General features: G+C 38.5%; 1 protein-coding gene and 2 long non-coding RNA genes across 3 annotated transcripts; all 3 read right to left on the bottom strand.

Moving 5' to 3' along the window:
* Positions 1 to 2165: 2165 nt before the first annotated feature.
* Positions 2166 to 3246, bottom strand: LOC139743723 (uncharacterized). The gene is made up of 3 exons (XR_011711780.1): positions 3190 to 3246; positions 2603 to 2752; positions 2166 to 2259 (listed from the first exon to the last, which is right to left on the bottom strand). It is a non-coding gene; the product is annotated as an uncharacterized lncRNA (long non-coding RNA).
* A 7-nt stretch (positions 3247 to 3253) lies between these two features.
* Positions 3254 to 18754, bottom strand: LOC139743686 (uncharacterized; the record flags this gene model as incomplete). Its single annotated transcript, XM_071654144.1, has 12 exons — positions 18745 to 18754; positions 18260 to 18358; positions 16527 to 16664; positions 10812 to 10946; positions 9992 to 10090; positions 9245 to 9400; positions 8335 to 8475; positions 6804 to 6920; positions 5960 to 6115; positions 5203 to 5340; positions 4531 to 4632; positions 3254 to 3357 (listed from the first exon to the last, which is right to left on the bottom strand). Coding segments are annotated over exons 1-12 (1395 nt in total), but the record flags the coding sequence as incomplete, so codon positions are not given.
* Positions 18755 to 20011: 1257 nt separating this feature from the next.
* Positions 20012 to 22242, bottom strand: LOC139743722 (uncharacterized). Its single transcript, XR_011711779.1, has 3 exons — positions 22138 to 22242; positions 20966 to 21130; positions 20012 to 20120 (listed from the first exon to the last, which is right to left on the bottom strand). It is a non-coding gene; the product is annotated as an uncharacterized lncRNA (long non-coding RNA).
* Between the last annotated feature and the right edge of the window lie 38706 nt (positions 22243 to 60948).

The following is a 60948-nucleotide window of genomic DNA, read 5'->3' as shown; positions in this document are numbered from 1 at the left end:
AAAGTAGGTACATTTCAGCAGCATGAAAATCTGTAATAATACAGACAGAATTCATGATTTCAGTGTCAATAAATTTGATTTGTACCAATTGCTCTATCTAAAATTGAATACTAAATCAACTTTTGTATCTTTCTCACATTCTGAAAACACATGTTAAATCATTAGGTATTGCAAGAGCCTGAGATATCTCCTTTTGTGTTGCTTGACATAAAAACACAACAGATGGAAGTAGAGATGTATGCTGTATTCTGAGGGTTAAAAAGGTGTATTTTGGTGGAAAAGCAGTATTCTTTACCCTTCCTGCAATACACAAGTGCAGTAATAAAACATAGGGAAAATAGTTAATGTATTGTCCTTGAAATTTGCAGTATTAAGGTAAAAAAAAACCAAGCAAACAAGAAAAAAACATACAAACAAACAAACAAGCAGTACAAATTCCTGCTAATAAGTAATAGTTGGCATTGATGAGCTGATTTTGCTATAACTTCCATCTCCCACAGACACCTGTCCAAGTATAGTCGGGACTAGTCTTAAATGGGTGAAAGGAAGAAGAAACTAAACTAACCCTCCATTGCGATGTCATAGATTGTCCTCAGTGGACCAGCCTGACAGGTGTAGGTGCCCGCATCCTGTGGGCTCAGGGCATTGATGTTCAGTCTGGTGGTACCAGGGATGGGTGTGTCCACATACACTCTCTGAGTACCTTCATATGGGAGCAAGAAAAGGAAGATTTTCATGACTCTACTACTCAGAGTACTGTATATGGCATATTTATATTTGGCAAGTCTAATTTTGGGGGGAGCTGGACTTCCCAACCACTTTCCGAGGCTTAAAGGGATGGTATAGTATTGGTGGAGATGAGAATTGGGCTTTTAACTTCTTGCGAGATACCAAAAAACACTTATGAAATAGTACAGAGCATACCATTTTAAGAGGAATTCAAAGTTTATTTGATGAAAATCAGATTTGGAATGACTGAAACATCCAAAAACAAAGTAAAACAAAGTGTGGGTCCCACACTTTATTAAAATCGCTCTGTTTTGGATATCTCAGCCATTTCAAACCAAATTTCATCAAATGTGAATTCCTCATGGAATTACATGCTCTTTCATATTTCATTAGAAGTTTATCATTATCTCACCAAAAAACGTTAGAAACCTGAAATTAGGTCTCAACCAAAACTGTACTATCCCTTTAATCTTTCCAATGGGCATACAGTAATGATCCATGAAATTTGATCCCCCAAAAAATGGAAATCAAGGCAGAAAAACACATTACAGAATTATGAAAAAAAGAATATCAATGACTGCTGTGTATGACAGAAAGTTTGGACATATCAAACTAAAACACAGATCAACTGGAAGGATTTGGAGATATTACCATGGATGTAAACACACCTGACAGACGAGGCAGGATTGGCTGCTGTTGAGAATCCAGCCAGACTGGGTTGCCATAGGGATTGTTGCCAGGCGACTGGCAGAGGAGGATGAGGGTGTCTCCGAGTCGAGGCTGCTCCGAGGTGACAGGCATCACAGTCAGCACATGGGTGGTTTCTGGTTGAGACGAGGCAAAAACAATGAATTTCTTCTTTTCAATGCTATTCAGTCTTTATCAAGTACATGTACCACTAGTAAAAAAAACACAAACCTCTGATCAGCAAATACTGATGAGATAAAACCAAGAAGTTGGAGGCATCTCAGAAGATATAAATAAGAATCATATAAATACAACACTAAAAGTATACAAACATATTATTATGCATCATATACACCATGGATACTTGAGTGTAGTCACTGGTAAAAAATAAAGTTAATTGAGCTTCATTGAACATATTTTGATCATTAGGGTAAAGGCAAAATTTTTGAATTTGACACCATAGTTCGAACTGGTAAATAAAAATCATTTTAACATTCTCTTCCATTCTGCAGCACAAGCTCGAATTTAGCTCTCACATTATGACTTTTGACTGGAATTTTGGAGACAAACTAAATTGAATGATCAGTGAAATAATACAATCACACAACATCTGCCCTTGAGAGGGGAATTCGTATGATCAACACTAGCACTGAATATTTTGTACTAAATGCACTATGCAGAACCACTGGATACATTCACATGATAGTGGTCCCTCTATTTAGTGTATGCTGGACTTACCTGGACTCTCACATGCATTTCCACTGAAGCCTGGTAGACATACACATCTGCCTAAGATGCAAGATCCTCCATTTGAGCACGGGGGGAAGCAGCGGTCTGTTGGCACTGAGGGACAGAAAAATCCCATTCCATTACAAAAATGTCAAGACTTCCCGACAACCTTAATATATCTCAAAGTAAGCACTTCCATACAGACTGGCACTACTGTTTGAATACTATGTGACACGTCTCGAAGTGCGGTCATTAACAAAAAAAGTTAATTCAAAATATTATCATATTACCCTTTGCAATCATTTTTTCTATAATGCAAGAGAATATGGTTCAGAATTTGGTAAGCATGTATTTCACACAAAGGAAATGACAAGATACTTTCAAATAACTTGACTCTGATCCAACATGTGTCATGATACTTCCTCTACAGTGAAAGACAGCAGTAAATCATGTTTACCTGTTCCTCCACTGGTCTGGATGTCCACTCTAGCGGTCAGTGGTCCTGTGGTACAGGTGTATCGTCCAGCATCACTGGTCATCAGGTTGTTGATGTACAGTGTGGATGACCGGCTGCTTGTCGGAATGGTGAACAACCGGCCATTCACTCCTGAGATTGAGATAAATATGAAAAACTTGACTGCCACCTGTAACACTATTTGGGGCATGTAAACACCAATATCTCTTTCTCTTCATCTACAATTCATTTCCTCTCATAACTTGCTTTTACTGACAGCAGTTATTTCATGCACATAGAATTCTACCTTAATGGGAACAGGAGCATCACTCAAATGAAATCAAAACCAGCATGCTTTAAAAAAGGCTAAAATACTTTGACTTGGGTATGTTTATGAATTTTCACATGTCTTTACCGCATTGACTTAACTGTTGCAGCATGAATTCATGCCGGCATACATGATAATTCCAGCTTAAAATTTATATTTTCATGCCAAATCATATTGCGTTAAACACATGAGAATTCACAAATCACAATCACTGATTCACATTCAGTGTACAAAAGATGTCATAGACATTACTAAAAGTTACCCTGGGAGAAAGAAGGTATGATCTGGTTGTTAGCATCTCTCCAGACCGGGTTGAGGTAGACACTGTTGTCTGACACTCGGCAGTCAAAGTCAATGTTGCCCCCAATCCTGGGGACCTGGTTAGAGGATGGAGTGATGGTGATGCGGTAGGTACCACCAGGACCAATGGCTGTTGGACAATAAAAAATATTAATAATGAGAGCTCAACTTTTTGGCATATGTCAGTCTTAACCTCACAGCTTCTACAACTGCTGTGTGATTGTTCACCTGTGCAGTTTGCCTGGATCCTCCTCCAACCTGTTCTGTCTAACCCACCCCTGTCACTTAACCCACTGGCTGCATGAAAATAATATTTATAAAAATGAAAACAAAAGTTTGCCCTGCAGGCACTGTCCCAGGCCAGCACACAAGTGTTGCAACATCAAGTGAATACTAGCTGTCATTTGTCCTCTTGCTCAAATCCTTGGAATACCAGGTACATGTACTTTTTTTACAAGCAATTTCATCTCATTTCGTGCAATGTTTATATAAAAAGGTTTGTCTGAGAAGTCACGCTCTTCTGAACTATTTCTTTCCCAATTACCATTAAAATGGTGAAAAGAACACAGAGCTTGAAATGAACAACTTATGGAAATGTGTCATCAACTGCTGCTTGTGCATACACAGCTGTACATGTACAGTATCTGAACACAAAACTTGGTTCCAGTATCATTCTGTGATCTGTTACATATCTATACCAGAAAAGTAACATATTACATAACATCTGACAGCATAAACCATGATATGCACAGGATGAAAAAACAAGGCATCTACAATCACAATTGAGTATATGAATATAAGAACGACCCAAGTCCATGGAAGATCATTTCGAGTAAACTAAAAAAACTTCATATCTTTTTTATTTGTCCAATAATATTCTATTTAACTGTGATGGGAAGGCAACATTGTATATACAAATTAGAACATATATTATTATGACAATTAACATTTACATTAATTGTGTAGAGGCCATTTTGTGTGGTGGACTTGGGTCGTTCTTTGATTCATATGGACTTGGGTCGTTCTTTGATTCATATACATGATATTCTGCTATAGAGATGGGAGAAGGATGAGAGAGGGCGCTATTATATGAATGTAAGAATGACCCAAGTCCTTCATTCTTACATTAATATAAGATTTAACTCATTCATTTCAGGCACTTCCGGGGGTAATTAGGATTTATCATTTACACACAAGATGAGTCCATGCATGAGCTACAATTTCCCATGTCAAACTGAATTTGGCCAAAAATTGGACTTGGGTCGTTCTTATATTCATATACTCGATTAGATCCAGGACTTACTTGGAATCTGGCACTGATCGCCTGCATAGTTGGGAGGACACACACAGTTGCCATTGACACATGAACCTCCATTCTGGCAAGGTCTCAGGCAGGGCCTGGCATCTAGAGTAGGGAACAAGAATCACAAATAACTACTTAGTCAAAGAACCTTCAATTCCTCCAGTGGGTCTGGTGTTCAGTAGTAAACATTGTCCCAAGAAGAAATAGATTTATCCAGATTATACATCTGTACATGTGATTCAGTGGTTCAAAAACTTGCTTCATACAATCTAGGAAATATCAAAATGATGTACCCATGAACAATATATCTTTCCAACAAGAAACTAATTCCTAAAAGAACCGAAATAAAGCATATAGGAGATTGAAAGACAAATATTCATTTCCCTGCCAGAAAGAATGGCACTTTATAGTGTAAGACATGTTATTTTGCTGCCTATTGAGTGAAAAGTACTTAAATCTATAAAAACATGTGCACTATACAGTATATACATGCTGACCATTTGAAATCCAGTCTTTGTTTTGTGCTTACACACTACACGGTACAAATCACATAAATCACTTAATACTTCGTTAATGGTGCTAACCCTAGTGAAGAAACATGGCTACAATTTGAACAACAAACATGATGCTCCTAAAACCTATAAAGAATACAGAACAGCACAGGAAATATACCTGGTATACTGATGGTGAAAGAGGTGGTCAGAGGTCCAGCTGAGCAGGTGTATGTGCCTGAATCTGAGACTTGGAGATTGTCGATCACCAGAGCCGTGTTGTAAGGTGATGTGGCCTGGGTGTACATCCGTTGGTTGCCTAGCGACAAGGAAGACATGATTGGTCCAATATTCAAGTCATCCATTCACAAATCATTTATACTCCTATGATATCTGCCACTGCACTAACTCCTAACTTGCATGTACAGTCAAACTTGTCAATACAGGCCACCCAAGGGAGATAAAAACAAAGGCCACTGCAGACAGTTAACCACTAAAGGCAGGTTTGGCTGCATATTGGTAAAGAGAACTACTTTGAGTGACAATCAGTCAGAAGATGGAAGATGGCTGTCATATTAAAACATAACTATTTTATTTAAGTTCTCTAATTTTTTTTTCTACAGAGGTGAAAAGCAATAATAATATTCGGAATGAATATAACTCCTAACGAAGCAGAGTACGAGTAACACAAAGGGTCTGTGTTATTCAGCTCTCTTGTTTTAACCCATTGGGGACAGGCTCATTTTGTAACAAAAGGCATTTTCCATAAACCCTAGCCCGAGTATAATTGGGACTCGTCCTCAACGGGTTAAAGATCTCCCATAATGACTAATGACATCTGTGACAATTGTTGTTAATGAAATTGATGCATTATGTCTTGCCTACACTTGATGTGAGAAAAGGGAAAGTGGTTACTACCACCAACCGGTCAAACTCACCCACACCCCTGGGGCTGATGGGAAGACCGTTGGGAGATCGCCAGACTGGACTGGTGTACTGACCACCGGTCCGAAGCTCACAGTTGAAGCTGACCATCTGACCCAGGGTGGGTGTGGTGTCCGATGGTGGAACAATGCGGATGGCAAACGGTGTGACTACATCAAGAAAAAAAATGAAGGGAAGACAAAATGCTTCATACTAGAGATCAGCAATGGCATCATAAATGACCTCAACTGGTAATGTATGCATGTGTGTGTATACCTGTACTAATACAAATATGTATATTCCCATACACGCATATGTTGAATTAATTAAACACTGATATTGTTTATGCCATCAAAATGCATATGCTAATTTTTGTACAATATTTTAGTCAAAGATACAGTTGACAAGATTTGGAAGAACATGGTTTTACTACCATATATGGACAGCATCATTTCATATTCACTTAAGTACTACATATGCTTTCCATTACAATCCACAAATGCCATCATCATATTATTTGTCTTTCAATACATATGATTCTAACAGACTTCACCTGATTTTCAAGGTTACAGAGCACAGAAAACATTTCTCGCTGATTGTATAATATCACTCATATAAATGTACAATGCGCATACCTTGTTGTAACTAGTCAATGATAGAAAACATCCGCAGCAACATAATACAACCGTAAACCAAACACTACAATACACACACAGACACACATACAAGACACACCCTTAGACAAACAAACATTGCAATCACATGTATTGCATGTCTTCCTATGGTATGTATATGTTGTTGTTGTTGGGTTTGTTTGTTTGTTTTTTTAAGAATGAAAGTCAAGACTATAACTCTTACCCATTCTCTCACAGATCTGGCCGGTGAATTCCTGTGGACAGACACAGGTGCCATCCATACAGGTTCCTCCATTAAGACAGGGGATGGGGCATGTAGCACTTCCACCTCCACCCCCACCTAGCAACACAATGATTTATGCACACTTATCATAGACTAACATCATGGAAACCTTTTTTTTTTAAAGGGAAGGTAAACCCAAAGAACAATGTGGATTGAGTGAAAGCAGCAACATTAGTAGAACACATCAGTGAAAGTTTGAGGAAAATCGGACAATTGATGCAAAAGTTATGAATTTTTAAAGTTTTGGTGTTGGAACCGCTGGATGAGGAGACTACTAGAGGATATGACATATGAGTGGACAACAATACAAAGAAAATATAAAGGAAATTCAACAAAAATTCACTTTTCTAGAATTATGAAAGAGCAGTGGACCAACCGCTTTCAGAAAGCAGGGGGAATAATTGCTACCCTTAACATATGTCAATATCAAGTTGATGGAATTTGTAATTTTCATGAAAAATTGATTTTCGTAGTATTTTCTTTATATTTTCTTGGTATTGTTGTCCACTCATACGTCATAACCTCTAGTAGTCTCCTCATCCAGCGGTTCCAACACCAAAACTTTAAAAATTCATAACTTTTGCATCGATTGTCTGATTTTCTTCAAACTTTCACTGATGTGTTCTACTAATGTTGCTGCTTTCACTCAATCCACATTGTTCTTGGGGTTTATCTTCCCTTTAATCTTTCAATGTATTGGGTATGAATAACATCTGCATACTTCCCTACTCATAAAATGCCACATTGAAAACAAGTTTTCACTAGAGCTTTGCTCAAGTTCAGAAGTTATCATCTTCAGCAAAAATATAATTCAAACAATTATACTTTCCTGAATCTTTTAATACTTTCTCGTGCTGTACACATGTGACACAACAAACATTTGTTAGATAAGGGAAATAACAATCAAGGTTTGCTGGCCTTTAAATGACACATGCTAATGAACAATAGTTCACTAGGTTGTGCAAATGACTATCAGTAGATGTGGCATGCTTTATTTATCTGTAATCACTACCACCACAACAACACAAAAGAATGAATAGTTATCTTGACATTTATAGAATAGATGAGTAAACAAGAAGAGTAAAAGAACTACATGTAGCGGGAAATGCTGCTCTCATTTGAAGACAGTGTGTCTACCTTAAATTATTTTTACCCCATGAAAGTATTTGTAAACTATTATTTTCATGACAATTCTTTGAGTGGTTCACAGTATGCAAGCATGCCTCTCAATTTGTTTTTCCTCTCTAAACATAACTTTGTATTTTGCTGGTATGCATGTATATTTCTATTTGTCAACTACAGTCATTTATCCTTTGCACAATTGAATGTATATTATATACAATATAATTCCTGAATTTATTCTGTGTTATGTTTTGTTGAAAAAAAAAGAATAAAAATGAATAAATTGAGATTAGAGTGAAAAAATGAGCATAGAACCAACTCTAAGAACACTGATTCTACATCATGATACCTTGTAGAGTGATGGTGAAGGTGGCCGTGTGGGGCCCAGTGTAGCACGTGTAGGTCCCAGCATCCTCTCTCCTCAGGCCCCTGATGACGAGTCGAGTCATGTAGGATCCCACCTCCTGGGTACTCATGTGAGGCAGGGCTCCTGTGAGGAAGACCAATGAGAGAAGGTAAATAGAAATTTCCAGGAAAAAAAGCAAACATTGTCAAGAAAGAAGGGAACAAATTAAGTAACACATGAACAGTTCAGAAATATTATAAGGGTAAAGTAAACCTGAATACAATGACCAATGCAATGTGCTGTTTTGCACTGAAATACTCTTACTTTTGGACCCATCGTAATTCACAATGATGTCTTCTGAAACATAAGATATACTTTCAAAGAGATCTAGGTAATATTTTTATTCAGCTTTACAGCAACAGAAAACTTGCATTGCAATAGAGAATAACAACCTTAACAATGCATTCACGACATATCAATTTGCGTGTGTATGTTGTTGTTTTTACATCATTTGTATAAGTTCCATATTCTGCAATCAAATCCATATCAAGAACATGAAATGAAATTAACCTGTTTCTTATGCCTTTACTATGGTTTCATAATTCTCAACATATTCAATGAAACTTAGACATATGTGCACATGATGATTTTCAATTTTGTAAAGAGAATTGTTGAAAATGAAACCATCATTTCTGCTTCTTTAATTTTCAGTCTCAACCATACTCCCGACTTGTTTAACCCATTGAGGATGAGTTCCGAGTATACTTGGGCAAGAGTCTATGGGAAATGCGTGTTGTAGCAAAATCAAACCATCCACAATGGGTTAATACTGTAGAAAATACTGGGAATTATAAGAAAATGACTACTATCATAAGGGAGTCATAACTATTCACATCCAAGACCTAAATCTTACCTTGGGTGATACCAAGTATGGGCATCCCATCAGGTCCCCTCCACTGGGGCCTGCCAGTGGGGCTACCCTGGGGCACTTCACACAGGAACGTCAGGTCTTGGCCCACCAGGAATTGGTTGGAATCTGGGGGAAGGATCCTAACTTGGAATGGTGGCCCTACGGAGAGTAGAAGAGAGATGAATTTAAAAGACTCCACAATAGTCAGGGAGAAATGTTTGATGATCAATGTATAGATTGAGTACATATTGCAGATGTAATAGCCTTTTGGTCATGTTCACCACCTGTATTTCTATGTTTCTATTTTCTATTTCTGTATTTCAGGCAACAGACTATATCACTTCAGCCAGTGTGCATCCTATTTCAAATCATAGGCCCTACATTGTATCATATTACATTGTATCATATCTTATCATATCATATCAAAATGTAATATATGATACCAAACACTAAAAAAGCTTGACTATCAGACCAGAATCATCCATAATGAATATTCACCATTTAAGCAAGCGGAGCAACTTTTCTATTAAAAGTTAATCGTCACATTTACACACACACTGAAAACATTGAATTTATTCATGTTACAACAGACACATTTTTTTATTTACAAGTAAATATGGGTCAATTAAACAGATGTTATCTGCATCTGCTAACAATGTGTGGATTTTACACAAGGTACTCCTTTGGAAAGTGCAAGGTAAACTTGTATCACCAGCTAGGCAAGATATTACTTATAATTGTCACACTCACCTCTATTCTGACACTGTATGCCAGTGTAGCCAGCATGACACTGACACTGACCATTGTTACAGGTTCCTCCATTAAGGCAGGGTAGGGGACATTCTGGTCCTGCAATGAGCAGGGAAGAAGACAAAACAAAATAGATGAATGCACATCCTGAATGAATTATGAGGCAACAGTTGCCCCACTTCTTAAAGAAACTTGGGCTTATTGTACAAAGACTAGAGAGATTTCAGAATATAGTAGGAAGTGAGCTAACTAATGAATACATATCATCTGGTAAATCTAAAACCGATGAATTTATGACATATAATTTCCTTGTATGCATTTTTTAATACCATAACAAACAAAACCAAAGGAAAATAAAGTATTTTCAACTTTGTTTGAAACTGAAAGAATCTTCAACCCCACTTCACTTAATTATCCACATTACTACAATAAAATATAGGATGACTCACAAATATTCTCTCAAAATGAGACAAAAACACACATAATTTTTAGCCGCAGTTGCATGTAAAAGTAAAATCTCTGGCTAGTAGTTTTCTATTGTTATTGAAGTGGCTGCATTTCAACTTTGTTGTAGAGTTGAAAGATAATTTTTTTCCTGATGTTTCCACCATTTGCATGGGTTTGAAGTGGAAATATCCTCTAAACACTTATATAATATTGAGGCAAGATGTGGCTCTTCAAAGTCATATCGAAAATATCAGCAGTTCATGATATATACATTAACAATACACACACTCAAACACACACTCAAACACACACTCACATAAAATGGTATACAAAAGATCTACATATCATTAGCTATTAACAGACAGTAGCTTACTTTCAACAGTTAGAGTAAAAGTTGTTCGTAGCATTCCCACAGTACAGACGTACACTCCTTCATCAACCTGTTGCACATGGAGCACGTGGAGACGTGATGCATGGTCAGACACAGGCTCCACCACAAACCGTCCATCTGAAATGACAAGAATTATCACGTAAGTCTAATACGGATACTCTAAAACCTGAACATTTCAAGTGCACAAGACTTGAGAATTTGTGAGAAGCCAAGATTCCCAATGGCAAAAAACAAGGGAAGGACATAAGGCTACTTGGCGTGTGACATCAATTCTCGCTATCGCCAATGACGTAAAACGTACCCGGATGTGGCTTTTTCGTCAAGATTTAGTGCACTTGGTAGCAAGGGCACTTCCGGCGCGGGGCATAATTTGCACAACGCTAGCGTGCGCGTACGTGTACCTTACCTATAGCGCAGCGCCGACCACGGATACTATATACAGTAGTACAGTAGGCCGCTGTGTACCGCCCGAGCCAGCGAGTGGCAAGCACCAGGCCTGTCATACTCGTACACTGTAGTCCCCGCCGGCGGCCGGCCTTGCATTAGCATGCACTATAGACAGAAAGATCCGTCTGTCCGGAGGACTCTTTTATATTTTGCCATTAACACTGTCCTCCGTAGACGGAGGGGATCGGTGAAGCCAGACGCAGTCTCCGCGGAACATTCCCCGACGGACAGATACAGACCGATATTTCGGTCAACATGCACCACTGTACGCAGCGCATAAGCTAATTACATAACACATACCGGTACGGCGTACTGCTTGACTTGATCATGCGATCGATGTGCACATCACAGATCAGTCATCTCTGCATACGCTGAAAATATGCTGGAAAATATTCACCCACCTGGATATACAGTATATCGTCATGGAATGCCCATCTTTTTTTTCATTTGTTCTCTGTCGAAATGTCGCGAACACAATCGGGAACGAACAGTGATCTCGAACTTATCCTGTTTCCGAAGCAATTTCTTCCAAGTAAGTATGTACAATGTACGTAGGCACTAGGCCTACTACCTAGTGCTACTATAATACTACCACTACTAGTAAGTCGCGCGTGCACGTACTGCGCTGTGGAGTCACCCTCAAACTTCACCCACGCGGCCACGTCACGTCTCGCATGCCAGTAAGGGTCCTATTTCTGCAGATTTTTTTCATCTATTGTCTTGCGAACAACACATGGCAGCTTCGCAGCAACAACCAATAGTCGTATTAACAGCAATTTCTTAAGAATGGAGAAATTTCAAATCATATTAAAGCTGTAATTCAAGTCGAGAAAACCGGATGTACACGTAGAATACAGTCGGTTGTGTGTGTAAATAGCATTAGTCACGTATCAAGCGCGTACGAACGGAAGTGACTTTGCTACCGGACTATCCCATAATGCACCGTAAATGACGCTTAAATCAACATCCGGGTACTTTTTACGTCATTGGCGATAGCGAGAATTGTCTATTAACCCTTACTGTACTGGGCTATTTGGCTCCATGAAAATACGGGGGGGGGGGGCCTGGGAGGCTCGGAAACGCAATGTCCTATGAACTTGAAAGTTTGTATGCTGATAGATCTTCACGTGCTGAATCTGATGGTGTAATTTATTTTAATCAATTATGCATTTTTTTTTGCATAATTAGCTGATTAATTATTCACTAGCAGCACCCGTGGAAATCCACGGGTCTGAGGGGTTTTACTCTTTTTTTCCCTCTCATATATACGATTTTACACATTTTTATTGATGAGATAAAAAGAACAGTTACTTGTGCTCTCTTCTACTCATGACCACCATGCCCTCACACACATTTTCACCCTCGCAGAACAAACAAACAAACAAACATTCAGGGAAAAATCACCAAAAAACGCTTGATGAGATTCTCCGAAAGTTCTGCCCACAGATTCTTCCCGTCTGAACGGGGAGATGCTATTGACACTGTATGACTTTGATATTAATTATACCCCCTGTTCTTGCATCCATGCAGGCACCCGAGCGAATCCGCGGCTGGTCTCAAGGCATCGCATTTTTTTTTTTCATTCCTATTTCTTTTCCCACGTTATGAGAAAAAAATATAATATTTTCGTCTTCAATCGCTCCCTCCTTTTTGTTTTTAATCACCAAAACTTGGTTTGATGTATCAGAGAACCATCCGTTTATATACTTCAGACTAAACATCATCATTATTATTATCATATTGTTATCATTATTATGCTCCTACTGTTATATTATTATTGTGATCATATAGTCATTAGGCTTTATAAGTATAAGAAACCCGTGGAAATCTACGGGTCTCAGGGCTTCGTATTCTTTCTTTAATATTTCTTCAACCACGTTATGACAGAAGAAATACACAAAGATTATTTTTGTCTTCATTTGCTCCCTCATTTTTGTTTTCATAATCAAAACTTGGGTTGATGGATTTAGAACCGCCTGTTTATCTCATTGATACTGTTTATTGTTTTTACTATCATTATAATCATTGATTATGATTATGATTATGATTATTACCATTATTATTATTTTCAGGGAGGGGAGATCATAGTCATTCGGTTTCATTGCTATTTTATATAATTCATTGACATGGGGATGACTCAAGGGAATTCAGAAAAAAAGTTTATCGGTCAAGGATAGTGAATCTTTTTGTCCGTCATGTCAAGGTTACTCTCAAGGTTACTTATTTCAAATAGCTTCGTTATCATTGATATTTATTTTTAAACATTAAAACAATCCAGTACCTGTTTGCGTCTCTTCCGCCCACTCTTAGTTATGGATTATAGCACCCCTCCCCATTAATTTGTATTGGCCTATTCTCTTATCATTATTACAGTGTAATATTGTTATTGTTATTATCATTTTTATTATTACTAACATTTGTATAATTATTATTATTTTTTTAATCATGTTCCAAATTTCACATTTCATATTCAGGTTACATATTCCATTTGATTTTGAAGTAAAATATGTTTAACACAACAGTCAATTTTAGACATAATTTCACAAATGTATAAGGACATGTAATACAATGATGTGTAAATATGAGGAACCTACTAAAAAGCAATGCTTGTAGGATGTAGGTTCCAAAGAAATAATGTAAGCGTTTAGTGCAACATGCTAATTACGAAAGATGACGAAACACATGCGAAATTCAGTATGTCGAGATTATAATAAAATCTACGGAATGAACAAAATAGTTTATAATTTTCAAGGTAAAAACTCAAGGATTTAATGCTACATAAAATTGCAATATTGGTCAAACAAATGTAGTCAAATGTAGTCACCCGAGCGAGGCACCATTAGGGGAGAGGAGAGACTGGTAGAGTCATAATAATAGGGATGATCAACATAGGGAGGCAGAAATGTTAATTTGTTAAGAATTGTAAAAATCTCTTTCCCCCATTTTTCTGCTCTTAATAAAAAGCTTTTCTGAAGACAGTCCTGCGCAAACTGTCAAAAACTGCTTCACTGCACTAACATACTCAATCTTGTGCTGAGCAGGACTACCCCAGTTGTGTTTTTGTTGCTATTGTGCTGAGAGAAATACAATATTTTCGTCTTCACTATACTGCTCTCTTCTTTTAGTTTTTATCACCAAACCTTGGTTTGATAGATCATAGAACCACCCGTTTATCTGCTTCAGACACAGGTACATTTTATCATCATTATTATCATTATTGTTATTATCATTATCATTATTATTAATATTATTATCGTTATTATATTACCACTATAATCTCCACTATTATTTGTGGAGGGGGAGATCATATTATAGTCATTAGGTTTAATAAGTAGGCACCTGTTGGAATCCATGCATCTCAGGGCCTCGTATTTTTTCTTTAACTCTTTTCCCTCGTTATGGGAGAAAGAAGAATATTTTTGTCTTCATTTGCTCCCTCTTTTTTATTTTTATCAACAAAACTTGGTGTGATGGACCATAGAATTACCCATTTTATTTCCACCTGGAAATTCAAAAAAAAAAAAGCGGTCGGCAAAGCGAGGGTTTCCTCTACGTCCGCTCATCTTATGAATATTCATGTTTACAGCAGCCCTACAGTAAATGAATGGACAGCGGCGCGTGTAATCTGATATGGAAGGATACGATCGGCAAGGACAAAATTTAAGTGGATATTTAGCCGTCCTAAACAGTCTGAGTACAATGATACCCGCTTGAGAGTAAACTAAATGACGTACCTGAGCTGCATATGTATAGTATCCTGCAGTTGTGCAAAATACAATAAAATAACAGCATTCGTTGTTTTCATTAGGGCACGCCAATGCCAATGGCGAACGTCACTGTACGTGAATGCCCTTGTATGATCGCGCGCGCCGTGTGTATTATACGATATGAGAGTCCATCACGCGAAAGCAGATAGTGTTTCATGTAACCATCGTCAATACATACACACAGGCGCAGGCCACACACTGGCGTACCGTGCCCACCCGAGAGTACATTGTGTGCGTGCCTGCGTGTCCGCCGGAAGATGTCAAAGATTTCGCTGCACCCATCATCTTTAGTATCCCACTGTCTCTGCCAGATAAATGATGCACTATCGAGAAAGTAGGAGTCCAGCGCAGGATTGGTGAATATTAAAACGCTTGGCTCTTTCGTCACGCACAAAAATGCATTATGCATGTAGCTAATTAATTTTTCTTTTTCGTCCTCGACGTCGACACGGAGGCGGAGAGGGGACGAAACCCGCGCCATTCGATGCAGGATACTCTCCTGCGGCCGACGGCACCGGTCGCAGCTGCCCGGAGCCGACGGCTCGGGAGGAGATAGACAATCCAGCAACGCCGGAATAAAACAGGAAATACATAAGGCCGCGACAACAACAACAACTTCGAGTATTATAGTATAGGATAATGCATATTTTATGCAGTTGAGGGATATTTTCATAATTTCAGCCTAAACAAGTACAAAATTACATGAAAACTGTGTAATAATGAAGAATGTTTCCCAAATGTGAAATAAATCAGAGAGAGAAAAAAACGAGAAAAAAAACAACTTTTTTCTTATGTTTTGTATTGTTTTTATTTCTTATGTTTTCTATTGTTTTATATTCCTTATGTATATCATTGTTTCTAAACTTTGCCCAATTTCTTTCAGAACAATATAGAAGCATGAACCAAGTGGAAAACCAATTCCTGAGCAAAATGTATAAAGTAATGCAATCCATGGTCTATTGACAGTTTGTAACTGTACACAAATACATGCAGCGATTAGCTGTTTTAATGACATGCGCATACTAATTGGCCCATAACACCCCCTTAGGTAGGTCCGATATGGACAAATGTGGTATCAAAATGTGCGCAAGACTTCAGGGGAAAAAGTCATGATGCAAGAATCCGAAATTCCCAGTGGTCGCGATGCAATTGCCAAAAGTATGGAGAGGGGGGCCTCCCAGGCCCCCCCAGTGCAGTTAGGGTTAAACCATTACGACTTGTGTACTACCTTCATGCACACCTTGACCTGCACATCTGAGTGAGCACATACAAAGCAGTAAATATGAACCTGTAATGTCCCTGCCAATCTGGGGCCCGTTGCATAAAAGTTACAATTATGGTAACTTTGCCATCCAATGGTAACTTCCATGGAATTCTTGATTCTGATTGGCTGTTGAGTATGGTTGCCATGGTAGTTACCATTGGATGGCATAGTTACCATAATTGTAACTTTTATGCAATGGGCCCCTGGAGTACATATTACCTGAGTCAACATTGATGAGAGTGCCACTGGGATTGAGCCAGAGTGGGTTAAGGTATCCCAGCTGGTCAGAAATCTCACACACGTAGGTGACGTTCTGTCCAAGGGTCACGGTTGGAGATGGAGCAATAATCCTGATATCTGAAATAAAGTAAAATATATGTGCCAATTACAGATAAGCAGTAATAAATGACTGGAATTTCATCAAGATGCATTATTGACATTTACATGTATCCACAACATGAATTTAACTAAGATTTTAAAATTCACAAACTGACTTTCAACAGAACTCATCCGCTTTCTGAACACAATGGTTGACAACATATAGATCACTTAGATTAGAAATGAACATACATGTATACAGCGTGTACCACACCCAGTTCAATATTACATATCTGTTTTGGATAAATCTCATGCTGCAAATGAAAAAATAAACAGAGATCAGATTACTATTTTTGCAGTGGTAGAATAGAAAGGATGTGATTTTATGAGGAAAGAATATAACATAATTATGTTGTACCATACCATGTCCTCATAAATACATCCAATATCTTTTGATAATCATATATGTGCTTTTATATACCTCATAAGTGAGATTCGTATCACTGATTGGTCAAAAGTATATCATGTGACAAGGTGTAGTCCCGTCTATCTTGCCTTAGGGTTTTCATGTAAGTGATAGAAAGGCAAAACCCTCGTGATAGAAGGGCAAAACCCTCGTGATAGAAAGGCAAAACCCTCGTGATAGAATTCGTAAACCCTCCGCGACTTTTGTACACAAGCAAGTACACTAGACTTCGCGCGCGGTGTCCGCAACCCCTCCTAAGGACGTTCACTACGCGCATCGTATGCGTAAACACGTACACATACCAAGGACGTTCACTACGCGCATCGTATGCGTAAACACGTACACATACTGTATGCAAAATCATCGCACTAGTTAGCGCACAGCAGGCATGTTTCAACGTGGCATGATGGTGATCGAGGGCTCCTGCCGTGATTTGAAGTGAGCTGGATCAAAGATCGTACACTTTGTCTTTAAGATTTCTTAGGATCCCGAAGCAGAGACAAATCTCAGCATGTTGGAAATATCGAATTAAAACACGAGCGACGTTAAACTGGATGTATATATTGTAATCTTCTGCCAAGATTTTATGCAGGAGCTCGCCGAAGGCCGTGTGACTTTAACTGTGAGTGAGTACCGTGCGTACTGGGTAGTCTACGAAATGCACGAAAACCATTCAAGCAAGCGCAGGCTATGGCCTGATTTTAGGGCTAACGTTTAGGCATAACAATTAGAATTTACTTCGTATTTGCCTAGCCCTAGATCTTGGTTAAGTCTTAAACGATGAGGTATATAAAACAAATATTAACTGCTCTGTATTCGGATGGTGGTGGAAATTATCACTCCCTCGGTGCTTTTCATACCGACCCTTCCATCACCCCTCGGCTAACGCCTCGGGGTGATAGAAGGGTCGGTATGAAAAGCACCTCGGGAATGATAATTTCCACCATCATCCTCATGAGCAGTCAATATTTGTATACTGAAGTCTGCTGTCACCGTTACGGATTGTATATATCTCAGGATTTGGGGAGTTCTCACTCTCACACACTCTGTCTGTCTGTCTGTCTGTCTGTCTGTCTGTCTGTTTGTCTGTCTGCCTGTCTGTCTCCATGAGGGGGTAGCAGCTGCAAGCTACTGATAATCACTGGTGAGTGTCACACACATTTCTTACCTGCTCTTTCGCACGAGGCTCCGGAGAAGCCCGGTGGGCACTCACAGATTCCGTTCACACAGGATCCTCCATTAAGGCAGGGTCTGCGGCAAGAGGGAGCTGGATAGGATGTAGAGAACAGAGGGAGATAATATAACTGTTTATCACAAATGTCTTTTGGGCATTTTCTGTTTAGTTTATTTCCACATTTCTCAACAACAAGCAATACTTTGTGCTAACACAAAATACATATCGTCGCTGGGGCGGCAAGACCTCGTATCTACAAAATGTCAAATGTTCAGGAGAGCCAAAAAACATGGTGGCCAAAGCACTGTGGCGAGTGGGATAGCCTTTCTTTTGACATGCCGTGGTGGCTTCATTTTTTGAGTAAGACAGTTAGGATTTGGACAGGACATCACTTAACCTATTATTTGACCATTAACCCTATTCTAACTGGGGGGGTCAAATTGACCCCCCCTCGACATTTCGCGCCACGATTTCGCAACGTGCAAACATTTTGCCGCATCGTTTCACGACTTTTTTCATTGAAGTCTCCCGCATATTTTGAGACCAAATTTGCGACGTCCGGGTACATCGTTCTGAAGTTACGCAATGTTTTGCATATGCATGTCAACCCGAAAACAGCTCAAATTCATGATTTTGTGTGCAAATCCAATGCAAATTGTGTTTTTTGGTTTAATTGATATAAATTAGATTATTTCAACTTTTGAACATTGAAATTAATCAACTCTTATGTAGATAAGCTTGAAAAGGTGCCTGCAACAAATTTTGGCAAAAAAACAATAGAAAACAAAAGGTCGAAAAAACAACAAAATACATAAGAAATTAACAAAACAGTAAAAAACAAAAGAAACTGATTTTGATTGCGCTATTTTTTTACAAGAAAATTGTTTGATGTGTCTTGAGGAACTCTGACACAAAAATTTAGCAATCCTTCATTCTTTTTGATGGAGTTATAGGTGAAAATATGATTTCACGCGTAAATTTGCATAATTAATTTATTAAAAAATATAAAATCAACATTTTTCTATTGTATGACCATGTAATCTTGTAGTTGACATCCGGCTCTATGTTCAGGCAAAATTTTGTGGCGATCGCGCGATCGGCGGCTGAGATCTGAAGGGGTGGTCAAATTGACCCCCCCCCCCCAGTAAAAACTTGGTCTCAAATAGCCCAGTTAGAATAGGGTTAATCCAAAAAACTCATTTTCACCAAAATTGCAGATACAAGGTCTTGTCACCCCAGCGACGATATATTTTTATTTTCATATGCACTAAAAGGCAAATTTATCAAAACTCACAATAGAAATATGCAATAAATGATGCAAACAACCAACTTCAAAATATACTGTTGACATAAGAGAAGAGAAAGAGAGAAAAGTGAATGAAAGCTATGAAGAGCTAGAACCTTTAAGAATTATATGTTTTCACAGAAACATAACTTCTCAGCATCAGTAACTACAGCGTAGATCAGAAATAATTACAAACTGACAAAGGCAAATATATCTGAAGAATGCCTGCAGTCTACAGATCAGATAACATTTGTCACTTACCAGTGGCGGATCCAGAGGGGGGCGCAACCGGTTCAACTGGCGCACGCCCCCTTTATCATTCACTATATCATTCATTAAAAAGAAAAGAAACAAAATGACACGTGGAAGTGACACCAGAAATATTAGTTGCGCCCGCTTTACAGAATTCCTGGATCCATCCCTGCTTACCCGAGATGGTGATGGTCACATGAGCCTGGTAGGTGCCCACCTGGCACACATATCGGCCAGTATCCGCGGCCTGGATGTTTCTGATCACCAGGTTGGACCCTCCGCCACCCCTCTGCTCCACGTAGACACGATCCTGGCCACCTGTGCATGGGATGAAGAAAACATCAGAGATGATCCTTCCTGGCTCCACTTTACATGACTAAAAAAGTAGCTTATTAGCATTTGACTGCCTCACTAGCATGCATTCTTAATTGATAGACTGGTCACTTGATCAATTGCTTGGATTAACTATTTTTTATGTGTATGCATTTCTTTATTCATTCATTTACTGATTCATTCACACATTCATTCATTCACTCATGCATCTATTTATTTATCTATCTATCTATCTATCTATCTATCTATCTATCTATCTATCTATCTATCTATCTATCTATCTATTTGTTTATTCATATATTTATTCACAGAACAGGAACATTCAATTCACTTCTGCACATATCCAGCACACCTGCTTTTAAAGGAAGCCCTGTGCATATAGTGAATACATGGACATACATTGTATAAACTAAAAATCAGCAGAACAAGAAACAAAGTATTATTATATCTACCACCACTTTTTAGAGCTACATTCACAAAAAAGTGCAAGATATCCTGAGTGACAACATATACTTGTGTAATACTACATAAAGTAGTGTAATATAGTTAAAGAAAATAAAGGCATTTCAGTTGCATTTGCCATGATCTTCCATCTACTTCCATCTACTGAAAAGAAAAATAATCAAATCTTATTAAATACATGAGAGGTATATACTGTCGAAACAGAAAACAAGGCTTCACAAAATAGTAACCGATCACTGAACAAAATTATTCATTGAAAAGCAGTGAAAGTATATAATGCAAAAAAAAAAACACACACACACCAAAACAATTACAAAGATTCAAACAAAAAATGTACAAGTTTACAAGGATACCACACTACAACAAACCTGGGATCTGGCTGAGAATCTGTTGACCATTGGGGTTGTACCATACAGGCTGCTCGCTGGGGCTGTTACCTGCCACTTGGCAGAGGAAGTTGAGGTTGTCTCCGATCGTAGGAGGACGCTCTCTGGATGGAATGATCTGAAGCGTCGGGTTGGTAGGGGTCAAGACTGACCACAGATCATGTGACAAAAAGGAGCAAAAGAGAAGAGTGACCATCAATGTATACATTTAACATACCTATTTTGTATACTCAAGTTGGAGATATTGGCTTCGAAAGGTAACATTAATTAATTCTTATGGCAAGAGGGTTCACACTGCTTGCTGACGGGGGTGTACAAAAATGGGGAAGCATAATTTTTCTAGTTTCAGAGCCGGTGTTTCACAAAGAGCCTATCTTGAGAGTTAAGATCAACTTAGAATTATGGCAGTGGCGGATCCAGAGGGGGGCGCAACCGGCGCACGCCCCCCTTTATTTTTCGTAAAAAACAAAAGAAATAAAAAGAAAAACAATGAAATGAAACCCGGAAGTGGCACCAGAAATATTAGTCACGCCCCCCCTTACAAAATTCCTGGATCCGCCCCTGTTATGGTGCATTATGTGTGTCTTTGTGTGTGTCTATAACCCATTGAGGATGGGCTGATTTTCCTACAACACACATTTCCTGTAGACACTTGCCCGAGTATACTCTGGATTTGTCTTCAACGGGTTAATGATATTTTAACTTCCTAACAGAAAATGAACATTTTGGAAACGTTTTCATGCAGCCAGCAATAGACAACATATAACAACTGACAAATGAATTTGTCTATAACTTCTGATAACAATTTGAAGTGGATTCTGAAAATATTACAAGAAAACCTGAACAGGGCACATGCGGCCATACCATAATTTTCAGTCAATCTTAAATTTCAAGATCAACTTAAATTCTTTGTGAAACATTTCCATGGGGTTACGTATATCATTATTACATGTATGCACTCACCAGGCTATTCAACTCAATGCACCTTTTGAGGAGAAAACTAGTATCTTTTACAAATGTGAGTTGTGTTTTTCACACAGAGGACCCTCTTTAGGTAGTCTCTGAAGGACAGACTTTTCCATAAAAAAAAGATATCACAGCAGCACTTGTAGAGTTAAGGACTATTCAGATAGTGACTGGAGTGTAAGACTCACCTGACCTCTCACAAGCCACACCCGAGAATCCAGGATGACAGACACAGATACCTCCCACACAGGTGCCTCCATTCTGGCAAGGGGGGTTGCACCGATTCACAGCTGAGGGACAAATGGAAAAGAAATATAGTCCCCTTAAATCTCGACAGTAGAACTCTAAGTATCTATGTACAAAATCTTCACATGACTACTGCAAAGATTGCCAAATTGCACTGGAATTGCACAACAAGAAAATGACTGCATTTGGTTTATGTCAAATCAAAACAAGCTGCAACAATGAATACTTTGATTTAGAATAAAGAAAGGTTGAAATGACTCAAATTTTTGAAACTCTCCTCAGTAAATGATCTTGTTTTTGCCCAGATTTACTGTGTGCAGCCATAATATTGCATAATGCTGGCTATGCTTGCACTCGATGTGGGTCTCAAAACATAGCACAGCAAAATTGAAATGACAAATTACACCATCTCTCAGAACTGATGTTAGCCAATTGGCATTGGAAGTACACAAATCATCAACACTAAATACTCTAAAGTAGAGCTTTGTTCAGCATCAACATTCAAAACAAGACATGGCAAAAGCTATATTGTAATAATGCCAAGTTTTGAGGTCAACCTGCTAACATTAACTTCCAGTTTAGGATCATTTCCAATGCTTAGTGTTGAGATAGTACCAGGACTGGTAAATTCCTTAATCCTTTCTGTGCTTTGAGTGTTGATTGGCTCGATCAGAAAACCTCACAGCATAGAACACACTATCCGAAGTCCCTGGCAGAGAACGGGTTAATCATGGAAAGTAAATGGGATTTTCAGAAGACATACATGCAACGTTGATGGAGAGCACAGAACGCAGGGTCCCAAGCACACAGGTGTAGCTTCCAGCGTCGGCGGCGGAGAGACCGTTGATCACCAGCGTGGTCGTCGATGGCGAGATTCTCTCCACGTACATGTGGTTAGAGGCTCCTGCAGAAATCAAGGGAGAGAACATATTCATAGAGTTATCTATACAGTGTATGCTTTAAATGCAAAATAACTAGGCACTAGGTTGAAGGACTTCCACACCTTACTTTTTTGTGCCTCAAGTTGTTGTTATTTATTTCCATACATTTGTATACAGTACTCTCCGCATAATCGGGTAGGCTCGGGCAGAGCGTTTCTTACCCGATTAAGCGGAGTACCCGATTAACAGAAGAATATGTCTCATTCACAATTGACACACACAATGTGTATTTACATGCATATACTGCACCAAATACCTACACTGTATGCTTAACACCCGTGCTTGCATGGCACATTATAAATAACCTACACTTGCTCAGTCACAAGCAATATAATTTACACTCTTTTTCTATGGCCAAATACATCTTCAGAACGCTTTGTCGTTTGACTATAAACTCCTCGCTAACACGCAGACGTTTTCCGAAATGAACACGTCTCTTTGCGTGCACAAGTCACGTAGAACGTCGGGTTACTTTTCGAGAAGTGACTGGGGAAAAGCAAAATGAGTGGAGCTGGCCAGATGTGCAAACTTCTCGTATTGTGGATGTTGTTGCGCAGCAAGGCAGGAGCGCAAGTGTGTTCAACTCCTGTCTGTCTATGCAGTTGTGAGAGCCAGCTACATATTGTAATGTAATGGCAAGTCGGTATGTGTACGAATGTTTGCATGTTTAATCACTCCAAAAATGATCCGTCTTCTTTGCAAATTAAGCAGAAAATGTGATTAGCCGTGAAAAATTTGACATGCATGATTTCTTAAAGTGTTATATCTGCGATTAAATGTGGATAGAAATTAGATAAGAAGACAATTTTTAACCCGTTTATGCGGAGAGGCAACCCGATTATGAGGTAATTTTAATGTGCATTGGAACTGACTCTGACAATACTACCCAATTAAACGGAGTACCCGTTTAAGCGATGCGCGATTACGCGGAGAGTACTGTAGTCTAAAAAAGAGTTGGTGTGGGGCTGATTGTCAGCACGGCATTTGTGAGGGCTAGCCACGCTCAACCAATGGCCACTTCCAACTAACAAAGTTCACATTCAGCCATGGCCCACACCCACCCACAGGCCACACTCAGCCATGGACCACACCCACCTACAGGCCACACCCAACTAAAGGCTACACTCAGACATGGACCACACCCACCCACAGACCACACCCAACTGAAGGCCACACTCAGACTTGGACCACACATACCACAGGTCACACCCAACTAAAGGCCACATTCGGCCATGGGCCGCACCAAGCCACAGGCCACACCCAACTAAAGGCCACACTCAGACTTGGACCACACCCACCCACAGGTCACATCCAACCAAAGGCCACACTCAGCCATGGACCACACCCAGCCATAAGCCACACCCAACCAAAGGCCACACTCAGACTTAGACCATACCCACCCACAGGTCACATCCAACCAAAGGCCACACTCAGCCATGGACCACACCCAGCCACAGGCCACACCCAACTGGAAGCCACACTCAGACTTGGACCACACCCACCCACAGGTCACACACAACCAAAGGCCACACTCAGCCATGGACCATGCCCAGCAACAGGCCACAACCAATCACAGGCCTCATCCAACTGAAGTCCTCACTCAGCCACAGACCACACCTGACCACGGGCTACACCACGCCACAGGCCACATCCAGTCACTGGCCACATCCAGCCATGGGCCACACCCACCCACAGGTCACACCCAGCAACAGGCCACACCCAGCAACAGCTAGGCCACACCCAGTCACAGGCCACACCCAGTCACTGGTCACTCCCTTACCTTGGGTGTAGGGTGGAACCCTCTGCCCCAGTGGGTTCTGCCAGACAGGGTTCTGTTGCAGGCTGCCACTACCAGACGTCTGGCAGGTGAAGCGGACATTAGCACCCTCTGTCAGCTGTGTGCTGCCAACCTGACGCACTTGCAGCACACCTCCATTGGGAACTAGCACAGAGAGAGAGAGAGAGAGAGAGGGAAAAAATAATTTCACTACAAACAAGAAAGATTAGATATGAAAAATCTTCCAAGAACATGACAATAAGATAAAGTGCATCACAAAAGGATGCAATCTTTGCTGCCAGCAGACTTTAACCATGAATCCAATGATTAATGTCTGTTATCATATCCAGTGAACTGCTACAACTCATTTGCATAATTTGTGCATTTCAAATCTACAGGTACTATTTACCATTTGCAGATGAAACAAAAACCCAGCTTTAGTGTTTCAAAATAGTTATAAAACCGGGGGGTAGGGATACAAAACAACCAATGTAAAAATGTTAATCAGTATAAATAATGTCAAGTATTCTTAAATATACAAAATGTGAACAATAGTTATAATAAAATTGTTTCTAGAATAAACCATCTACAGTTATGGTTCATTGAGAAGAATAGTGATATCTCCTTATATATTTAGTTTTATTGCAAAATTCTTATATAGTAGGATGTTTTGTGATACAATTGACCTACACAAATGCATCAAATGTGATAACTCTAACATTCTTTTTTGAGATCACTGCTCCCAATGGTAAACACGAGATGATTGACTTTGATAATGGCATAACTTGCATTTACAGTAGGAACACCTGAAATTGCTGTGCATCTTTTACTCGTGAAACAGAAATTTCAAGTCCCATTATCAAGTATCCTAATAGGACATGTTTGACCAATACTTAATTATAGTTGTCATGCAGTCAAAAATATGGTATTTCACACTTGTGGTCTCAATCCAAGTGAATAAAAATGACCGCTTTTTTTAGTGCAGTATTCATTGTGGAAATATAAATTGTGTCCATTCATCATATGGGTAAATGTACCATTGTCATACACCTTATTCCTACACATTGTCAAGCTTGTATACTGTAGATGTCAAGCATTGAAAAAAAAACTGTGGTGTTGTACAGACTGAGTGCAAAAGACTTGACTCACCCTGGTTTTGACATTGACTGCCTGAGAATCCCTGCAGACAGAAGCAGAGACCATTGCTGCAGACTCCTCCATTCTGGCACGGGGGGTTGCACTGAGGGGCTGCAAAGCAAAACAGTGTTTTTTAAATTCCATGATAAATTGTTCACCATGTACATCCATTTCATTCAGCACAAATAAGGCTTATGAAGATTTGTAAGATATTGAAAAAAAACCCAGATATAAACATATCAACACAATATGTGACCGTGCACCTCAAAACGAACAAAAAGTCGCACACACTGATTTTGCGTGAGGACTGAAAATAAGTGAAGTGGGTCAACCTAGCCGAACTTGACTTTTTCATATTTTCTGAAAGAGCGGGTCTTCTTTTACATTATGCTAAAATTTGATATCATAAAACGGGCAGGAAAGTGCGTTTCTTAGCAGTTTATCTCGAATATTTTTGGTAGAAAGTGTGATTAGATTTGTCTTTAAAATCCCTTTTTCATTTCTGAAAAACCTTGTCCACACTCTTCACTTTCAACTGTAATAACTTTTGAAAGGATAGTGCTACTGCCTTGAAAGTTGGCATTGATTGTGGACAGAATGTGTTAATGAGATAGACTTAATTTCAGTTTAATCTGATAATCCCTTCATTGTTGTTACTCTAGTGGTTTACTTCCTGTTTTTTGTCCCATTCATCGCACAGCCAGCACGGTTTGGTAAAGATTAAGCGCTTGAATAGACACTGTACTTCAGAGCCTCTTTTCTCAGTTCACACTTTTCCTGAGTTTGTGCTTTCTTTCCAATATTTAGATAGGTTAGAAGAGTCCGTTTGATTTGAGTTATGCATCATTTTAAAGCTTAAAGTCTGCTCTTTCAGAATATGGTCTTAACTAACAATTCATGCCTGGCGACTTTTTGTTTGTTTTGAGGTGCAGGGTCACATATAATGCATGTTTATATATCTTGCTCATTCTTTCAAACTTAATACACATGTACATAGTGGAAATAAAATAAAAAATATATATGCATATCAAATGCAGACATATTATATTGTTTTTCATTTTGTCTACATCATTCATGAATAGAAATCTTATCACATACAATGTATTAATTATCATTACTATTAGCACAACTGTCATTTCCATCACAATTGCTCCTTTGTTGCCACGGTAATCACAATCTTTTATCACCATCATCATCAAAATCAACTCCAGCATCCCCACAGGTCATCTTTCAGCTTACCAGTCACCATGAGGGTAAAGCGGGCCATGACCGGTCCAACCATGCAGATGTACTGGCCCTTGTCTGCTGCCGTCAGGCCGTTGATGTAAAGTCTTGTGGCCATGGGACTCTCGTACACCTCCTGCACTCTCAGGTTGCGTTGCGCTGAACATTACAAAGGAAAGAGGAAAACCAACACTTACAAATCATTGTATTTACTTTTTTCAGTGAAAAATTGAGCAAAGAAAAATAGGATTCCATCGGGATTGTAACTTGAGACCTCCAGATTATTAGTCAGGTGCTCCATCAACTGAGCTATAGAAAGCCCGAGTAGATGTTCTTCCCAGAAACAATAAATTCTCGATGCCCATCTATTTTTCCATCGGTTATCTGTCATCTATTAATTCATGTCTAGTTTGAAATATGATAACAATTGAACTCTAGGAATATTCAGTTACAGAAATTTATCTGGCCATACATTTACTTTTAATGTTTGGTATTCACTGAAAATGATATATATCACTGAAAACGCTATATCACTGGAGGTTGACATAACACTTTATTACTATTCATGGTTGAGATTCAGAGTTATATCCCTCCATTTAGATGGAATGATTATAGAAAGTATGGGAATAGAGCAATTACCACTAGTATTCATTTTATCATACTGTCCTTTTGAAATCATACAACCAGCTGCCTCAAAAATCCACACCCACTGATATCTACTTCCAAGAAGAAGCAGATTGCAATGCTGTAGTTTATAATATCCCAAATCTTCCTTCGCAGAGGAACACAACATGGGGAATAGTAGAGAAAGGTGGTTGCCTACCGGTAGCTCCAGGGACCAGCTGCCCGCTGGGTCCCTTCCACATGGGGTTCCGGTAGATGGTGGTCCCGAGGATCTCACAAAGTATCTCCAGGTCCTGGCCCACCTGGGGCACACCTGTCCGGCTGGGGGTGATGCGGATCTGAACATCCTGGGGATCTGGATTAAAGTCAATTGCAAAAATGTAATTGTGATCCGCTGCAACAAAAGGATCCTAAAGTCGCTGATGGTTGAGCTGAGAAAATTGAGTTTGAAGTCACATCATCAAAATTGGTCAAAACAATCAAATTTTTGTCTTTGGCATAATTTTGTAGTCTAATGTTTTGTCTATCATCTGCCGAAATTTCGAAGCTAAATGATCAAAGAAAAGGCAAGAAATCAGCGTTTTTCTGGGCCACGATTTTCCGACTTCCAACGTAACAGAAACGTGTCCGAAGATTTGGATTTAGCGCCGCAGCTAGACTCCGCCCTTAGCAACGAGGGAGTGATCTTATTGGTCAGTGCGTGGCATCCTGCTTACTGATTGGTCATGTGTAGACCGCTGGCGCTAAGCTTGAATGAACATCGCGGAGGTCGCTAGGAGCATGCCTTCTATTGTCAAGTGGTGAAAACTGTCTCACCTCCCCTTGATCATGATAGCATTGGAAGGAAAACTTTGAAGGCATTTTTCTCGAAACTCTGATTTCCTCAACCACTTGACATGCTCTAATAAAATCATCGATATCTCTGCAACCGATTACTTTTATGAGTTGTGCTATATATGAAATTAAAGTAGAAGAGTAAGGGAATAATGTCATGCCATTTTCAGAAAATTGTCCTCCCTCGACTTTCGGATCCTTTTGTTTTAGCTGGTCACAATTAGTATCTCTCTTTCCTACACTGTATCGTCACTTAACAACAGTAGTCAACAATGTAGGTAATTCTCAGATTTCATGAATTTCAAGTTCAATAACTGCTGCATCAAGCATGGTGTTTTCTTATATCAAATCATTATTCTCATCACATCACTAGAAAAACAAATGTTTCTTGATTTGTTTCTACTAAGATGCAAATACAGTGCTCACTAGGAACAATTCAAAGAGATTGATCATACAACTAATTTGATGAAAAGCTTAAAGTAGGACGAAAATCCGTGAGGACAATGTATCTTTCCAAGTGCTCTGATTAATATCAATGATTTAACAATATTTCTTTTACAATTTTTTTTTTCAGACACAAAAGAAAGAAGATGTCAGTATAAATAATTAGCTTTGATGAGGGTTCAGATGAAACTTTTTAATGTTCACCTCATACACTGAAAAAAAAGTGCAACATCTTTCCCAGGGCATACGATTGTGAAGTGTACGTAACAACTTTACCTCTGTTCTCACAAGCAGAGCCACTGAACCCTGGAGGGCAATTACAGACACCCCTCACACAGGATCCTCCATTCATACACGGGCGGGGGCAGCTCGGCTCTGAGGGGTGCAAGCAGAAATGAGATGCACTTGATTCATTATCAAAAATACAGTACACACACCACTCCATTACACTACTAGAATAAACAGTCGAACATGGAAGACAGAAAAAGAGCACTAACTTTAGTTGGAGTACTAAATTGATGTGATATACAATGCATCCTAGTTGAGATTCCAAACAGATGACGCATAAAACATCATCAATTTTGTCAGCATCCTTGTTATTGTGAATGGAGCAACTATAAAACATACAAGAAAGCATAGTGTACTTTAGAGTAATTATTTTGAATCACTCTGGTCCACTATGCTGAATGCTCACTAGTTTCTATCAATTTAACCCACTGAGGACGGACTGGTTTTGCTACAACACGCATTTCCCATTGACACCTGCTCGAGTATACTCGGGACTCATCCTCAATGAAAAGAAAATTCAGCATACGCACTTATGTACTTATTAGAGCAGCAAAGCATCAACACTATAGATAAGACTTGGCCCATGTCCAAAGAGCAATTTACAACAATTGCAACTTCCATTTCTGGCATATTCTTTTTCTTATTGATCCTTTTTTTTTCAATACTACCAGTCAATCAGCTTAGATCTCTTGACGACAAACGAGCATACACCCATGTTTCAACTTACAAAAATATTGTACATTTTAATTTAACTGATTCCATACATTAACTCACTGATAATAATTTGAAAACACAGTCCAAAATGATTACAAATTTGAACAGGTACAATTACATGAAAGCCAGTGGCCTGGTTTTAAAGCTAGAATGTACCAAGTTTAATAACTAGAAATGAATCATTTATAAGTGTATTGCAATGCATACATTAGAATACCAAATAATAAAAGTTATTGAAAATATAATAGAAACATAGAGAATATAATAGATACTGGAATCATACATGTCTCCGTAACATGGGTCCCAATACATACCTTCCACCACGATGGAGAATGAGGAAACCATGGGGCCGACCGTACAGGTGTAGGTGCCCTGGTCAGTGGCCTGGAGACGTGAGATGACCAGCTCATTGGCCAATGTTGATGTAGCGATGCTGAACACCCGCTGTGTGGGATCTGAGCAATGAGGGCAGCATAACATATGTGACAGTGCACCTCAAAACGAACAAAAAGTCGCCAGACATGAATTTCTAGTTAAGTCCATGTTCTGAAATAGCAGACTTTAAGCTTTAAAATGATGTATAAATCAAATCAAATGGACTCTCCTAACCTATCTAAATATTGGAAAGAAAGCACAAACTCAGGAAAAGTGTGAACTGAGAAAAGAGGCTCTGAAGTACAGTGTCTATTCAAGCGCTTAATCTTTACTAAACCATGCTGGCTGTGCGATGAATTGGACAAAAAACAGGAAGTAAACCACAAGAGTAACAACAATGAAGGGATTATCAGATTAAACTGAAATTAAGCATGCCTCATTAACACATTCTGTCCATAATCAATGCCAACTTTCAAAGCAGTAGCACTATCCTTTCAAAGGTTACTAGAGTTGAAAGTGAAGAGTGTGGACAAGGTTTTTCAGAAATGAAAAAAGGATTCTAAAGACACACATAATCACACTATTCTACCAAAAATGTTCGAGATAAACTGCTAAAAAAACACACTTTCCTGCCCGTTTTATGATACCAAATTTTAGCATAATGTAAAAGAAGACCCGCTCTTTCAGAAAATATGAAAAAGTTAAGTTCGGCTAGGTTGACCCATTTCACTTATTTTCAGTCCTCACGCAAAATCAGTGTGTGCGACTTTATGTTCGTTTTGAGGTGCACGGTCACATATGAAGAGTTTCATTGCAAAGTGGTCTAAGTGCCATTTTCAAACATTTCAAAGTAAGTCCATCATCAGACAGAGCAAAACTAAACCTTTCCAGTAAATCCTCACTTGTAACATATAACAAGGAATATTCTAGAAGATATAATTAAAAATATCCTGTATTTTCTTTGTTTTTTAACAGCTTTAATCACAAATATCTCAACATATTACAAGAATGGATTTAGCTCGTTTTGCAATAAAATTCTTCATATCATCAGTAGTTTGTAGGACAGCAGAGTCTAGTACGATGGACTTTTCTGTTTAAAATCCTGTAAATTTGAAGCTTGTCATACTATTCAGGGACTTGCCTGAAAAAAAAAAGAAAAAGATGTCAATTTCTCTTATATTCTACTGCACAGGGTCTGGTTGTGAAACTACATCCTTAACAAACAAATTTGCAGTCTCATTCCTTTTCTGGAATGCATTGTGGTAAATCTGTCAAAATCAAGAAGTTAAAGAACTTCCTATTGTGTTACAGGAATGATTGATAAATGAGTGATATCATGTTAATACCAAGAGGAACAGCCATGGAATCAGGTGCCGTCCATCTTGGCTGGAGGTAGGCTGGAATGACCCCCTGGATCTCACAGGACATCCTAATGGTGCCGCCGACCACCGGTCGAATCTGACCGACTGGACGCAGCTCGACGGTGAAGTCTGCAACAAGGCACGGCAGAGGAAGACAGATGGGGATAAAAAAAAGAGCAAATTAGAGACAGCAAAACAGTCACAGTGTTTTAATACTTAACTGTGTTCACTGAACAGCAGCAAGGTTGACTTTTGCTGTAGAGTTTGACACATTTCCACTCTTCATTCTTCATTCTGCTAAATTTTACATTGACATCAAGCTGCCTCTATAATCTACTGTAAACGTCAATATTTTCGCGCGATTAATTTTTCGCGCTGAGCGGCTCGAAAACATATTCGCGGGTTCTTAAATTCGCGCTCGGCAGCGGGTTAATACACAGTCGCTGTTTTCATCCAGCGATGCCAGCGTACGATAAGCGACGTAGCGAGCGGCGCGAGTGCGAGTATAAGCGCTCAACTACGTAGTACATGTATTTTACTCGATACATGTTCTGTAGGACTAGTACTGTAGTCGCGGGGATGTAGCACACCAATCGGCCGTGGGCTCGGTGCATGCGGTGCGTGCGATGATACTGCTATATGGATAAACATGTCTGTACTACGTAGCAGTATCATGGACGAAGCGCACCAGGCCGTTCAAAATGTGCATAGAAAATTGCGAAGATATGTTCGCGCGTCTTTGAATTCGCGCTAGCCGAACGTAGCGCGAAATCCGCGAAAATTAATGTACCGCGAAAATTTCCACGTTTACAGTAAATGGATTTGGCTTGCTTCTTCTTATGTGGTTCATTAAAACGGTCTAGCTCTATTTGCAAATTTTATAATACAAGAAAATATCATCTTCTATCTCTTCATGAATGTGATGTGTAGGCGTACATTTCTCCGTCCGTTAGTATACCCCACGATTGCAGATTTAACCACTCATGAAAGTGTTAGGAAGTCCTGATTTGCTAAAAAAATAGACCCGCTATTGAAGTACATGTACTGAATGTGGCATATACAGTAAGCCACACACGCACAGACACACAGTGATAAAAGGACAAACAGACAGAGAGAGAGACAGACAAACAGACAAAAAGAGAGAAAGAGACAAATTTCCACTCACCTGGTCTCTCACAGAGAGGTCCAGAGAAGCCACTGGGACACACACAGCTTCCTCCCAAACAGGTTCCTCCGTTCTGACATGGGCCTGGACAGTCTGGCACTGGTATCAAAGAGGTAGGAATATCAATATATTGAACATGTTTGCTATTCTCATTGACTACATGAAGTCTGGAAGGACAAACCTACATACAATGTGTTTATTCCATTCAAAATTTTCTAGTGTTCTCATCATAGTTTGCAGTTTGCCATTTTCCTCTCTTCAATGAATGGTGTTAACAAACAGGCAATTGAAGACAATTAAAACAACTTATTTGTTTGTTTCATTTTAAGTATTTCTCTGATTCCTATATGACAGAGTTGCTCAAACAAACCAAACATAGCTTTCTTTGGCTAGAAATCTTGCCATGGAAACAAATTAGTTTGTTTAAGTTCTGATTGGTGTTTTGATTTCCAAACAAAAGCCATTGAACAACTGCAATGTTATACTTTCCTGCTTGTATATCAAAAGATATGGAAGGAGAATTATAATGCATCCAATAAAAGATAAAGCTTTTTTTGGGGGGGGGGTTTCCCTTTAACTTCTGATGTTTAACATTTGATGCAGTAATTTTTTCAAATAAATCTAATATGTCATATACGGAACTTAAATTCTTCACTATCATAGGCTGAACTTCAATTCTTAACCAAGCAATCTTGAAATTTGAGTAGTTTTTAACTCCTCCTGGATCTAGAGCTGATAATGAATAAAACCACCATGTTAACAACAATCATACTGGTAGTCGGACAATAGGCAAGGGGATGCAGGAGCTTACCCTCGACAGAGATGACCACTGAGTTGGTCAGAGTTCCGATGTAGCAGGTGTAGATACCATTATCATTGGGGGTCAAGTCCTGGATCATGAGGCGGCTGGTGTGGTCATTAAGGTACTGGACATTGATGTGGTCATTACCGCCTGCAGGTATGTAAACAAATTCAGCACAGAGGATTAACACTTTGAGGATGGACTGATTTTGCTCTAACACACATTTCCCACTGACACCTGCCTCAGTATTCTCGGGACTCGACTTCAATGGGTTAAGTTCACTGACAGATAGAGGTTTTGGTTACAGGCTTTAAATGTTATCTGTCTGAAAATACATTCCCACACACCACTTCACACATTGAGACAGACTAACAACAACAACAACCACAATTTGCTATTAATTCTCATATTTTCTTTCAATCGGTCAAGTGTTCAAATCGAAACACACAGTGGCTCATGTGGTTTGGAAAAATGCAAACATGGATGTGGTATAAGTAGGTGGTACTAGCAGAAAACAGTTCCACGGCATTTTGGTTACAATGAATGATTATCTCAGTGTACTATTATCAAAATGTTAGTGTTGCAGCACTGTGAAGTAAATGTAAAGACTTGCAATTTGCTTGTTTCAAGCCATTGATGATCTTTTGAGAATTGGAGGATTACTCCATCTCAGTTTCACAGGAAGGAGGAAAAAACATATACTGGTACAGCTCCAATCACCAATCACCAATCACCAATCACCAATCACGCAATCTCTGATTCTGTTATCAACCCATAGTCTCTAAGATGTAGTAATCCTGGTAGCCTTAACACATAGCATACCCAGTTCTGGGAAGCAATGGGGTAGAGCTTACCTTGGCCGATGGGTAGGACTGCCACACCCCCTGGGGAGGTCCAGGTGGGGCGAGGGTAGTTACTGGATGTAGAGATCTGACACACGTAGCTGACGTCATTACCGATGAGAGGAACTTGGTTGGGTGGGGGAATCACAGTAATGACGTAATCTGGACCGACTGCAAAGAGTCAGAAATCAAATGCACACAATTGCAGTAAACCACAGACAATACACATTAGGTAATGATGAAGAATTATGCTTGATACTAATTATCAACAGATTTGCAAAACACTGAATTAATGTGATTTAACTAAAAATATTATTCTTACTCCAAAGAAAATTATAATATATAAATATATTATTATTATTATTATTATTATTATTATTATTATTATTATTATTATTATTATTATTATTATTATTATTATAATTATTATTATTATTATTATTATTATCATTATTATTATTATTATCATCATCAATATCAATATCATAAATAGTATTTACTTAGCATGCAAACAGGGCTACCACAAACACAGAAAATAAGATTGTATCATGTAACCAAAAAATACTGAATATAACATGGCCTTCTATCAAAAGAGGCACATTTGATTACGGACAACTTTTGAATCCTAGCCCCTTATTGCAAATCTGTTTTTCTTTTAATATGTGATTTGCGAACTCTGATATAATGACATACAGCTTCAACATAGTAAATTTGTCAATAGGATCAGCCTTGAAAGGCTAATGGCCTACTGCTGATTTCCACCACTATCTACTCAAATTGTTATGTCAATCTCCATCACACACTTTTTAATTATGACTATGTACTTACCTGAAATAATTTTGGTTTGTATATGTATATTATGATTGAATGTCTTTCTGTATGTTTTTTTTTACTGAATTTGTGGAAATAAACTTGAATTGATTATGCCAAGTTAAAGGGATGGTACAGTATTGGTGGAGATGAGATTTGGGCTTTTAACTTTTTGCGAGATACTAAGAAAACACGTATAAAATAGTACAGAGCACACCATTCTAAGAGGAATTCACAAAGTTTATTTGATGAAAATCGGGTTTGGAATGACTGAAACATCCAAAAACAAAGTAAAACAAAGCGATCATAAAAAAGTGTGGGTCCCACACTTTATTAGAATTGCTCTGTTTTGGATATCTCTGCCATTTCAAAACCAATTTTCATCAAATAAACATTGAATTCCACATGGAATTACATGCTCTTTCATACTTCATAGGAGGTTTCTCATTATCTCACCAAAAAATGTTAGAAACCTGAAATTAGGTCTCAACCAAAACTATACGATCCCTTCAAAGGAAGAGTACATACCTCTGCGTTCACATCGCAGCCCCTCAAAGCCTTCAGGACACACACACTGGCCGCCCACACAGCTTCCTCCATTGTTACAAGGGTACTGGCAGTCCACTTCACATGAGAAATATAAAATGTATCAAAAAATAAAAAAGAAATGGGGATAGAGCCTTCTCTTTGGTTGCACCATGTCAGGGGAACTCTCTGCCAATCCCACTTTAGAATTGCAAAAGCCTCGATACCTTCAAATCTGAACTGAATACAGGATTTTTTTTCCAGCAAAGTAAAGGAACTGAATAATGACTTCATCTCTCTCATTCAAAGGTGCGTGAAGAATGGATGTTCGATACATTTTCCTCCAGTGCAAAGTTTATATGCAAAAATAACAGTGGACATATGTCATTAGTTCCTTAATAAGATCAAGGAAAGGTCAAGTACTGTAAATGAGTTTCTATGTTGATTTTAGCTATACCTTTCATGCAAATATAAACAACACCTAAAATATATAGTTTATTGGTTACTATTTATCCATTACTGCATCATTCATATTATGGTATTTGAGCAATTAACAGTCTATATAGAAAGTTCTAGTATTGGTTCAAAGTCATCATATTAATGTTTATTTTTGTTTTGTTTTTTCAACAATAGTTTTCACTAGATATATATTTTTCCCCTGGTTAGATCCCAATGATCTTGTTACATGGTACATCATAAACAAGATATCAGTTTAATGGCTGAAACCTGACAAGTTTTGCATGTGGTTGTTTGTGTTTGTTTAATGTGACCACTGAGGAAACCACTTAACATTAATAAATACAGCAAGCTACCATAGGATCGGTGGCTTCAGGTTCTCTCTACCCTGGACCAGGCAAATGAGATAAAGATGCCTTGGCTAGCAGCATAACAACCTCCTCCAGCAGACTTGAACCAGGGACCTTATAATTGAAAGTCTGTGGTCTCGTGACACATCAACTCAACCCTTGACACTTGATCTGACCTTGACCCTTGACCTCACCTTGAGACGAGATGGAGATGGTGAAGTAACTGGTCAGGGGGCCCAAGGAGCAGGTGTAGATACCGGTATCCAAAGTCTGGATGTTGTTCAGAACCAGGACGGTCGATGTTGGTGATAAGTACCTCACTCCCACTCTCTGATTGCCTGCATTAATCATAGGGGACATCCAATGCACTCAGTTGTAATTGATCTGATTGATTGATTTGATTTGATCTAATTAGATTTATTAATTTTCTTTATGGCATCACTGACAATTCCTTTCATTTACAATATAATTAAACATAATGTATTCTTAGTAATAATGAGTAATAAAAATAATGAGGATTTGTACAGTGCTGTATATAACTTTTATAAGGGGATTTCTTACCTGAATTACATGTACAATATGAACGTATGTTAAAATTGAGCTTATGGTAATGAAATAAATTTTATGGAAGTTTACAGGGTAATAACAGAAATTAAAATCTGAAGCTAGACATTGCTTCAGCTGTGGTATCACTCTGAATCACTGTGCTACTGAAGCTGATTTGAAGTTGATACCTTGATTGATTTCAGCCACAGGATTCCCAAAGGGGTCAACCCAGCGAGGGATGGTCAGATCGGTCATTCCAATGATCTCACACACAACGGTCAGGTCATCACCGACAAGGGGGAGGTCACGGTTGCTGGGTGTGAACCGAATGGTCACTGGTTTCTTCACATCTAGAGGAGAAGGCGAAATAATGTATAGCTAAGTACAATCAAACCAATTGTGGTCATACTAATGGGCACAGGTGAGTGCATCTGTTTTTTTTTTTACTCTTACCATCCTTTGTTTGCCAATTGGCACATATACCTTGAAAATACTTGTCAATCAATATAGATACCTATATTCATTTGACAACTTTATTGAATATATTGAATATATTGAATATATTCAACATATTCAATATATTCAATATATTCACTATATTCAATATATTCCATATATTCACTAATTCAATATATTCCATATATTCAATATATTCAATATATTCACTATATTCCATATATTCCATATATTCCCTATATTCCATATATTCCATACATTCCCTTTATTCAATATATTCCATATATTCCATATATTCAATATATTCAATATATTCAATATATTCAATATATAATCATTGACAACTATATTCATTGATAACTATATTCAATGGGGATAGATATCCTTCTAATCCCTATTGTTTCAACATGGCCTGCCTGTTGACTGAGGCACATTGCTACACCTTAATAGGCTTGCTAACTTTACAGCTAAGTCTAGTTTGAACGGATTACATTGTACTGAATTCTGTTGAAGAAGCATGGCAAGTGCTCGGCACATACAGAGTTGAAGTCAGCTCATTGTAATGTTCAGCAAGATGAAAATTCACTCTATGTTATTAAGGGCTCCAATGATAAAACAACTACAGATTAATGTATTGGTAGAGGACTTATCTCAAAAGAGGAATGGGTAATGAAAGCAATGGAAGGGAAATCAGCCCGTTGTCTACGGGAACCAGATGGCCCCTGTTTTGAACCAATAGGAATTCAAGTAATCTCGGAAGCAACAAGTTAACATGAATACTAGCGAATGGATAATTTCCTGAAAACAGGATGCTTACTTTCACAGAACTGTCCTTCATGGTCCATATCACACTGACAGACTCCATTCAGGCAGGAACCTCCATTGATACAAGCAGGTATACATTCTGAAGTTTTGTCAGGTTTGGGAGAAAAGCATGGGACATAAAAATAACATTAGATGAAATTAATCTCCAGACCCTTCTGCTTGTTCATCTGCCTGCTTCCTATTCTGTTTATATTCAGAGATGTATTCCTTTATTTCCCCTCACCAAAATAACACTGTTACTCTCTATAATTTATGTTTTACAAGGTAAAATATTCTGTTCAATTTGAAACTTTTTTTGTTCATAGCAATCTTTGCAGTTTAAAACTTTTCAAAATCATCTGAATTTCTAAGTTTATCGCTGCTCTCAAAGTTGGTAACATACTGACAAAGACTCAAGTATATGTTTCCTATTCAGAATGGTATATCAGTGTGAAATTCCTTCCTAATTTGGGCAGATTGGCTGAATTTTACTACTTCCAACTAATCTCTACCCAGTTAAATGATACATTAAAATTCAGATTACCACTTTCATACTTCTGCAATGATATTCGCCCAAGACTAGATTGGCTTAATCAACACTGCCACAGCACCGCTGCATGTCATCCTACCTCTGTATTCACACTGAGGCCCAGAGTAGCCTGGTGGACAGAGACAGATCCCATCTGAACACGTTCCTCCATTCTGACAGTCTGGCACACAGGGCATTTCTAGGGTAAAGCACAAAATGATACAAATTCATGATTTGTGATGTTACAGTAAGAAAGGTAAGAAAAGAAATGCACATCAAGCGCTCATATTGTACGTTAGTTTTTTCCTCTGATTTTGAGTTGACTAGAATGTCTTCTCGGCTATTGCAGACAGAAAAATGTTGGTGTGATTCTGCATCAATGCAAAGAAACCACACTTTTAAGTGTACAATTCAATTCATGTGAATATACAGGGTTTAAATCATTTGAAATTATATAGTACAAGTACATGAGAAAGGAGTCTCAATTAGGGCCTACTGGAGAACATAAAATATTGATTCATTGCAGTGAACATACTGCACTCTGGCCAGTCCTTATCTTTACATTACCCCCCCCCCCAAAAAAAAAAACAAACAAACAAACAAACACAAAAACAAAAACAAACCCAACAACAACAACAACAACACTAGCACATTTAAATATCTACTTGTCACTGTTCATTCTGATAAGATGTCTAAGCATTATATATCATACATAGGTACCTACATCTAATATTCATGTCCTACTAGCCTCACAAAAAAAAAAAGTGGTACATGGGACTATCAATCAGACTTGATACATACTGTAGATGATGACAGTGAAGGAGCTGGTATAGGAACCAATGACACAGGTGTAGATGCCTGAATCTCCCCTCTCCACCATGCGGATGCTGAGCTGGGTTGCCGTGGGCGACAGGTGCTGACTGCTGATGTGGGCTGCATCTCCTATGGACAACAGAAACCAGGACAATAGCATAGAAATGAGTTAGTTTTTCTGAATGTTTTCTCTCATGTACCTCCACCATCTGACATTTTAATATTCTTTAAATTCATAGTGATTTCCATAGCTTCCTCAGAGAGGATTAGGAAATAACCTGTCAATGACTTAATATGAAATAGCAGCTATCATGCTACACACGGATAGGGATGAACATTTAAAACACATACTATGTGCAAACACATATTAAAAACTATGTATTCTCATACAATTCAGTAGCTGCATAAGAATGAGTATCATCATTTCCTATCAACATTAATTGCAAAATGACTAAAAAATGGAAAGACTAATCTATTCAGTTCAGTTCAGTTCAGTTCAGTTCAGTTCAGTTTTTATTTCTGCATTTCAAAATCAATACAAATCAACAAATCAACAAAATACTTACATAGTCATTTACAGAGCTAATATTTGTAACGTTTGGATCATACATACATTTTCTTTTTTCAAGAACGAATATTATATATAAAAGGAAGCAATAGGAAATGATAAAAATGAAATGCAGGGGACCATCATCATAAGCTAAGGTTGACGAGGAAGATGGCCCCAGGTAAAGAGATACATAAAGAAAATCTTGCCACTCACTGAGTGGCAAACTATTCAAATCTGTAAAGTAAGATGTACCCTTCTCTGTCCCAAGCCATCCAAGGTAACCCTAAACATCCAGTCAAATTTGCTATGCATAACAACAATCAATTTACGGAATGTGCATTATAAATTATTTTTCTACTTCAACCACATAAAACAGATATCATATGAAATCAATTAGGTATATTAGGTAAGGATGACATCAGTCTGCAGAGACGCTTTTATATTCTTTGTCTTCTACATTTCAATGAGCAATATAAACAAAAATTAAATTGAAAGAATTCATTCATTTCACTCACCCTGATCCACTGGTTGTCCATTTGGACTCAGCCATATTGGTCTCTGGAAAGGTCCAGGGTTCTCCACCTCACACACAAGCTGCAGGTCTCTCCCCACCGGTGGCAGAACAGGTGGCTGTGGTCTGATGACGATCCGTACTCCTTCACTCTCATAGACTGTGGGTAGACACAAGAGCAGAACATAACAGAGGATTAACCCCTGACTAAGAGATACATTGTATCATAAAATAATGGATACAAAGATACATTACCCTTTTCAATCATATTAACATGCATGTATGACCATACCTACTTCACACAGGAAACAAACAAACAACCAAACAATCAAACAAAAATAAACAAACACACACAAAAAAACAACAACAACAAAAAACATGTTTCTCAGATCTTACATATGTATTCTAGGTCCATTTCAAAACAGAGATATATCTGGAGCTGAGGAGTTGCCTTATTACACATCTATGCACACATAATATATCATTTGCACAAGAGAACAAAAGTACATTAAAATACAATTAAACATGCACACAACCAGCCATAACTTCTATCAACGTGCCAATACTGATAACACTAACAAGACGACACATATAAACATATAAACATACACACATATAAACATATGAAGAGTTTGTTTGCAAAAACCGATGTCCATATTTGTCAAATGGAGATATTTGCGATTAAAGGTCAAGAAAAATAAAGAGAATAATAAGAAAATTTTTGCTTCTTTTGACCATAACTTAAAAAATGTACCTTTATATGTAATGACCAATATATCATTTAATAGGTATTATTTTGTACTTTATGACAGAGACCATAATTCAAAATCTTCAAAAATGGACTTATCGGTTTTTGCAAACAAACTCTTCATATAAACATATAAACATATTACTACACAAACATATAAACATATAAACATATAAATATATAAACATATGAACATATAAACATATAAATATTTAAACATATAAACATATAAACATAGTAGATATAATACACCCATCAGCAAACCCACATACTCACGTCTGATCTGGCAGAAGGAACCCTGGAAGCCTGGTGGACATATGCAGCGACCACTGTCACAGGTGCCTCCATTAGCACAGGGGTAGTCACAGTCAGTGACTGCAAAGGAACATGAACAGTATAGTAACATTTGGCACACATGACTCTTGGGAGTGAGCATTTCAATGACAATCTAACTTGCATTATGTATGATACAGTTTCATTCAATGCTTTAAATCACAACTCAAAACACATCTTTTCATTTAACTGTCTATTATCATTATTAAGTGCATCAGAAGCAACTGCAGCGCAGAAGAATATATGTCTACAGTGGCAGATCCAGAGGGGGGCGCAACCGGCGCATGCCCCCCTTTATTTTTCGTAAAAAACAAAAGAAATAAAAAGAAAAACAATGAAATGAAACCCGGAAGTGGCACCAGAAATATTAGTCACGCCCCCCCTTTACAGAATTCCTGGATCCGCCCCTGGTCTATAGGTTTTGCCCTTCATAAATTGACATATTATCATTATTCGCTATTAGCATTTGAGACATACAAAGTATATCAAACCAGCAGCCCATACATGTCAAATACATATTTATCTTTGAGATACAAGTATGTACTGTAATATTTGATCAGAATTCAAAGTGAGATTATCATTTTCACATACTTATCCCACGATAGCAAATGAAAATGCTTTAAAAATTGCATTGCTATGATCATATAAAACTTTTACAGTCCTTTGGCACAAACAAGTTAATGAGAATTTCTGTTCATATTCACAATTTACAAATATACACTATCTATGAATACACATGTATATCCTAGGTTAGTACATGAGTACATTCTATGTAAATAAATGTGGATATAATATTGAGGTGGAAATAAAGAAGAGTTCTTACTCTGGTATTCACAGGCGATGCCTCCATAGGCCTCAGGACACATACACATCCCCATGCTACACAGACCATTGTTCTGACACTGTGGAACACACTCTGCCTCTGTAAATTAAACATTCATATTTTTTTGCTGACATCAAAATCTCTAATCCTATATTACAAAAGGTTAAAGATGATCATTCAATGTTTCTTCATACATTCACTCCCCTATAGTGGCAAATATTAATACGTTCACAAGTTCAAAGGCACTTATTCTCCACATACAGTCAAACCTGTCTATAGCGGCCACCTGTCTACAGCAGCCACTTTTATTGTTTCCCTTGGGTGGCCGCTATAGACAGGTTTGACTGTACACTGTCTGATCCTACTTTCATGTCTCTAAATGTTCTATCCTTATGTACTTATTTATTCTGAACTCCTATATTCTGCATAATGTGTCTATATGTTTCTACATGTATTCCTTTGCACCTCAGGAGGCTAATTATAAAAAGTACATTCTGCATTTTGCTCTCACGACACTGCACATTAAAGCATGTGCAAAATCGTAGTCCATCTAAACTCATTAATGACAACGATATATGCACTGAATATTTCAGAACTAAGGAACTAATAAAGCAATCTAAGAGCTGTCTTTGCCTTTTTGAAGCTTCATTGTCTCTGCTTCTCCATCTGTTTATGGTTCCCTTGATATATAATTTGTACAAGAGTGTTATAAAAGACATTCTACAGTCTACAAAGCTAGGCATGATGGCTCATCACCCATCATGTTATAAATGAGGAAAACAGAAAATGATGGTGAAAAGCTTGCAGCTCTTTAAAGTACTGATTTACTTTAAGAATAGCAGATCATGATATTATGATGGGTTTTTTTTGCACAGATTTTGCCAAAAAATATTGCTTGTACTTCTCATAGTTTTACAACCACTGAACACACACAGGTCTTGTGCCGCAGATAAATGATACAATTTTTTTTCAGAGGATTTGGGAACAATGAATTACAAGAGAAATCATTTTTCACAGGATTGTGTAACAGGTTATCTACAGGAGATTGTCACTCTTCTCGGTCTGTGAGAAATTTTCAAAAAAAGTCTGCATTACAACACTTACCCCTGATGGTAATATCAAACTCATTTTCAGCCTCGCCAACAAAACATGTGTAGATGCCTGAGTCAGTCTCAATGATGTTATTGATGACAAGGGTGGTTGACATTGAAGAATCTTCTTCCACTGACACATGTCTGCTGCCACCTATAGGACAAGGATAGAGGTTTCTTCAAAAAGTTAATTGGAAGAAGCACTCAAAAAGTATATACTAATAATATACAAAAAAAATATACATTTCATTGCATTTGCACATTTTAGCAGGACAATAGTTTTGCTTGTGAATGTACTGCTGATTTCTTGATGCAAATGCAAGCAGACACAAAGGCATGGCCAAACCCACTTAGCTGTACTGTAGAGATCACTACAAACTTCAAAATGTTTACATGTATGTAGAATGCCACTACGCTGAACAAAAGAACATGTTAAATGAAACTTCACTCCCCATGTACGGCTTGACAAGGCAGATTAAACAAAGGAAAATGCGGGGCCGAGTATTATAATGTAGGGGGGCCTCAGGTGGATCCGAGACCAGCCCTCCACTGTAAATGGCAGGGTCTTTGTCTCTGTCCCACCTTGGTCCATTCTCCTGATCATTTCTCCCTCTGGATTGACCCAGGTCGGCTGAGTGTTCCCTGACCCTCCGATGTAGGTACAGGTCACTCGCACATTGTCCCCGACGCTGGGAGGGTCAAAGGTCACCGGGTTTATCACGATCTCAAAGTCGGCTCCCACTGCACAGAGAATCAAAATGACAGATATAACATGAATAATTGAATGCACATCTCAATGTCAATGATATCTTGCTCACAAATGCAGGCACAACCCAATCACCCCCTTTTCGAACACTCTTTATGTAGGAAGAGTAAAGTGTCCCCCTATACACACCCACACATGCAACGTACACGCAACAGAAGAAAGGGTGATTGTGGTTATACCCATGGCTCATCCCTGGAGACCATCAATAAACAGCAAATGTTATCTACTCAGCATGTTATACCACTCAAGGAGAAGAATATTTTTAAACACAAAATGGCTATCATATAAGGTGAAATTAGCATTAGCAAAGATAAAGCTTGAAACTAGCTTCTGGCTTTGTAATAAAAATTACCCTTCAGAATCCTTTCGAATTATCCTTCAAGTTCACAGAGACATTTTAATTCTGGATACTTCAAGTTTAGAATATCACATCTTTTGTTTGATACCCAAAAGATTTCTGTTATTATGCACTTGAAGGTAATCACCTTCCCACTGAGTGAGAGCATCACAATAATAACCAATTCATTCTTGAAGGCCGGCAAAAGATCTTCAATTAATTCTCTCTATGTAAGTGCGAGTAATCATCCCTTTGTGCAAAGAATTGCACAGTAACTGCCGGCCCCTACAATTGTAAAGTTTGGCAAGAACCAATATCTTAGAGTACTTTCTGTCATATTTCTTTTTTGTGCTCCTGATAATTTTGTATTACAGTGGAAACTCGATATAACGAGATGGTCGGGACCGAGTCATTTTCCTCGTTATAGCCGATATCTCGTTATATCAGTAGGCATAAAAGAAAGCATAACATAAAGACATTAATTTGCACATGTGGGACTACCCATCATATTTCAATGAATACTGATAACTTGATATTGTGTGTAAGGGAATTAATCACCGTTATGGGTAAGAAGATGTTTTTCGCCAAGGAAATCCGATATCATTAATATGTTTCTTATTAATTGTAGATGTTTGAATTTGTAAATTTATATAGCTTGCGATTGTATCATGCATGATCGTCTGTGGATTGGTATGTGGTTATGGTATGGGTGTGTGTTGTATGGAAAGCTTGAATATGGTCTGCACAATGCTGTGTGTGTATGTGACACATTCTGTATGTACATTATGACTGCGTGTGTGTGAAGATGGGGAATTCCCTATGTAGAAAGCCAATCACAGCATCAGATTGCCTCACACCTGCTAAACGTCATGATGATGTCATGCATGGCCGTCCCACCACATTTTCTGCATGTATCAGTGTGCGCGCACACACACACTTACACGTACAACATGCAGTGCTAGCTGGAGTGCACTGAAGAAAAATAATGATGTGTGTACAAGACAGTTTTCGGCACATCAAGCTTTACAATCTCGGAAGATGATAGCACAGGCGAAGTAAAGCTTTACCGAAGACATTTTGCTTTACCTCGCTATAGCAGGTGTGATTGGCTTTGTTTTTCTTTGTTTGGAAGTCACAAGATTTATCTCGTTATAGCAGTTATTTCGTTATAGCCGATCTCGCTATAAGAGTAGCATTTTACATAGACTTGTGTGGAAGGAAATTTGGGACCGGGAAAATTTCCTCGTTATAACCGGTATCTCGTTATAGCAGTGTTCGTTATACCGAGTTTCCCCTGTACTACACAATGTATGTGCATCCTATTCATGAACACATTCCTGTCGAGAAGGTGAGAAGTAGCCCACTGACCTCTGGTCTGGCAGTACTGTCCAGTGAAGAATGTCGCACAATGACAGCGTCCATCGTAGCAGATCCCATTATTCTGACACGGGAGGTTGCATGGCTGAGGGACTGAATGAAAGATGAATATATGAATATCAACATCACAATACACACACCCATGTGTAATCAGCTTGGCAGTTGACCTCCACTTAATTGGCATTTAAAGTTTCACACAACATGCAAAAGTCTGCATACTCCTAAAACCCCTTTACCATAAACATCTCAGATGTAAGATCCCACAAAAGATTGAAATGCAGATGATAAATGGTCAACTATTTCAGGTGAAAGAAAAATATGTACATTCATCACAAGTTTGCCTAGTTGTTTCTGAAATATGTGGCTCATACACACCATACAATATAATTGTAGCTTTCAAAGCTACCTGCACAAACACTAGGGTGTAAAGGGTTAATTCCTTGATACAATGTTTCAAGTCTGGTGTACTTGCTTTACTCTTCAAACTAGTTTTCTATGAATTGGTCAAAACAATACAAACTACCACAGATTTAATGTCTACCAGTACATACATACATACACTATTGCATTAGTAAGTGTAAACACTCTCTTAAAGGCATAATTTACCATTTGCAGCTGAAACAAAAACCCAGCATTAGTGCTTTAAAATAGTTCTAAAACGTGAGTTAGGGATAGAAACAGTCACTGTAAAAATTTGAATCCATATTATTGATGTTAAATATTGTTAAATACACAAAATGTGAACAACAGTTATAATTAAAACGTTTTCAGACTAAACCGTCTATAGTTATGGTTTATTAAGAAAAATACTGATATCTCCTTAAATGGTAGGACGTTTTGTGGTACAACAGACCTACACATTTGCATCAAATGTGATATCTTGAAAATGTTTTAAATCACTGCTCCCAAAGGTTAACTGGACCTTTAACATCATTTCAAGCCTGGTGTACCTACTTTCTGCTTCACAACGGCTTCCTATGAATTAGTCCAGACACTGATATATTTCTTTCAGATAAGTTCTCTATCAGTACAAATACACTGTTGTGTTCAGTGTTTACAGTCCCTTCACATGGCTTCAAGCCTTGCATGGGTACTTCTTCTCCTCCTACACAAAATGGGATAGCATGAATTGAGCAAGCACTGACACTTTTCTTCTTGACAGGTACACACATACACAGCAGTGTAGAGTGTTAACACTCTCTTCACACAGCTTCAAGCCTGCTGTACTTACTTTCTTCCTCACATTGGTTTCTATGAATTGCTCGACACACTGACACATTCTTTCATGACAGCTTCTCTGTCTAACACACACTCACAACAGTGTAAAGTGTTAACACTCTTGATACACAGCTTCAAGCCTGGTGTACTTACTTTCCTCCTCACACTGGGTTCCTAGGAATTGGTCCAGACAGTGACAGACTCCATCCAAACAAGTTCCTCCATTAAGACAGGGTGGGATACACTCACTGGGTGGGAAGGCTGAGAACAGAGATTACACAAATGAGTACACCAGCATTCACTGATCGAGTAACAGCTACATGAAAAAATAGTCCAACATCAATATCAATATGTAGGACAATGTAATATGACTGTATGAAATCACTCATTTTACTTTACAGATGTTATTCATACATGTAGTGCCAGAACAAGTAAATATTTATCTCCAAGTCAAAAACCATCATTCCATCTTGCAAGATCCCTTTTCTTGCAAACTTGTCTGAAACTACTGAAAACAATAAAAATAGTTATGATTCTGATAAAGGCAGTCACAATCCTACTGATATCACTATTTTTTTGCTTTTCTTCTCTGAATATGTACAATAGAAAGTATTGTTATTAATGCCACCATCCGAGCCCAGGGGGGCATTTTATGAAGCGGTTTGGTCAGATATTTTTCTGACAAACTGTTAGAAGCTACTGAAATCATTGCATCTGATTGGCTGAGAGCAAATTTGTCCGACCAATTTGTCAGACAAACTGCTTCATGAACTGCTCCCCAGCTCTGCATATAAGTTTCGTTTGCTGTATTATTTCTTCCCCTTATACTTAGGATTATAGCATGCACACATCCTGCTATGCGTTACATTCTCAGCGCCATTGCTTTCCATTGTCAATAATCGTAGAGAGTTTACTTTATCCATGATAAAGAAGTACCTTTTACTATGTTGGCATACTTTTTTTCTTATCTCATTCACTGTTTTACCTAGAAATTATAATGCAGGAAGAAAATAAAACTAAACAAAACCAAACTTCTACGACTAATGATTATATCAATAATGCCAATCATAGTGATAACAGTGATATATGAATATTAATAACAGGAATGATAACAATAAAAAAAGTCAATATAAAAAAAAAATACAGTAATATGAAAAAAGATGCTCTATCGTGTTTGGTGGTTTAAAACCTCAGCTTGTCTTTTTCATGCTTTCTCAGGGGAAAAACTTACCATCTATGGTGATCAAGATTGTCTGCATGTTCATATCCACTTCACAAGTGTAGACACCAACATCCCCTGGCTGCAGGCCCTGGAAGTGTAGGGCAGTGGTGCTAGGTCCCTGGATACTGGTGTAGACACGGCTAGCTGTGCCTTTAGGTGGAGAGACATACCAGGGTGTTTAGTGTTAACACACATACACTATTACAAGGTAAATTGTAAACGTAAGGTGCATATCAATATTCAATTTCTAAGGTTAAGGCTTATAATATAATGCCTAATTTGACCCTACACATAGAGTGTATACTCTAATATACCAATTATGCTGTCAAACTGCTTAAAGGGACTGTACAGTACTGGTTGAGGTAGGGATTCATGTTTTGAACATTCCTAAGTGAGATAATGAAAAGCCTCTTATGAAATATGAAAGAGCATGTAATTCTAAGAAGGATTCAACGTTTATTTGATGAAAATTGGTTTTCAAATGGCTGAGATATCCAAAAAAGTGCTAATAATAAAAGGCGACATGCCCCAACTTTATTTGTATCTCTTTGTTTCACCTTGTTTTTGGATATCTCAACCATTTCAAAACCGATTTTCATTGAATAAACTTTTGATACCCCTTAGAACCGCATGTTCTTTGACATCTCATAGAGTGGTTTCTGATTATATCACAAGACGTTAAAAGCTAAATCTTCACCTCGACCAGAACTGTACAGTCCCTTTAATATTTTAGATAGAAGATGGAACTTTTTGAGATGATATTAAAAAATAGCTCAAAAATACTCATCCAAAGATGTAAGCAGGTTTTGAAGTTGAGACCATCTTTTGAAAATCCAGCATTTTAAATAGCACTTTAAATATTTTGCAAACTCATAAATTCTGGACTTTTTTGTACATTGTAACATAATTTAGGCATGCAACTTGGTCAAAATTTTATGTGTCTGGTGGAAATGGAAAAAGTAAATGAATGAATGAATGAACAAATGAATAAATGAATGAATGAATGTATGAATGAATGAATGAATGAACGAACGAACGAACGAACGAACAAACGAAAGAACGAACGAACGAACGAATGAATGAAAGTCAAATGTCTGTTATATCTACTATACTCCAGTGCCCTAGGTGGGAATGCCAGAGAGTGAACAATGAACAGTGACTATACATCAGAGGGAAGTAGTAAGAAATGACGACTCCATACCTGATCTGAGAGAGGGAATGACGTCCCCGTTGGGGCCGAGCCAGGCGGGTTGGGGGTAAGACAGTCCACCAGCCTGCACCTGACATAGCACCACAACCTCCTGCCCAAGACGAGGCCGGTTGATGAAGTTTGGCCTGATGGTGATGTTGTACTCAGCTGCGACTGTAAGTTGAACAGAAAACACAGAATAGATGAAGATATTAACAATAGGGCCTACACACATATTTCTCAGTCATTTATATGTTCTTGGTTTCTGATTGTGGATTACATAACTTGTTTGAGCATCAATGTTCCATGAATAAACAAGTGATATAAACACTAGAACATATATTAGTTTTCCCCTGTGTCTAATCAAATTTTAAAGTAAACATTTTGTCCAGAGCTAAATGAACATTCAAGAAAATGTAAGTAGAAAGAATTTTCCCTCAAAATGGGTATAAAATGAAACACAGTCTCAAACAAGAACACAGTATGGATTGTAAGGAAATGGTGTGTGTTCTGAGTGCCTATTGGCACAAGAAACTCCATAGTCTGTAGTATCATACACACTGTCCAATGTCCCTGGCAGAGAAAGGCTTAAAGGTCCTGTTTACCTTTGGGAGCACTAATTTAAAAAAATGTTTGAGGTATCGCATTTGATGCATATGTGTAGGTCTGTTGTCTCACAGAACATCATACCATATAAAAATGTTGCCATAAAGCCTAAAATATAAGGAAATATCACTGTTTTTCTAACTAAACCATAACTGTAGACGGTTTAGTCTCGAGACAATTCTATTATAGCTATTGTTCACATTTTGTACATTCAACAATACTTGACATTGATTATACTGATTAACATTTTTACACTGGTTGTTTCCATCCCTATCATCACATTTTAAAACTATTCTGAAGTAATAAAGGTGGATTTTCGTTTCATCTGTAAATAGTAAATAATACCTTTAATATACCAGTCACAGCAGTATTTTACAATGATATGCAATAAGCTCATCACATCCTTGAAAACAATCCATGCTACTTTGCTGACAGGGAGATGATAAAATCTCACCTCGGCTTTCACAGTTCTCTCCGAAGAAACCCGGGAGACACTGACACTGGTTATAGTCACAGGTTCCTCCATTCAGACAGAATCCACGTAGACACAATGCCTCTGGGTCTGGGTTTAAAAGAAATTCAAAGAGTAATTATTTTGATTTCATGAAGTCTTACATTATACTCTTCAGTCTGCTTGACCCATTGAGGACGAGCTGATTTTGCTACAACATGCATTTCCCCTAGACACCTGCCCGAGTATACTCAAGAATAGTCTTCAACGGGTTAAAATCATGACTTAGCCCGGAAAATTATGATCTTGAATATCATACACCAATGTATCTTTCATACTGCTGAGTAACGTATGTTTTGTCCTCAGATTATATTGCCTGACTCTTAAGCAAAGCACAGAATATACAATTTGATCCAACTTAAAGTATCCACATAAAAGCAGCTATAGATGTTCATTTCCAACTGACATCTAATCATGATCAAGCTTTCTCTACACAGAATGAACTATTAGTAACTTTGCACCCCTCTGCACAAAATACAGTCAAGCTACCTTGGTGTCAAACATGAAAGGCAATGGATTTGAGTGGAGAATAAATTCTTTGCAGCACTTTCCTTCATACTGAAGAAGAGCTGCTAAATATCATAATACAAACTGTTAATCATTAACTTTCAATTCTGCAGTTGTAGCTGTCTTTTTTCTACTTTCCAAACATTTAAACATCATCACAGACATATGAATAACATAAAGTCATCAAAGAGTGACTTCTAATTATCATATTCAATATCTATTACATAATCAAAGAAAATTTTGCACCTCTTCTCTCGCAGTAGTCCCCTTGGAAGCCATAAGGACACACACAAACACCAGCTTGGCAGTGTCCTCCATTCAGACATTCAGGCAGACATGATGGTACTGAGATTGGGGGAGGGGGGAGAACAGATTAATTCAATCAAGGAATGAATCTGCAGTCATATTGTATAACATTGTATAAGGTTAGTATTTTCAACAAGAGAACACTTAAACCTTTATATTCCAGTCCAAAAATAAGTTAGTCTCATAAAAAGAGTAAAATCTTAAGAGTTTAACAGTAAAAATTTGACTGAAATTGGATGAAAAATAAGGAAATTATTAAATCTTGAAGTTATGTTTAGTTTCTCCAAAATAATTCCTGTACAGTGGATATGAATATGCAAATGAGTGAGCTAGCCATGTCATACCCTCACAATTTTTGACTGATCGTGTACAAAAAATGATGAAAATTCAACGTTTCTGTCATTGAAGTCTGAAACATAATGTTATTCATGGATGAATAATTTCAGATTAGTGATCAGTTAGATATTTCAGGATTTGAGCCTTGTGATTTGGTAGCAGTAAGTGACTCACCAGTGAGCATGACATCCAGAGATGCGGTGGCCTGCGGGGTGCGACATGTGTAGATCCCCTCATCACTCTCTCCGACGTCGATGATGTGGAGCATCACAGTCGACAGGGACAGGGTCTGGGTGAAGACGCGGCCTCCTCCTCCTCCTGAAAGTTCATCAATCAAAACAATAATCGATATTCACTGGCCAGTTGTAGATCCACGGGAGCATCAGAACAACCAGTAGGCAATGCTGCACACTGGCACTGGTCCGACGGTTGTTGATCAGTAAAAATCACTATCAGACCAGTAACTTCTTTATGAATGGACCGGTAAAAAAAAATGGAAAAACTGGGTACCTTCTGGTCCAACATACAGGTTGGACCAGTAAAAAAAATGGGGTAGTGTGCAGCCCTGCAGTATATGATACTCAATCTTGCTCTACAGCTTTACAGATGTATTTATGGGAATCATATGGAATTTAAGCTTTAAGAATTCTCATTGCTGTAAGGCCACTTATTTTAAAAATTTCACCAAAATTCACAAAAGGTCATTTTTGCCTCTGACAAAGATTCTACTAGGATGGAAAGCTCACTACCCTTTTGACTCCACTTCACAAAATTACGAGCAAAGTTTGATTGATGTTAACCCTTAATGCACCTTGCTCATTGCTTTGCATGTATGATGGAGTGCTTTCTCAACTGATTGGCACAGATGTTTGGAAACTCACTGTCAATGAATACAGATTACCTAATCCCCCTAATCCCTATTGTGACATCATGACCTTCCTGTTGGACTGAGGCACACTGCTACACCTGAGTGGACTTGCTAGTCTAAAACTACATGTAGGTCAAGGACAAATTATTGAATGTTAACGAAAAAGTTTGGCAAATTTACCAGTATTTCAGCACACAAAAGGGTTAATTTCTAACACTCTAATCGTCCCACTCCAGCCTGCCTCAGTTCTCACATTTCAACCATCAGTCTCCACTTCTCTTTCCCTATACTTTACATCTTTGATCAATAGGTCTTTAAAATTTATTTTCTCTATCTCTCAATGTCTCTTGCTTTCATTCTCTCTCTTAATATTTCTCTATTTCTTTATCTATCTATCTATCTATCTATCTATCTATCTATCTATCTATCTATCTATCTATCTATCTATTTATCCACCAATTTACTCAAACCAAATTGTCTCCCAAGTCTGATCTACTCAAACCTCCTTGCAGCTTTAAGTTATCAAAACTCCCTGCATTATCTTTCTCCCAATGCCCAACTACTGTTGGTCATTAACCTGAGTCACTTCTAGCAATTTTCTCCTCTTTTCACGGGTCAGCTCTCTCCATCCATGGAAAATTAAATTCTTTTTTTTTTCTTGGCATTATAAAAAGGAGAGGTAACTCACCAATTTGTCTTGGTGCAATCTGGGTCCCCTGGGGGTTGTACCACAGAGGCACTGATGTTCCCCCATCCTGCCAAGACTTCTCACAGATGAACGTCAGGTTGGCTCCGGGAAGCGGGTTGCCATGGAAACCGGGAGTGATGACAAGACTGAAGCTGGGTCCAACTGGGGATTGGGCAATTCATACACACAGGAGTGTTTCAAAATGATCATACTAACACATATCAAACACATTAGCATATATATACACTGTAGATAGTTGCACAAATGTCATTTTTAAAGAAAAATATACATCCCCTTGACTTGCTAATAACATATGTGTTAAGAGTAATAAGTTCTCCTGCTTCATGAAAGAAATAAAGGTATTAAAGTCAAGTGATCTTTCATCATGCTAGAAAAGGGAAAATATGCCAATCTTTCTTTCCATCATATCTATATTGTCGTACATACAACAGAACCTCACTAAATGTTGTAGTCTCCTTATCCAGTGATGGCTGCACCAAACTCAAAACAAATCATATCTTTTGAACTGACTATCCGATTTTCCTCAAACTTTCACTGATGTGTTTTACTAATATTGCTGCATTCACTCAATCCACATATATTTTGTTTGTATTGTCCTTTAACCCATTGAGGATGGACTGATTTTGCTACAACACGCATTTCCCATAGACACCTGCCCGAGTATACTCGGGACTCGTCCTCAACAGGTTAAGGTGAATCTTGCGGGATACTGTCCCCATTGAGCATGTCAAGAGAGAATGTTTGGCTAACTAGTCACTCACCTTCCACTGTAATGTTGAGCTCCTCAAAGCTGGTGTCCACCAGACAGAGATAGAGTCCACTGTCCTCCGGCTGAAGGTCAGTGATCACCAGCCGGACGGTCGAGTCACTGGTCACTTCGATGAAACTCCTGCTGTTAGAACCTGTGAGTATAAAAGTATTCTCAGACTTTGAATGACAGAATATGTAAAGTCTGGACATAAATATTATCTTTTTGTGGTTTTTCTTCCTTTTCATGAGGGGGGGGGGGGGGGGGGGGGGGGAAGGAGTCAATGACAAGTGCCAGAGTGTGTAAAAGTTTTGACAACACTTGTGGCAGACGCCAAATGTTCCTAGCTGCATTCTTCCTCCCCCCCCCCCCCCCCCCGTTTTATCAAATGATACAATCGATTATAAATTTCCTTAACACACAGACTGCCAGAGACTTATGATAGAAATCAAATATATAATCAATTATAACTCTTCATAAACAGGGCCCAGGTGTCAGACAAAACTACAACAAAAAGCAGACAAGATAAAGGATCAGGGAATATAGCTTCATGATTCTGTGTAAACTTTATGAAACTTGTAGGTTACGTTGTACAATGTATATTTACACACATACAGTACAAGCCGCATATGCCACTATCTATATCTGTATCATAACAATGAAACTGATGTCAAAATTGATGTGAAGATTATGTATGAACTTGACGGAAATCAATGATTTCTTCTGGCTAATAAATTACAGTTATTACTGGTACACTATTATACATATTACACATTATAGTAGACTTAAAAAGAGTTCATAAGATAAGCCACTGTTAACTGCTTGAGATTGTTATTTTCTAATAAACTGTAAGATGCCTACAAGGACAAAATGAACAGCATGCATTATGTCTGAAAAAAAAGAAGAAGAAAGAATAAAACTGAACTCAGCTTACCTGAGAGGCGGGACTGAATGGCATAACCAAGGGGGTGGAGCCAGACGGGTGTGGCACGCCCCCCGGCAACTTGACACAGGAAGCTGACCTCTGTACCGATGGCATAGGGTCTGGTGGGCTTGGGCATGATGGTGATGGTATAGTTGGTGATCACTGTAGAGTCAACAGAAGGGTCTATTTTAGTTTGGTGTATAGTTTATCCCATTGCATTTCATTTGATCAAACAATTGCTTGACTAAATTTAAGTAATCTCAATATACTGAAATTTACTTGAATTTACACTCTGGTCAAGTTTAGTTATATTATGTAAACTTGGAATGAAATAGATTCACCTTTATCTAATCCAGTTTAGCTTACATCAATTCAAAGGAATTCGATTATCTCTGCTTATTGGTTGGGAGCTAAGAGTTCCTGTGTGCAAAGAGGACAACCATTCCCTAAGATATTAATAGGATGAGTATCAAAATTGGGACTATAGGAGGAAAAAAAGAATATACACTCCTGTACACGCAAAAAAAAAAAACCAGACCCACACACATACAAATTTGATTATTGATAAGAATATCTACTCTGAATTATGACAAGGACTGGTAATAACATACAATATAATCTATCTAATCATATACCTACACTGTAGTGATACCAGAGAATAGTTATGAATATTCATAATTATGAATATTAATAGGATTGTGAGGATGACATGGATGTGTGGGGATAACTTACCTTGTTCCTGACAACGAGGGCCTCGGTAGCCAATGGGACACTGACAAGTCCCGTCAAGGCAGCTTCCACCATTGAGGCATGGATCAAGCAAACAGTCAGGAACTAAGGTGAGAAAACAAGAAGTTCTGATCAAATCTGGGGCAACATTTCCTTGGAACAACTAAGTATGTAAATCGGTAATTAACTAAGCATCTTTCAATTATATGTTCTATAAAGAATGTATCCTAGTGGCCAGCCAATGAATATTGATGCAATTGAACCATCCATCTCTCCCCTTTACACTACCAGGTCCTCAACCAGTTGAGGATGAATTGATTTTGCTACAACACATATTTCCCATAGACACCTGGCCAAGTATACTCGGGACTTGTCTTCAACGGGTTAATATCATTTATTCCTTGGCATTCAACCAATCACTGTTGGGGAATGGACTTACATTGTACATTCAATCTTTAACTTTGGGATGAGGTGTAACTTTTGCTAATATGAAAAAAAGTAATATTGTCACAGATACAGATATACCCTAAAGGTGTAATCAGTGGAGGATGCAAGATGTAAGACTGACCAAGTACAAAGAGGGTGTAGGGAGCTGACCGGACCCCGACATTACAGAAGTAGCTTCCCTCATCTGTTGCCTGGACATTCTTGATGACCAGCCGGGCAGTGGTGGTTGACACCTGGTCTACATAGATACGTTCCGACGCTCCTGGTGAGAAAAAAATGAATTTGTTATTAGGGATAATATTCTTCAAGTCATTATCAAGTACGGCTGTCACACGGTAAAAGGGTCTATCTTGAGAAATGTTACTTCGTAGAAAAACGGGTTTAAAGTTTGGTATATTTGTATGTCTGCCTCTTGTGTTTGTAAAGAGAATGGCTTGTGATTGTTATGTATTATGAAAATATATATAACAAAAGAAATGTTTTAGAAAATTTCATCTTAAATGCTTATTTTAGTCCAGAGTTATTACAAAATTTATACAAATAGACCGTTTTACCTTGTAACTGCTAAATACACCTTACATATTTCTCATTGTTCTCTGTTTTGATTTTTTTTTCTTGCAGCTTTAATCGCAAATACATGTATCTCAACTTAATAAGAATGGAGTTGACTTGTTTTGCAATCAAGCTTCCACTTTCTCACAGATATGTAGGGAGCATATCTAAGGGAGCACATCTGAGAATCAAGCGAAAACTTTCTTTTCAAGCAAATTTGTCTCCTAAATTTGACCATGTGTACGTAAAATAAAGGTATCAGAGGCATCTTGTGCCCATAGTGAGTGTATATAGGTTGTTAAACTCAGCAAAGAACTAGCAATAAGGAGGGCCTGGGCCCCGTTTCATAAAACTTGTTGTAAGTGACAACTGCAACATTTCTACGACAAATTTGCTCTCAGCCAATCAGATGCAAGGATTTCAGGACAGAGACTCCAACTCTCCCGCTTTCGACGGGAGATCTCCCGCCTAAAGCCCATTTTTGCAAAATCTCCTGTTCTCCTGCTTGAGATTTAATTTCTCCCACCCTAGCTCTGTGTCTCCCACTTGAAATGATTTCTTACTTAGTGTCAATGTATGTTGAAAAATAAGCCTTAGATAGCATGAGAGAGCATCTAGAACCCTAGAACTTCGAGCTTCGCGCATATCAAGTTAGAGCCTCCCGTTCTCTAGGGGTTTCAGGTGGGAGAATCTCCAGATCAGAAGGTGCTTGGGTTTGGAGTCTCTGTCAGTAGCTTGTTACAACTATGACAAATTGTCACTGATAACAAATTTTATGAAATGGGGCCCAGATCTGACATGCTGCACCCAACCTGGCTGCTTGGGTAGAACCTGCTGGCCATTGGTCCCGGTCCAGATTGGGTACTGCAGCATGTTGGGCGGGGTGACCTCGCAGATGACCGTCAGGTTGGTGCCCTCGTACGGGATGCCTTCGTAGTCTGGGAGGATCAAAATCTCAAACTCTGTCAGGTAAGCTGTGGGCAGGGTGAGAGGAGAGGTGAGAGGGAATCAACATGTGCTGGCCGCATAAAAAACGATCATTATACATTGTATGTGACCCGCCGTGTCAAAAATCCGAAAGTCGATAACGGATGAGGCCAGAAACTCAAGTTAGAAGTCAGATCATCAAAACTGGTTAAAACCATTGACTTTCTGTTTTGGGGATAATTTTGTAGTCCCATGTTCTCCCTATCACCTGCCGGGTTTTGGAAGCTATATGATCAAAGGAAACACAAGAAATTTGCGCTCTTTTTTTCTGGGCCATGATTTTCCAAGTTTAAACTGAGTAGAAATGAAAGAAAAGGTGATAATTCCAACTTACCTGGTGTTTCACAGAATTCTCCCGTGAATTCTGTGGGACACAGGCACCGCCCTGCGACACAGTGACCTCCATTCAAGCATTCTCCCTGACAACCAACATCTGAAGGGTCAAAGGTCATGAGAGTAATAAGTCCAACAATTTCCTTCACAACAGAAAACATGTCTACTGCTTTTGACAACTAAACTAGTACTGCATAAGCCATTATTTTCGCATACAATTATTTTCACGAATGACAAGGTTGTAAACATTTTCGCATGATGTTGTTTTTGCCAATTGACACAATGCTGTTCTAAGTGCACTACTACACCAGCACATGGGCGACGTTTTCACATACATGTTGTTAAATTCGCTGTCCAACAAGGATTTGCGAAATTCACGAAAATTAAACCCTCACAAAAATAACAGCTTACACAGTACAAGAGAGTAGATCAATTTTCCAGATAAAGGACTGCAGTGGCTGTACCTAAAGGTCTCATTTCACATACAAATGAAAAAGAGATAAATTGAGAAAGAGTGGGGGGGATTTGATATCAACATTTTATATGATACATAATCTTTTGAAAGACTTCATGGAAATGTTTAAAGTTATGCTCATCAACAAGATGAAGTGGAACAGCTACAATGTAATATCTCTAGAACCATCGCATCCTTATCAAATGAAATGGCTGCTTTATACGTGTACATAATCCACCACCTAAATCTAGCAACTAATGATAGTCATTCTCCAGCAAAGTTAGGGAGATGATGATATACACACCAGACACCTATGCACTCATTTCTGTGTCGTCATTACAAAAGGCTGACTTCAGACTTACTGATGTCAGTTGGAGTCTTGCGGTCTGGCTGTATGCAGCTGGTGTCCGGCAGACTGGCACACAGGCTAAGAACCTTCTCCATGACGGGGAAACCCAGCACCGTCAGGACCTGGCTGAGGAAGGGTGGGCAGTCGCTCTGGGCGATGCTGCAGACGTCAGCGCACATCACGTAGGACGGGTCGCATGGCTGGTAGAACAGGTAGCAGAGGGCAAAGGTCGCATTGGCCGAACACTCTGTAAGGAGACAGCATCCATATAATTAACTCATTGAGGACGGTTTGATATTGCTACAACACGCATTTCCCATAGACACCTGCCCAAGTATACTCGGGACTCATCCTCAAAACGGTTAATACAGACAATCAAGTCATAAGATGATTTTTAACAAGATGGTATGCTTCTGCATGTGTGTGTGTGTAAATTCAAATAAATAAATTCTTGCATCAAGTTTTATTGTAAAGCGTCTGACAAATTACCTTTCATCAACGTATATAAATACCCATTATACAGTGTTTCCAACCAAGGTATGTGTGCCAATGATTTTTTTTTTCTTTAGAGTGTGGGGTGTCTACCAATAGAAGACTGAATAATTGGTGCTTTTTTACATTGATGAAGGGCAATTTGTTAATCCGTTGCAATGGAAAGAAATTCTTTTAATTCTACTCACCTGACATGAATGGGATGAGGGTGGTGGTGAACAAACCCGCCAGGTCTGCATCATTGGCAAAGGCATTTGGGAAGGAGGCGTACCGGTAGGGTAGGACATCGCACATGCCATTCTCAATCAGTGAGCAGGATGCTGGGCTGGGTGTCGTTGGCTGGGGCGTTACCTCCAGAGCGGGCGTGGTAGGAGCAGCAATGGGCGGGGCGGTGGTGATGAGGATCAGGGGGGTGGTATTTCTCTCAATCGGTGACACCGTCGACTCTGAGTGGTAGAGGAGTCAAGTGTGAGTAAAGGGCTCTCTTCCCAAACTTTCGTGGGGAAAATGAGACGCTGCAGTGGGCTTGATGTCCATCTGAGCTTAACCCATTCAGGATGGACTGATTTTGCTACAATATACATTTCCAATGGACACTTGCCCTAGTACTAGTCCAGTCAATCTAGCGATTTTTAGGGGGTAACCCACCACTAATTGCAACAGTAGGAATTTTACTGCAGAGCAAGTCGTTGAGGCCTCCTGAACACCATACTAAAAGTCCCAAAAAATCCAGCGGGGCAAAATAGTAAAATTTGCATAATATGCAAATTAGCACCTGAAATGAGAGGAAATTGACAGATCTCAGCTTCCCGTTATCCAATTTTAAAGATTTAAATGTATAAACTTATATTTTGTAGGTCAATGAACACGATAGATGCCTTTTCGAATTGGTCGTACAAAAATAATTTACAT

The sequence above is a fragment of the Diadema antillarum genome, unplaced genomic scaffold (genome assembly GCF_040938485.1).
Source record: "Diadema antillarum isolate AM-2024a unplaced genomic scaffold, OU_Dant_1.0 seq00001103_RagTag, whole genome shotgun sequence".
Lineage (NCBI taxonomy): Eukaryota > Metazoa > Echinodermata > Echinoidea > Diadematoida > Diadematidae > Diadema > Diadema antillarum.
The sequence above is the reverse complement of the archived record's forward strand: the minus strand, read 5'-3'. Positions and strand labels throughout refer to the sequence as shown.